This window comes from Oncorhynchus mykiss, chromosome Y, assembly GCF_013265735.2.
Source record: "Oncorhynchus mykiss isolate Arlee chromosome Y, USDA_OmykA_1.1, whole genome shotgun sequence".
Taxonomy (NCBI): domain Eukaryota; kingdom Metazoa; phylum Chordata; class Actinopteri; order Salmoniformes; family Salmonidae; genus Oncorhynchus; species Oncorhynchus mykiss.
Window position 1 is genome coordinate 32,405,320 of NC_048593.1, and position 71,302 is coordinate 32,476,621.

The 71,302-nt window shown below is 42.4% G+C and overlaps 5 protein-coding genes across 7 annotated transcripts; 1 reads left to right on the plus strand and 4 right to left on the minus strand.

Moving 5' to 3' along the window:
• Window positions 1-3,332: 3,332 nt before the first annotated feature.
• Window positions 3,333-15,933, plus strand: LOC110510073 (zinc finger Y-chromosomal protein 1). Of its 2 annotated transcripts, XM_036968313.1 has the most exons (9): window positions 3,333-3,450; window positions 3,620-4,990; window positions 11,268-11,364; window positions 11,558-11,893; window positions 12,041-12,190; window positions 12,299-12,406; window positions 12,504-12,638; window positions 12,793-12,939; window positions 13,112-15,933. In XM_036968313.1, exons 3-9 carry the CDS (start codon window positions 11,298-11,300, stop codon window positions 14,389-14,391), a joined length of 2,223 nt encoding a protein of 740 aa, XP_036824208.1. In that variant the 5' UTR covers window positions 3,333-3,450; window positions 3,620-4,990; window positions 11,268-11,297; the 3' UTR covers window positions 14,392-15,933. The 2 variants fall into 2 exon arrangements, with proteins under 2 accessions (XP_036824208.1, XP_021447064.1); XM_021591389.2 differs by lacking the exon at window positions 3,333-3,450 and having other exon boundaries at window positions 3,601-4,990.
• Window positions 15,934-17,676: 1,743 nt separating this feature from the next.
• Window positions 17,677-20,619, minus strand: LOC110510074 (lipocalin). The gene is made up of 6 exons (XM_021591392.2): window positions 20,411-20,619; window positions 19,958-20,097; window positions 19,779-19,858; window positions 18,642-18,755; window positions 18,383-18,484; window positions 17,677-18,086 (listed from the first exon to the last, which is right to left on the minus strand). Exons 1-6 carry the CDS (start codon window positions 20,504-20,506, stop codon window positions 18,067-18,069), a joined length of 552 nt encoding a protein of 183 aa, XP_021447067.1. The 5' UTR covers window positions 20,507-20,619; the 3' UTR covers window positions 17,677-18,066.
• A 6,271-nt stretch (window positions 20,620-26,890) lies between these two features.
• On the minus strand, window positions 26,891-28,269 carry cpi1 (cystatin B). The gene is made up of 3 exons (NM_001124499.2): window positions 28,177-28,269; window positions 27,282-27,383; window positions 26,891-27,204 (listed from the first exon to the last, which is right to left on the minus strand). The coding sequence occupies exons 1-3, from the start codon at window positions 28,240-28,242 to the stop codon at window positions 27,076-27,078; spliced, it is 297 nt and encodes a 98-aa protein (NP_001117971.1). The 5' UTR covers window positions 28,243-28,269; the 3' UTR covers window positions 26,891-27,075.
• A 17,758-nt stretch (window positions 28,270-46,027) lies between these two features.
• LOC110510075 lies at window positions 46,028-55,319 on the minus strand. The gene is made up of 4 exons (XM_021591394.2): window positions 54,016-55,319; window positions 47,203-47,547; window positions 46,865-46,965; window positions 46,028-46,649 (listed from the first exon to the last, which is right to left on the minus strand). Exons 1-4 carry the CDS (start codon window positions 54,092-54,094, stop codon window positions 46,422-46,424), a joined length of 753 nt encoding a protein of 250 aa, XP_021447069.2. The 5' UTR covers window positions 54,095-55,319; the 3' UTR covers window positions 46,028-46,421.
• Window positions 55,320-56,362: 1,043 nt separating this feature from the next.
• Window positions 56,363-65,786, minus strand: LOC110510076 (palmitoyltransferase ZDHHC23). 2 transcript variants are annotated; one of them, XM_021591397.2, is made up of 6 exons: window positions 65,544-65,786; window positions 65,306-65,386; window positions 58,988-59,136; window positions 57,995-58,672; window positions 57,305-57,472; window positions 56,363-56,996 (listed from the first exon to the last, which is right to left on the minus strand). In XM_021591397.2, exons 3-6 carry the CDS (start codon window positions 59,104-59,106, stop codon window positions 56,723-56,725), a joined length of 1,239 nt encoding a protein of 412 aa, XP_021447072.1. In that variant the 5' UTR covers window positions 59,107-59,136; window positions 65,306-65,386; window positions 65,544-65,786; the 3' UTR covers window positions 56,363-56,722. The 2 variants fall into 2 exon arrangements, with proteins under 2 accessions (XP_021447072.1, XP_036824167.1); XM_036968272.1 differs by lacking the exons at window positions 65,306-65,386; window positions 65,544-65,786 and adding an exon at window positions 64,621-65,134.
• Window positions 65,787-71,302: the final 5,516 nt, after the last annotated feature.

The window sequence follows — 71,302 nt, forward strand, 5'->3', positions numbered from 1 at the left end:
AAATGTATTTGTCACAGACACATGGTTAGCAGAAGCGAGTGTAGCAAAATGCTTGTGCTTCTAGTTCCAATAATAACCAAATTCCAAAACTACTACCTTAATCACACAAGTGTAAAGGGATAAAGAATATGTACATAAAGATATATGAATGAGTGATGGTACAGAACGGCATAGGCAAGATGCAGTAGATGGTATCGAGTACAGTATATACATATGAGATGAGTAATGTAGGGTATGTAAACAAAGTGGCATAGTTTAAAGTGGCTAGTGATACATGTATTACATAAAGATGCAGTAGATGATATAGAGTACAGTATATACATATACAATTGAGATGAGTAATGCAGGGTATGTAAACATTATATTAAGTAGCATTGTTTAAAGTGGCTATTGATATATTTTCCATCAATTTCCATCAATTCCCATTATTAAAGTGGCTGGAGTTGAATCAGTGTGTTGGCAGCAGCCACTCAATGTTAGTGGTGGCTGTTTAACAGTCTGATGGCCTTGAGATAGAAGCTGTTTTTCAGTCACAGGATTGTGTCTAGGCACAGATCTGGGGAAGGGTACCAACAAATGTCTGCAGCACTGAAAAACTTGAGAATGTCAGCTACAATCTCCTCAGAAAGTATTCACAGCCCTTGATACTTTCCATTTTCTTTTGTTTTAGAGTGGAATTACAATAGATTTAATTGTAATTTTTGGTCAACCATCTACACAAAATATTTTGTAATGTAATTCTAACATTTATTACAAATGAATAAAAACAAATCTTGATTAGATAAGTATTCATCCCTCTGAGTCACTGTTAGAAACACCTTTGGCAGCGATTACAGATGTGAGTCTTTGAGTCTCTAATAGCTTTGCACACATGAATTGTACAATATTTGCCCGATATTCTTTATAAAATTCTTCAAGCTCTATCAAGTTAGTTATCGATCTTTGCTAGAAAGCCAGTTTCAAGTCTTGCCATACATTTCTAAGCCGATTTAAGTCAAAACTGTAACTAAGCCACTCAGGAACATTCAATGTTGTCTTGGTAAGCAACTCCATCGCAGATTTGGCCGTGTGTTTTAGGTTATTGTCCTGCTGAAAGATGAATTCATCTCCCAGTGTTTGTTTGAAAGCAGACTGAACCAGGTTTTCCTCTAGGATCTTGCTTGTGCTTAGCTCTATTCCATTTATTTTTATCCCCCCAAAAACCCTAGTCCTTGCTGAAGACAAGCATACCCATAACATGATGTAGCTACCACAATGCTTGAAAATATGAAGAGTGGTACTTAGTGATGTGTTGTGTTGAATTTCCCCCAAAAACAACACTTTGTGTTCAGGACAAAAAGTAAATTTCTTTGCCACGGTTTTTGCAGTATTACTTTAGTGCCCTGTTGCAAACAGGCAATAAGCAATATGGCAGCATAAGTGGAGTGTGGGTGTTATTGTGAGTGTGTGAGATACTGGTAGCAGGAATATATAAATATTTATGGTAATATACTGATGGTAAAATAATGTACACTGCTCAAAAAAATAAGGGGAACACTTAAACAACACAATGTAACTCCAAGTCAATCACAATTCTGTGAAATCAAACTGTCCACTTAGGAAGCAACACTGATTGACAATAAATTTCACATGTTGTTGTGCAAATGGAATAGACAACAGGTGGAAATGATAGGCAATTAGCAAGACACCCCCAATAAAGGAGAGGTTCTGCAGGTGATGACCACAGACCACTTCTCAGTTCCTATGCTTCCTGGCTGATGTTTTGGTCACTTTTGAATGCTAGCGGTGCTTTCACTCTAGTGGTAGCATGAGACGGACTCTACAACCCACACAAGTGGCTCAGGTAGTGCAGCTCATCCAGGATGGCACATCAATGCGAGCTGTGGCAAGAAGGTTTGCTGTGTCTGTCAGCGTAGTGTCCAGAGCATGGAGGCGCTACCAGGAGACAGGCCAGTACATCAGGAGACGTGGAGGAGGCCGTAGGAGGGCAACAACCCAGCAGCAGGACCGCTACCTTTGTGCGAGGAGCAGGAAGAGCACTGCCAGAGCCCTGTAAAATGACCTCCAGCAGGCCACAAATGTGCATGTGCCCGATGTCCACAGGTCCCCCACCTGTGCTTACGGCCCAACACCGTGCAGGACGTTTGGCATTTGCCAGAGAACACCAAGATTGGCAAATTCGCCACTGGCGCCCTGTGCTCTTCACAGATGAAAGCAGATTCACACTGAGCACGTGACAGACGTGACAGAGTCTGGAGACGCCGTGGAGAACATTCTGCTGCCTGCAACATCCTCCAGCATGATCGGTTTGGCGGTGGGTCAGTCATGGTGTGGGGTGGCATTTCTTTGGGGGGCCGGACAGCCCTCCATGTGCTCGCCAGAGGTAGCCTGACTGCCATTAGGTACCGAGATGAGATCATCAGACCCCTTCTGAGACCATATGCTGGTGCGGCTGGCCCTGGGTTCCTCCTAATGCAAGACAATGCTAGACCTCATGTGGCTGGAGTGTGTCAGCAGTTCCTGCAAGAGGAAAGCATTGATGCTATGGACTGGCCCGCCCGTTCCCCAGACCTGAATCCAATTGAGCACATCTGGGACATCATGTCTCGCTACATCCACCAACGCCACGTTGCACCACAGACTGTCCAGGAGTTGGCGGATGCTTTAGTCCAGGTCTGGGAGGAGAACTCAGGAGACCATCCGCCACCTCATCAGGAGCATGCCCAGGCTTTGTAGGGAGGTCATACAGGCACGTGGAGGCCACACACACTACTGAGCCTCATTTTGACTTGTTTTAAGGACATTACATCAAAGTTGGATCAGCCTGTAGTGTGGTTTTCCACTTTAATTTTGAGTGTGACTCCAAATCCAGACCTCCATGGGTTGATACATTTGATTTCCATTGATCATTTTTGTGTGATTTTGTTGTCAGCACATACAACTATATAAAGAAAAAAGTATTTAATAAGAATATTTCATTCATTCAGATCTAGGATGTGTTATTTTAGTTCCCTTTATTTTTTTGAGCAGTGTATATACATGTAAACAGGAGTAATAGTGACCAGTAGCAGGGCAAATGGCTAGATACTAATGGCAATCAATAATCAATGAACAGCAGCAGAATGGTAGTAATAAATCTAATCAATAATCATTTAGCAGCAGCGTAGGTGTGAGGGGTGTGTGCATGTGGGTGTAAGTGTGTGGCGTCAGTGATGTGTGTGTAACATTATTTGAGTAACTGTGGTTTATGACTCGTGACAGACTGCAATATAGTCTTCACTTGATCATAGGTCTCCTGCTGCACCACCCTCTTCTGTGGTTTCTACAACACCCCATCCCTCACAACCTGCCACTAACTCCATACCCCTCCCCTCAACTCGCCCCTCTGCCCGTGCATGCACCACAGCTGCCCGCAAGACGCATCTGTATATCCTTGGGGGTACACTGAAGGTGAGTCGACATCCAACATATTCATGCACACCATAAATCATACTTGCTTGGTTATTTTTACATGAATCAATACACTGTGCATTAGAAAACAGGACATAGAAGAAGCCACTTTCATGTACTGGTAGCCATTCTTGATTCCCGATCAGTTTCTTTCTACATCTTTCTACAGGATGAGAATAATGAAGTAACAGAGGAATAAAACCAACCATTAGAGAATGGAAGCTGCCCAAAATTAGACAAGAGAAAAAGACATGGAAGGAAGTATTGTGAAGCACCCCAGATAGTTGTGCCATTGGGACTGAAGGAAAACTCCAGTGAGGATTCCCTCTCAGATTTTGAGTGGGAAGAGGAAGCAGTGAAACTCTGCTCTGGACAATGTGATGCCCACCTGAACTACTGTAGAACTTCACCTGGAAAAGACTAAAGGATACAGAATTAAAATGACTATGGGTAGCATTACCCTGCTCCACTCATATGGGTGGGTTAGTTTTCTGTTATTTCTTTGCACACAAATCGTATAAAGTATTTTGTGTAATACAGTGTGTGACTGTGAGTGGTCTATTGCCTTTAGCTGAGGCCTGTTTTTTCGTATTACAGGTGGTAGAGCAGTAGCCTCTGCACCGTAAAACTGTAAAATCGATGCTGTTCGCTCTCCCGCTACACTATTATTATGGTATTATTATGGTGTCACGGGTGCTGTAGAAGTACGTGTCCCCTGCTAGCAGGTGGGGCTTTGTGCACGGAGACACTTCTTGGGGAATAGGCTACTGTTTGTGTAAGTGTTTTACTGCTTCTACACGAGACCTGGGCTTTTACCGTACATGTGGTAGAGCGTGTCCCTCAGCACAGGAAGAAATCGAGCCCCCTGTCAGCTGGTCTCTCTCTTGCTACATTCAAAATATGTTCTTATCTCAAAAGGCATCAAATTGCAGGCAAGAGAGAAGATCAAGGAATATCAACTGTAATAATAAATAGTGTCAAATGACCCAGAAGAAGTGGTCAATCAATGGCAAATATGTAGCCGTGAAGTTAACCTGTAGTGTAAGTTGGTAGTAACAAACCAAGGGTTTTATACAGGGCTAAATATAGATGTAAAATAACAGTATCTTGCTAATTAATGGCGGCAGCAGTTAAAGTTCTCGCAGTTTGTTCTTGATTTTTAGAGACATTCAATGAAGCAATACATGAACAAACTAAACCAGTCTTTCAAAAGGTATGCAAAGCAAACAGACGCGGTGTTGAGTCCCTGATCGTGGCCTGCCTGCAATTACCAGTTAGGTTTCCAGACTTCTTCCGCATTTTCCTACGACTTTCGGGCTGTGACGTGAATGCTGACGGCGGCCTTGGTGCTGGCGGAGCTGGGGGCTGTAGCGATTCTGAGTATCAGTGGAGCTTCGAAAGTCTCGGCCCCTCCCTCCCTGCGCCTCAGCGGCCCGCCCAGCTAGCGCAAACTCCCGATTGAATCCTGCCCGAGTCTGGGGAAACCGGACGGCCTGGAAATCGAGCGACGGAGAGAGGCCAACCCGTACTACAAAATCTGGTAAGCAGGTTATCTTGCGCTTTTTTATGTGCACGGAGCATATGAAATGCCTTGCATATGTGATTGCGTTTACATTATTCTATTTTTCTATCTGACAAGCGGAGAAGCGCACGAGGAGTTGGGCCTTTCTTGCTTATTTGGGCCCAGGCCTTAAGCAGGCCACAATTACGGCCTAGAAAATCCGGGAGGGGATTTTTCTAAACATCGGTAACATTAGTCTGCTAGTCAGATACCCCCACAAAATACAATAGTAGACACCATGTTCAAATATGATACTGTGCATGCATTATTATGCAATAGTGGGCAAAATGTTTGTCCAGTGATCTCCAACACAAAATGGCGTACTTCTGTTTTTGAAAACACTGAAGGAAATGGGCGTTAGCTAGCCAGGGTAGCCGCCATAGTTACCTAGCTATAAACCTTTCAGGTGGCTCGCGAAATAGCTAGCTACATGCATTGATATTGACTATCGGATGGATGTGTGTGCTCTTGTCATGAAACTCATGTTTCCATTTATGTTAGCTAACTCAAAGCTGCCCCAAACAACATTAACCACATTTAGCTAGACGAGCTACTGTTTGATTTATATTAGGTATGACGTAACCATTTTATTACGACGGCCAGATAATTTGGTGAAATGTCCTTATTTTGTTTGCTTGCAGACCTTTTGTCTTAAATGTTTTATTGTGTAAAATACATTATACCAGTCGTTTTTGTACTGAGTTCGTTCCTATTTTCATGTTAGGCCAGCTAAAGGTTTTGAGTCAGATCAGCTCATTATGCAGCTGCACTGCCTGTCTCGCGCTCCCACACCACTGCTGTCAGATTTGACCATGGGGGTGGGTGAATTGGACGAGAAATTTAACGGCACATTGCCCAAACACTTTTTGTCTCGATGCATTTCGGCAAGTAACCACATGGATTCCTTCACATTGCAAGACTATGAGGATTAAGATAGTAATGTTTTTGCATGGCTGAAAACGTCGCTCGTTATGTCAAAGCACATTACAACAAAAGTATGATATTTTCATTCCTATCACAGATGTAATAAACCTAATCGCTGCCTATACCCTTCCTCATTTTGGTTTAGGCAGTAGGCCAAGTAAAATAGCTAGCTAGTTTAGATTGCCCCCAAATGAAGTGCAGACCAATATAATTGATGTCTAGACCGATTGGGACATGGCTACATTTCTCAGGATGGGAAATACATGTGCTTAATGATATATGTTACATTGTAACATGATTGCTTCTTGTTAGAGAGAAAAATATGTTTGAGATTTAGGATTTGAATATGGTAGACTATGGGACAAACTGGCAGGGGGGACCTCGCTCAACATTTTTTGGGGCATCTAAAGCTCATTTCCTGTATTTCTACCAGGGCTGTCCTTGATAAAAAAAATATTAGTCAACCAAAAGTAGCCTTTTCTTTCGACCAATCAATTTAGTCAAAATGTTTAACCGTGTATTTTACCATTATACAGACACACCCTCCCTATATGTAGGCTACAAACCTTGTCTGATGCTTTAAGCACACTGTTTTATTAAATAATTAAGACACACATATGACTCAAGGGAGCCAGAGATCAAGATAGCCTAACCTGGAGGAAAAAAAACCTGTTCCTGACCCCCTTCCTCCCACTGCTGCTGGCCTTCGCAGATTCTGGCGCTACGCTCCTGAAGTTGCCAGTAATAGGCTACATTTGGAGTGCCAATTTATTAAACATTTCTACCAATCTACGTGCCAGTTATGATTTTCATATGCTCGTTATCATGGAACAGTTTCATTTAATTTATAACAGTCTTTGTATCTAAAAATCATTGTTTGTGGTTAATCGACATTCTATCTAAATTAAAACTCTATAAATCTAAAAGTAACTTTTATTGCCATTGTCAACTATGTAAAAAAAGCCTACATAAAGCCAACACATGAAAACATTGCAGCCTGCAGGTAGAAAATATCCTGATAAAAATAAAAATCCTATAAATCACATTGCAGACAGGCCAATCGTAGCCAAAGAACTTGAAACATTGTATAAACTGGGTCGACCAGAATCTCCTGCAAACTTGAGACATTGTATGAAATATTCTGGGCCCTCTAGTTGCTCCAGACAGACACAGCTGTAGGCTATTTGTGCAATGGATAAGAAGTAATCAAATATTTGATAATGTTTCCACTGGATCAGAACGTTCTATTTCCCCCTTTCATGCCGAGTGGTTATCGAAAGGGAGAGCTGGAAATATTGTCATTATCAATTGATTATAAAAACAGACTTCGTTTACTTGCTGTTTGAGGGGGGAAATGGCTTTGAGAAGCTCCACAGCTCATTAGTGGTGGTGAATTAAGGCAATCAGAAATACTCAGACATCCCCACATTTATAGGCCTACATTTGTGCGGAGGCCAGGTAGACTAGTCCTACTTCTATATGCGTAATCGGGTGCTCATCCTTACTAAACTTTGACTGACAGGAACGTTTCAAACAAAAGACGATAAATAAATTGACAGAACTCGTAAATGGAATTAAATAAACAAAAACGTGCTTCTCAAGTGTAGCATAAATTGTGAGTTCTGCAAAACAGATGTCCACTCCGATAATGAGAACGGTAAATGACTAATAATAATATATTGAATGCATTAACAGAAATTAGAATAACCAAACACATTCCAGATTAGAAATTATGGGAATTAACGGTAAATGTAGGCTACTACTGGTGATTATATGTAATGGGGAATTGATACACAGAAAACAATGCACACAATGAAATGATGAAACATTGAATACCCACAAATTGGCGGGAGAGAGCAGCACATTCTGGAGAGAGATGTGCCGTGTGCATCTGAGCCACAATCCTCATATTCTTGGACTGGCATCCCTGTGGCCTCCAATTGATTAGTCCACTGAGACTGGCTCAAATCAGACAGGTGCAAATCAGACAGGTGTTTTGTGTGCCATGAAAAAAAGTATCCATTTGCAACTGCTCAACTAGAAAATTCAAATGTTTTCAATACAGACCCCTTTCGCCATACGGTATTCCACATAAGGCGCCCATACCTTATGAAAGTTGCACAGTATACTCTTAATCTTATAATGATTAAAATCTAGTGATTAGAGGTCGACCGATTATGATTTTTCAATACCAATACCGATTATTGGAGTACCAAAAAAGCCGATGCCGATTAATCGGCCGGTTAAATGTTTTATTTTTTTGTAATAATGACAATTACAACAATACTGAATTAATATAAGACATCAATAAAATCATTTAGCCTCAAATAAATAATGAAACATGTTCAATTTGGTTTAAATAATGCAAAAACAAAGTGTTGGAGAAGAAAGTAATATGTGCCATGTAAGAAAGCTAACGTTTAAGTTCCTTGCTCAGAGCATGAGAACATACGAAAGTTGGTGGTTCCTTTTAACATGAGACTTCAATATTCCAAGGTAAGAGGTTTTAGGTTGTAGTTAATATAGTATTTATAGGACTATTTCTCTCTATACCATTTGTATTTCATATACCTTTGGATGTTCTTATAGGCACTTTAGTATTGCCAGTGTAACAGTATAGCTTCCGTCCCCCTCCTCGCCCCTACCTGGGCTCGAACCAGGAACACATCAACAACAGCCACACTCGAAGCATCGTTACCCATCGCTCCACAAAAGCTGCGGCCCTTGCAGCGCAAGGGGAATAACTACTCCAAATCTAAAAGCGAGTGAAGTTTGAAACAGTATTAGCGCACACCCAGCTAACTAGCTAGCCATTTCACATTGGTTACACCAGCCATTAGGCTGATAGGCTTGAAGTCATAAACAGCGCTGTGCTTGCGAAGAGCTGCTGGCAAAACGCACGAAAGTGCTGTTTGAATGAATGATTACGGGCCTGCTGCTGCTCAGTCAGACTGCTCTATCAAATCAGACTTAATTATAACATAATAACACACAGAAATACGAGCCTTTGGTCATTAATATGATCGAATCCGGAAACTATCATTTCGAAAACAAAACGTTTATTCTTTCAGTGAAATACGGAACCGTTCGGTATTTTATCTAACGGGTGGCATCCCTAAGTCTAAATATTCCTGTTACATTGCACAACCTTCAATGTATGTCATAATTACGTAAAGTTCTGGCAAATTAGTTCGCAATGAGCCAGGCAGCCCAAACTGTTGCATATACACTGACTCTGCGTGCAAAGAACGCAAGAGAAATGACACAATTTCACCTGGTTAATATTGCCTGCTAAACTGGATTAGTAGTTATAACTAGTGATTGTGATTGATTGTTTTTATAAGATAAGTTTAATGCTAGCTAGCAATTTACTTTGGCTTCTACTGCATTCGCGTAACAGGCAGGCTACTTGTGGAGTGCAATGGTTAGAGCGTTGGACTAGTTAACTGTGCGGTTGCAACATTGGAACCCCTAAACTGACAAGGTGAAATCTGTCATTCTGCCCCTGAACAAGGCAGTTAACCCACAGTTCCTAGGCTGTCATTGGAAAAAAAAAATAACAATCGGAAATCAGTATTTTTGGGCGCCGATTTCCGATTGTTATGAAAACTTGAGATCGGCCCTAATTAATCGGCAGTTCCAATTAATCCGTCGACCTTTACTAGTGATGCATATCTTGACATTTCTGCCATCCATTGTGACATTGTGGGAAGATAACCAACCTTCCAATTAATAGCAATGCATTTCTTAGTTGAACATTACTGGACATTCAAACATACCAGTATCCATTCATCATCATCAATAGTGTCTCCAGGTCTTCCTCACATTTTTGCTTGGAGTGTTTTGTGTCATTGGGAAAAGCCTCTCAAGCCTTGATACTGTTTGGAAATCAACTTTAGAGATTTGTCAGACTGCCTTAAAATAGTTTCAATCTATGAAGCATCTGGCTTGTCCAGTGTTTTCTACACAGAGATAATACAGTGTTGTATCTGCAAAAGTTCACCTCAGTGCTGTGAGACTGGTCTTCCCTGGTTGCCTGACGATGCTGAGTCCCCTGTCACCATCTGATTCTGCTCAGACGAGGCTTGAAAAATAATGACCTTGGTGTACATTTATACATTATATTATCCAAGAACAGCATCCGTGGTTCAATAATTGAAATGGCCGTTATTCCCAGATCCCAGACTGTAGCCAACCCATCAACGCAAGATGGAACTTTGTATCCATTCACTGATTTTTATATACTGCAATATTCCCCTGAGCTCTGTAGACTGGTCTTCCCTGGCTGTCTGATCCTGCTGGGACACCTGTCACCACCTGATCTGCTAAGATATGATGAACATAGTGTTGTGTACCGACTGTGCACCATGACAGTGTAGCCTGTAGAGCTGTTTATACTATGTCAGAGTGAAAAGTAGGGAATTAGCTAGAGAAACTGACAGATCAATAACGTTACATTGCTATAGTGACTAATATAAAATCACATTGCGTTGTCAAAAGAAATTCTGAATATTGTCCCTCAAATTTTTTGGTCACTGGTTTCCTCGTTTGATTCAGGTCTAGTGTGATTGAGGCAAAAATAAATAGCTGAAATTAGTGAGCTGGCTAGCTAATGTTAGCCAACTTTTGACTAGCTCTAATTCTACATCAACAAGCATAAACTAGGCAAGTTAATTTGCTTCTGTTGAAACGGGACAAAAAGGCTACAAAACATTTCCATACACAGAACAGCTGTTAGATGCTGCTATCTGACAGATTGATAGAGGCTAGAACTGTGGCAGCTATTAGCTAGCTAGTTAGTTCTCTTCAGGCAGAACTTCTTGAGAGGGATGAAACATGTCATGTTACATGTCAGTTACGCTACTATCTCAGCACTGGGAATACATACTTCTAAGTCAAACGACAGTTACCTTGCCAGCTGCATCAATCAAATAAAAAGTAGCCAGTTTCTGCTCTGCTTGCTTTTACAACCTGGAAAAAATGCACAGCAGATGCAGGCAGCAGCACCGTGCTGGTCCTATAATAATAGCTTTGCCTTCATACAGCCTGTCCGCACGCTCTGTGGTTTCCGTGCGGTCCTAAATCCTGCCTGCTGAAACCGGCAAACAACCTACCCAACTGCTCTGAGGCTTCTGCATGGTTCTTAAGCACACCTATGACACTTTTAGTATCACACAGCAATGATAAAATGGGGGGAACAAAAATGTAATTTTAGAATATGTTGGGGTCATGTCTCCCCTGTCTCCAGTGAAAGTTGCACCCCTGTGGTAGACTCATTTTGGTTACCATTAGGCCCATGTGACTGATTTGACTGGTCAATTATTGCCTCCAGTGCTGCAGTGACCAATGAGGTGTAAGGACAATGGATGAGGACGAGACCAGGCTGGCACTACATTCCCAAGAGCCTAAAATCATTCTCCATGGATCAGGTAATAGCAACCTTTTGTTTGCGCATTCAAGTAATTCCCTGTACTGTTCGTTGTTCTGCACAAAAATCGAACATTTCTTCCAAGTTTTTTGTTGTTATTGTCTGTGTAAGAGTGCATGATTGTGTTTTCTGCAGCATGTTTATGTAGGCCTATGCTGAATATATCCAACTGTTCCTGTGTTGATGTGTTCCAGATGAGGGTGGTGCTGCAGGGGAGGAGTTTGTGGTGGAGCTGCAGGAGACTGTGCTGGTGTCGGAGGGGGAGGGGGAGGGAATGGCGGTGCATGGATTTGCTTCAGACGAGCTGGTGATCCAGGATGCTGTTGAGGACGTGGTGTCTGAGTATGTGCACTGCGATGAGGATGAGGATGTTGCCGTGGAGACGTGTGTGATGTCACTGGAGGGGGAGGACGAAGGTGTTGCCATGGGGGACATTCCTGAGGATGTGATGGTCGCAGATGGGCATACCCAGGATGAACTGGACCCAGAGCAAGACACAGACGGCTGTGGGGACTACCTGATGATCTCCTGTGAGTACCAGGCTGCTTCTCTCCTCTCCAGTTCTACATCAATACCACTGTCATCTGGCCTCTTTATTAAGAAAACATTACAGTTAAACTAATGAACAGTAGTGAATGGGTCTCTCACTCTGTCTCTCTCTTTTCGTCTTCCTCCAGTGGATGAGGCAGGCAAGATGGTGTCAGACGATGGCACAGAGGTGACTGTGGAGGGAGCCGAGGAGGACCAGGAGGTGGAGAAGGATGAGGACGGCCAGGAGGTGATCAAGGTGTACATCTTCAAGGCAGACTCTGGGGAGGATGACCTGGGTAAGGAGACATATGAATAATGTTTAGTACCTCAGGAAAGAGGGATTCTATAACCTATAATAGTTGATCACCAAGGAGTATTATATCAGTGTGTGGTTGTCTGTGTAGGAGAAACAGTGGACATCAGTGATGGAGACACAGAGGATGTGGCACTGACGGACTCTACAGGCCGAACGCTCAGAGAGAAGATGGTGTACATGTCTCAGGGGGACCATGGTAAGTGATCAATTGTGTGTGTGTGTGTGTGTGTGTGTGTGTGTGTGTGTGTGTGTGTTTTTTACGGTTGTGTTGTAACTAGTATGTTACCCTGCAGGTTCATCAAAGATATCTGATGAGGTTTATATGGAGGTGGTGGTGGGGGGTGAGGAACCAGTGACCCACGAGCGGTCGTACGACGGCACGGCTCTCAGCAAGGACTTCATGCCTGTGGCCTGGGCAGCCACGTATGGTCAGTAACACACTTTACATACAAACATACAGTGTAATAACAAGGCAGATAATGTCTTCTTGCTCACCTGCCTTCTGTAGTGATAAGTGTCTCTGCTCTAGCAGGGGTGAGAGAAGCTGTGCATTTGCATCAAACGTTTGCTGTGTTATTCCAGGTTCTGAGGACAGTGAGAGCTGTGAGAACAGAAACGGTGCTGCCAGTGCTCTGCTGCACATTGATGAATCAGACGGAGTGGACAAGATCAACAGGCAACGAAACAAGAACAAGAGAACAAGGGCTGAGCCTCGCCAGGTCCAGACAGGTACACAGCTGTCAGATGGGACAAAATAACTATCTGGTACTGATTCTATGGCTTGGGTTTTCACATAGAATTTTTTGAATACAGACCATCTGTTGTTTTTACACCGTCAAGTGATATCTGTGAGTCATGTATCTGCCCTAATTTTCTTCTCTCTTGCTGTTTCCCATCCTAGCCATCATAATTGGTCCGTATGGCCAGCCTCTGACAGTATATCCCTGCATGCTCTGTGGCAAGAAGTTCAAGTCGCGAGGCTTCCTGAAGCGCCACACCAAAAACCACCACCAGGATGTCCTGACCAGGAAAAAGTACCAGTGCACGGACTGTGACTTCACCACCAACAAGAAGGCCAGCCTTCATAACCACATGGAGGTGCACACGCTGAGCAACAAGGCTCTGTTTGAGTGTGAGGTGTGTGGCAAGGAGTTCCACCAGCAGGCGGCGCTGTTCTCCCATCGACTGCAGCACCACCACCGTGAGCCTAAGAGCCCTGTGCCTTCACAGGCCAACAAGATGCACAAGTGCAAATTCTGTGACTATGAGACGGCTGAACAAGGACTGCTCAATCGCCACTTGCTGGCCGTCCATAGTAAGAGCTTTCCCCACATTTGTGTGGAATGTGGCAAGGGTTTCCGGCACCCCTCCGAGCTGAAGAAACACATGCGCACGCACACCGGCGAGAAGCCTTACTCTTGCCTCTACTGCGACTACAAGTCTGCTGATTCCTCCAACCTGAAGACGCATGTCAAGACCAAGCACAGCAAAGAGATGCCCTTCAAGTGTGAACGCTGCTTCCAGACCTTTGCTGAGGAGGAGGAGTTGCTGCAGCACGGGCTGACGCACGAGGAGGCCAAAACCCACCAGTGTGCCCACTGTGAACACAAGAGCTCCAACTCCAGTGACCTGAAGCGCCACATCATATCGGTGCACACCAAGGACTACCCCCACAAATGTGCAGTCTGCGATAAAGGTTTCCACCGGCCGTCTGAACTGAAGAAGCACTCGGCGTCGCACCGTGCCAAGAAACTGCACCAGTGCCGACACTGCAACTTCAAGATCGCGGACCCCTTTGTGCTCAGTCGCCATATCCTGTCAGTCCACACCAAGGAGCAACAGGCCTCTCCTGAAAAGAACGGAGCCAAAAGGACCTTATTGGGACCTTCCCCTGCCTCTGCCTCTGCCAGTGCACCGGTGGCAAAGAAGCAGGTTTTGGTGCCTGGTGCTAGTTCTAGTGCTGCGGGCTTGGCCACAGGGCCCAGGGAGAGGAGGGTGTACCAGTGTCAGTACTGTGATTACAGCAGTGGGGATGCCTCAGGCTTCAAGCGCCATGTGATCTCCATCCACACAAAAGACTACCCCCACCGCTGTGAGATCTGTTCTAAAGGCTTTCGCAGGCCCTCGGAGAAGAACCAGCATATCGCACGCCACCACAAGGACTTGGTGCAGGCAGAGTGACCCTGGCACTGCCCACCCTTCATACCACCAGAACAACACTAATGCAACCACCACCACACCGTAATCAATTGAATGTGTGTGTGTGAGTGTGTGTGCGTGTGTGTCTGCTGCATTAACAGGGAACATCTATTATTTTTACCGCAATGACTCTCAAGCCAACTTTCCTGCAACTGAAAATGAATTTACGTGTACATATACCGGTGTAAGGCCTATGGAATAAGGTGACAAAGCCCTGTACAGACTTGCACTTTATCTGCATGTCCCCCTGCTGGTGACAGTATTGCATGGCAGAATGTGCAAGAGTCGCAGGTCTCTCTGAGGTCTTTGTAGATTCATTGTTTTTACTCCACAGCCACAATCAGTTCTTTATTAAAGTGGCGATTTTTAAGCCTACTTTAACTTGGCACACGACTAAGATAAAATATGATCTACAAGCTGTTTGTATTCACACAATAAAATGGACACTCACCTGCTAAGAGAAAAAGCAGATCCACTGAGCAGAGTGGTCGAGATTAACTCAATTCTAATAGCACTTGCCACCAATTTATTTTAAGAATTATGAATGCAGTAGTCACGAACTCATTAATTATACCTGATGCTTTGAACGCTGAGACACGAAGAGTATGTGTGTTGTATGTAGTTGAGTGCTTGCTTGTGTGTATGTATGCCTGTTGTGAGGGATGTCAGTTAATGTATCTATTGTGCTTCCTGGTAGTCTGACCCCACATCTCTCTGTTGTCTTATCTTTGGTATTCTGAGAACTGTCGTTGTTGTTCTGAGGAGAACTGTCTGTCCGGTGAAGGAGTTGACTGCATCATAGCAAATAACCAACTTCAGAGAAGGTTTATTAGTTGATTCGCTTCTTAACACAGTGAGATACTAGATGTGGCCAACCATGCCATCTGGGTAGAGGGATCTAATATACAGATAAGCAGTATCAACTCCAACCCATAAACCCCTCTTTATACACATTATTTTACCCCTAATAAAGCTTGATTATCAGACACCTGACTGAAGTGTGATGCAGCGCCAGCAAGGCCTTCGGAGTGAGGATGCACACTATCTGGTACCACTAATTCATGACCACAACATTACACGCTCCTCAAAACCTATTGGATGAGAGAGCCATAGGTCCATCCCCTCTGACCTTCTCCATTGGATTTTGAGAAGGAGAGGATGTGAGGAGTATGCGATTGAGATTCTCCCATCTACTTATGTCAGTGACCAGTGAGCGGTATTAGTTCCCTGAAGAGAGATGTAACTCGTGGTATGTTTGTACTCTGGCTTCGACAGTTCCTTCCCCTGTGATAATTTTTAGTTTTTATATTTATTTCATCATCATGAAATTTGTTGTATAGTTCAGTGTAACTAGAATTCTATGGGACGTAAATTATTGTTTTGTACACAAATCTGTAAAAAGTGTGTAGATGTAAACACTTACATAAAAGGAGGAATCAGAACTGTGTTGTTATGGATGTACTTGATGTATTTGTTAAAAAAAAAGATATGAAAAAAGATAATAAAAGCAAAGTATTTTACCTGCTTGTTTGTCTTTTTAATAACTGACCAATACAGTGCCTTCAGAAAGTACTCATACCCCTTGACTTATTCCATATTGTTGTTACAGCCTGAATAAAACATGGAATTTTTTATTTATTTAATAAAAGTGAAAACATGTTTTTAGACATTTTTGAAAATGTATTGGAAATTAAATACTGAAATATCCAATTGATGTAAGTATTCACACCCCTGAGTCAGTACATGTTAGAATCACCTTTAGAAGCGATTTCATCTGAGTCTTTGGGTAAGTTTCCAAGAGCTTCGCAAACCTGGATTGTACAATATTTGCACATTATTATATATTTTTTTTATTTGAGCTCTGTCAAGTTGATTGTTGATCATTGCCAGACAGCCATTATCAAGTGTTGCCATAGATTTTCAAGATGATTTTAAGTCAAAACTGTAACTAGGCCCCTCAGGAACATTGAATGTCGTCGTGATAAGCAATCTGGCCTTGTGTATTAGGTTATTGACCTGCTGAAAGGTGAATTTGTCTCCCAGTGTCTGTTGGGAAGCAGACAACCAGGTTATCCACTAGGATTTTGTCTGTGCTTAGCTCTATTCCTTTTATTTTTTATCCTAAACAACTCCCTAGTCCTTGCCAATGACAAGCATAACCATAACATGATGCAGCCACCACCATGCTTGGAAAATATGAAGAGTGGTACTCAGTGATGTGTTGGATTTGCCCCAAACCTAATATTTTGTATTCAGGACAAAGATAATTTCTTTGCCACATTTGCAGTTTTACTTTAGCGACTTATTGCAAACAGGATGCATGTTTTGGAATATTTTTATTCCTTAGAGGCTTTCGTCTTTTCACTCTGTCATAACTACAATGTTGTTGATCCATTCTTAATTTTCTATCACAGCCATTTTACTGTTTTAAAGTCACCATGGGCCTCATGGTGAAATACCTGAGCAGTTTCCTTCCTCTCCGGCAACTGAATTAGGAAGGACGCCTGTATGTTTGTAGTGACTGGGTATATTGATACACCACCCAAAGTGCTATTAATCATTTCACTATGCTCAAAAGAATATTCAATGTCTGCTTTTTTAATTGTTTTGCCATTTACTGATGAGGTCTTTTTGGTTGAATCTGTGTTTTAAATTCACTGCCCGACTGAGGGACCTTACAGATGTGTGGGGTACAGAGATGAGGTAGTCATTCAAAAATCATGTTAAACACTATTACTGCACACAGAGTGAGTCTATGCAACTTATGTGACTTGTTAAGCACATTTCTACTTCTGAACTTATTTAGGCTTGCCATAACAAAGGGCTTGAATACTTATTGACTCAAGACATTTCTAAAAACATATTTCCACTTTGACATTATGGGGTATTGTGTGTAGGACAGTCAGTGTTGTAAAAATACTTTAAAAAGTCATTTTTATGGTTATCTGTACTTTACTATTTATGTTTTTGACTACTTTTACTTCACTACATTCCAAAAGAAAATAATGTACCTTTTACTCCATACATTTTCCCAGACAGCCAAAAGTACTAGTAACATTTTGAATGCTTAGCAGGACAAGAAAATGGTCCAATTCACACACTTATCAAGAGAACATCCCAGGTCATCCCTATTGCCTCTGATCTGTATGACAATTGGGTAACTTTATCCACCACAGGCCATTGACACAAAATCTCAATGTAATCCATTTTAAATTCAGGCTGTAACACAACACAATGTGGAAAGAGTCAACGGGTGTGAATACTTTCTGAAGGCCCTGTGTGTAACTGCAAGGAGTAGGATAACATTTTATTTTACAGCTGGGTTTACAATAGGGCATACATGTGATCAGACTTCTAAAGCAGCTTATATTACTTAGGATCAGAGGTATTAAATACCGTCATATATAAGAGTAGGATGCCTGACAAACTGATAAAGCACCAGACAGTATTTTATTGGAACAAATCGGGGAAGTGGAAAACTAGGCTTCAGTGGGTAATGTAGCGTAGCTGCAGGTTAAGGCGGAACCAGATGGGTCACTGCAGCTTAAGGTGGTTCTTGGTTGCCACAGTTGCCATGTGTCTGCCTACCCATCAAGTAGCAAAGCCATGCAGAAGGATCAAGGGAGGACGCTTTGGAAGTGATGAGCATCGATGAAATTACGCAGCGGGACACTCATCTGTAGAAAGAGCGAAAGAAGGCCTGAGACATTCCACACTTCTAACCATAAATATTGTTCAACTTAGGGCTCTATTCAACCGGTACCGCTGAAGCATTACAGATTGCAGGCTGGAAATGTTAAGGTAAATCTGATTGAGCAGACATATGCAGCGGTTACATATGCACCATGAAATGCAGTCTCCGCTAACTCAGGAACATTGCCTTTAAATTTCAACCACGCTGTAACGCTGAACTTCCGCAATATGGATTTAATAGAACCCTTAAATACACGTCACAAACATAAATGGGACTAACCGTTTTTGGGGAGGATAGCAATGTTCTCAGGCAGAATGCCAGTGTCCAGGGAGAACTGCTTAAACTTCTGCAGCAGGTCAGGGCTCAGGTCTGTCCCGCGGGCTGTAGACACCACACATGCAGAACATGGCAGACTAAATATACTATGAAGGATACAATACAATTTATTACGCAAGATTGCTAACAAATTATGGGGGAAAAATAGTGACAAAATGAGACTGAGTTATAGGAATTAACAGAGGAGTGGAAAAGAACTTACCATACAGTTTGTTGAGCACAGTTGAAACACCTCCCTTGGTCTTGATGGTGTGAATGAGGGCGTACTCATCATACTTAACATCAACGACACGCATGTCATTTTCATTATTCCAGCCTAGAGAGGGGTGAATAGAAGATGAATAGACACACACATTTTTTTTTGTGTGTGTGTGTCTATATATATATATATATATATATATATATATATATATATATATATATATATATATATATATATATATATATGAGCAGGGTTCCAGGCATAAGCAACATATGTTAGTTTTTTTAGGAACTCAGTCGGGTCTCAACAAACAGTTTATTCATACACTAGATGACTGACAGGGGGCGATGTCTTGAAGCCACCGCGTCTCCATCTTGGCACTCCCCCACCATTGTAAAATATATTTTGGAAGCTATAGAAAGGCTTTTATAAAAGTCTACATTTGCTTTTGAAACACTTGTTCTATTACAGACACCTTAGTGCATACTTTTAAACTATATTGTGTGAGCTAAACATAAAAAATGAAACATTTGAAAAGATATAAAACAAGTTTATATAATATTTTATATAATACTTAGAAAGTACTAATGTTACTGTCCCCACTACAACAACAAAAACACTTAAATACATGTAATTGTAATTGTTGCATTTATTCCTACGGGGGACTGCTTTTCTGAGGAGTGCCAATATGGCCATCCAGTGGCTTCAAAGTCTCTCATGGCCTAATACATAGCATCAGCAATCCAGGGTTTACATACATCATTGGTAAGAATAGTAGAATACACCAGGTGCAATTTGGTTGTGCATCATCAGTTGGGGAGCCCCCATCGATTTTGTTAGTCATTCTCACTCAGACCATATTAATGTGGCATAAGTCATAACAAAGTTAGTTATAAAACTGCAAAGTTTTCTCTCCACCCCATGGCCAAATGTGTATAATTGCGGAAAATGTACTTTAAAACTGCAACAGTTTCTCTTCGCCCCATGGCAAAATGTATAGAATTGCACGGAATGTTTCTCTACACTGTCTAGAGGGGGCCACTAAAATGTTTTTCTGCGAGGTGTGGGCCCTGTAACCAAATCTCGCTTAGCAAAAGGTTATAACCGGCCCTGTATGTGTGTAGGTTCTAGACTTACGCTGGCTCTTGAAGATGAATTTCCCAGGAAGGTTTGTCTTCTCAGCCAGGTGGTTCATTCTCCAGCAGGAGCCATCAGTGCTGCAGAGACAATACAGTTCATTCGGGTTCAGCAGAAAGTCTCTCTCTCTCTCACTCACTCACTCACTCACTCACTCACTCACTCACTCACTCACTCACTTCAGGCTAGCATATGCCATGTCCAGGTCTCCTTCAACAGTTGGTGTCAGCATGGCGGTGCCCATCTTCATGCCGTCCCTGTGGCTGACAAACCACTGGGCATTAGTAGCAAATCCAATCAGGTACCACTTTCCTGCAACCTGAAAAAACCCCAGCCCTGATTAGATTACAACACCTTCTCATTCCTGTCTGTGGGGTCACAGAATTTTTCGATCCTAAATCTGTGAGAGCTGATACTGGAATATCCCTGAATCATTTACAAATGATATTCTCAATCTGAAAATGTGTCACTAGAATTCCCACATTTCTCTTAATCATTTCCATTTGTATCAGTTTCTTTTTTGTATTTTTTTAGTACATTTTTTCTCTATAATAATCTCTAGTTTGGTCCTTATCATTTGATTTTCAATGTATCCCTGATTTGTTAATCCCTCTCTTCATTCTCTCTCTTACCCCCTGTAGATTGAAGTCTCCTTGGGGAAGAACCTCAGCGGTGACAACCAAGGAGCAGAGCAGTGCTCCTAGCGCTCTCAGCAGCATGGTCGTCATGACTACAGCTGAGCAGGGTCAGTATCAAGAATTCAAAAGTAAGTGGTTGTACGAGGAAGAGGACAGAACAGGAGATCTGTTTTTCTTCACTGCCTCTCACTCCTATATATACTGTAGAGCATGAGCTTACATAACCCCCCCCCCCCCTTCCCATACACAACCTGCTACCTGTCACCATCTCTATACCACACCCCCTAGACACACATACACACACACCACACCACACCACACACCCACACACACACCCACACACACACACACACAATACCAACGGGTGGAGATGGGGCTTGTGGGGGGTGTGGCCGGGACCTCCCAGTCATTCCTCCCTCTATAGAACCCTGGAGGTGGGATGGGTTCAAACAGGAGCAGCGTCCCCCCCATCCCCCACAAAGACAGTGATGAACAATGCAGTGTCTGCCTCTCCAGTGCTTTCTGTGGGCAGGAAACAGATAATCAAAACTAACTGTCAGCACTTTGGATGGTAAACAGAGCTCCCCCTAACACACAAGCCCTGAATCTCTTTGTGTGTGTGTGTGTGTGTGCGAGCGAGCGTGTGTGTGGCTTAATATTAAATCTAACTATCAGTGTAAAACCTTGCTGGAAGAGGTAGAGCAAGCCTTCATGCAATCTCAGTTTGATTTATCTCAGGTCAACATTTTTAAATGTATAGTCCCCTCAAAACACAACCTAATATGATTCTCCACTTATCTTTTTTAGGGGATCTATCCCTTTAAATCGGATAGTGCTTCAGGCAAGTAATTCTTATAAAAGTTGTAAAACACGAGATGTTGTAAGAAACTATTTTCCAGTGGTAAATGTTTCACTCTTTTGACTGTTGGACTTAAGGTAAGGCGATAGACATACTGGGATGGAACTCCTGAAACAGGTGTGGGCAAGTCTAAAAGCCACAGACACACCTGCAACCCACATACCTTGCCAGTTGAAACAGTGGTTTGGAAACCATGAATCAGTCCAATATTGAGAAATCAAATCAAGAAATGTTCTCAGTATCTAATGACAATATTTGTGTGCTTAATTCAAGTGTGCAAATAAAATCAAACCACTTGATTGAGTGGACAAAATAGTTTACTGGAACATTCTCTTATTAACAAAAAAAATGTCATTGTAAATGTAAATGTTAAGTTTGACCTAAGGTTGCCACTTATGTATGGTTTGTAGTCTACTGACTGAACCTGCACGTTTGGGTATTTCTATGTTACGTTCCAGATGAACTAGTATGTACTATGAGCAAGAAAATGGACAGTCATCAGTTGTATTGAATCCCTGTAAGATAGTGTGCCACTATGTTCATACTGACAGATGGCAGACTCAGTTTGTGGTTTGACTGCAGAAGCTTCAAAATGTTACTGCAAGTCTTTTCACTCCAACTTCGCACCGTAGCATATTCCATGAGGAAGAGGACCTCTGCTGTCCATCTACAGTATTGACATGGTGTTCTTCAAGTTGAGGACAGAGGAGAGTACAAGTCTTTGAATCATTAGATGATAGAAAGCAGAACATCTGTTACAGGGGTATTCAACTCTAACCCTACGAGGTCCGGATCCTGGTGGTTCTTCTGTTCTGCTTGATAATTAAATTAAATATGCGTATTAATACACACGTGTACATGTGTGAAATAGGACAAACATAAGCACTGACCTAATTATATATATATTTTATAAAATCCCTGATAAATAGCCTACTGTAGGGATAAAGGACAGGAGGAAACCAAATGAGGGAAACTAATCAGACAACAGTCCACTCTAAAACATTCACAGTATGTGTATGTTGTCTTCATTAGGTTTCTCTCAATTTTACTATGCTCACCTGTCTTACAGACACCCTTAACAATAACTTTTTCTAAATTGAAAGATCAGAAATTGTTGTTTTAATCTCTGATGAATGCCAGACAGGCAGACAGAAAAACAGACAGAAAGGACAGAGAAAAATGTGGATATGAAACGTAACAGTTTTAACATCAAGGCTCTCAATTCTTAATACAGTTTTAATCACCACACAGTGTCACATGCAAGGAATCACCCAGAAAACACAGTGGTGGTGTGGGGGAGAGAAAGAGAGGAAGAGTACACAGGCAAACAAGTCAAGTTATAACGTATGACTCCCCCAGGGCTTCTTGAATCTTCTTCACTCCTCTGGGTAATGACATCCTCTTTTTCTTGGTTTTGCGTTTCTTTGTGTTTCTTCAAATAAAAAATATATAAAACAGGGAAGTCCCGTCAACTGTGAGTCACTCAAGATTGTTTCTGTAGCCTATCCTGTAACACTTATCATAATCACATGATTATGTCTTGAGTGTCACGCTGCATACTATGTTATGTCATACTCGCCAGCTTCAGTAAGCAAGACAACGCCACCACGAGCATCACGATCAGCATTAACCTTATTCAAGGGTGCATGCTTTTTCCCTTTCTGTACTCCCTGTTCACCCACGACTGCCTGGCCAAACACAACTCCAACACTATCATTAAGTTTGCTGACGACATAACGGTGGTAGGCCTGATCACCGACAATGGCGAGCCAGGCTATAGGGAGGAGGTCAGAGACCTGGCAGGGTGGTGCCAGTATAACAACATCTCCCTCAACGTGAGCAAGACAAAGGAGCTGATCGTGGACTACAGTAAAAGGAGGGCCAAACACACCCCCATTCACATTGACAGGCTGTAGTGGAGCAGGTTGAGAGCTTCAAGTTCTTTGGTGGCCCATCATCAACAAACTATCATGGTCCAAACACACCAAGACAGTCGTGAAGAGGGCACAACAACACCTATTCCCCCTCAGTAGACTGAAAAGATTTGGCATGGGCCCCTAGATCTTCAAAAAGTCTAGGTCCAAAAGGCTCCTTAACAGCTTCTACCCTGAAGCCATAAGGCTGCTGAACAATTGGCTACTTGGACTGCTGCTACTCGCTGTTTATTATCTATGCATAGTCGCTTTACCCCTACCTACATGTTCCATACCAGCCAAAAGTTTGGACAATCCTACTCATTCAAGGGTTTTTATATATTTGGACCATTTTCTACATTGTAGAATAATAGTGAAAACGTCAAAACTATGAAATAACACACATGTAACCAAGAAAGTGTTAAATCAAAATGTATTTAAATTTTAGATTCTTCAAAGTAGCCACCCTTTGCCTTGATGACAGCTTTATAAACTCTTGGCATTCTCTCAACCAGCTTCAACTGGAATGTTTTTTTCAATAGTCTTGCAGGAGTTATGCTGAGCACTTGTTGGCTGCTTTTCCTTCACTAAGCGCAAACCAGATGGGATGACGTATCGTTGCAGAATGCTGTGATAGCCATGCTGGTTAAGTGTGCCTTGAATTCTACATAAATCACTGACAGTGTCACCAGCAAAGCACTCTCACATCTCCTCCTCCATGCTTCACGGTGGGAACCACAGATGGGGAGATCATCCGCTCACCAACTCTGCGTCGCACAAAGACACAGCGGTTGGAACCAAAAATCTCCAATTTGGACTCATCAGACCAAAGGAAAGATTTCCACTGGTCTAATGTCCATTACTCGTGTTTCTTGGCCAAAGCAATTATCTTCTTCTTATTCGTGTCATTTAGTAGTGTATTTTCTTTGCAGAAATTTGACAATGAAGGGCTGATTCAGTCTCCTCTGAACAGTTGATGCTGAGATGTGTCTGTTACTTGAACTCTGTGGAGCATTTATTTGGGCTGCAATTTCTGAGGTTGGTAACTCTAATGAACTGATCCTCTGCAGCAGAAGTAACGCTGGGTCTTCCTTTCCTGTGGCGGTTCTCATGAGAGCCAGTTTCATCATAAGCGCTTGATGGTTTTTGCGACTAAACCTTTTCCGTATTGACTGACCTTCATGTCTTAAAGTAATGGACTGTTGTTTCTCTTTGCTTATTTGAGCTGTGACTGCCATAATATGGACTCGGTCTTTTACCAAATAGGACTATATTCTGTATACCACCCCTACCTTGTCACAACACAACTGATTGGCACAAACTCATTAAAATGGAAAGAAATTCCACAAGTTAACTTTTAAGAAGGCACACCTGTTAATTGAAATGCATTCCAGGTGACTACCTCATGAACCTGGTAGAGAGAATGCCAAGAGTGTACAAAGCTGTCAAGGCAAAGGGTGGCTACTTTGAAGAATCTAAAATATATTTTGTTTAACGCATGATTCCATGTGTTATTTGATAGTTTTGATTTCATCACTTTTATTCTAAAGAAAAACCCAGGAATGAGTAGGTGTGTCCAAACGTTTGACTGGTACTGTACATATTCTCTCAATTACCTCGACTAACCTGTACCCCCGCACAATGACTTGGTACCCCCTGTACAGTGTATTCGAGAAGTACTCAGCCCCTTTTACACACACACACACACACACACACACACACACACACACACACACACACACACACACACACACACACACACACACACACACACACACACACACACACACACACACACACACACACACACACACACACACGTCTATTGGAAGGTCAGAGACTTTAGCAAATGTATTAAAAATTAAAACTCAAATATGACATAAGTATTCAGACCATTTACTCAGTACTTTGTTGAAGTACCTTTGCAGTGATTACAGCCTTGAGTCTTCTTGAGTATGACGCTACAAAATTGGCACACCTGTATTTGGCACACCTGCATTTTGGTATTTTCTCCCATTCCTCTCTGCAGATCCTCTCAAGCTCTGTCAGGTTGGATGGGGGGTGTTGCTGCACAGCTATTTTCAGTTCTCTCCAGAGATGTTTGATTGGGTTCAAGTCCGGGCTTTGGCTGGGCCACTCAAGGACATTCAGAGAATTGTCCCGAAGCCACTCCTGCATTGTCTTGGTTGTGTGCTTAGGGTCGTTGTCCTGTTGGAAGGCTATCCTTCGCCCCCAGTTGGAGGTCCTGAACACTCTGGAGCAGGTTTTCAGCAAGGATCTCTCTGTACTTTGCTCTGTTCATCTTTGCCTTGATCCTGACTAGTCTCCCAGTCCCTGAAAAACATCCCCACCACCATGCTTCACCGTAGGGATGGTGCCAGGTTTTCTCCAGACTTCACACTTAGCATTCAGGTTTCATCATACCAGATAAATCTAGTTTCTCATGATCCGAGAGTCCTTTTGGCAAACTCCAAGCGGGCTGTCATTTGCCTTTTATTGACGAGTGGCTTCTGTCTGGTACTCTACCATAAAGGCCTGATTGGTGGAGAGCTGCAGAGATGGTTGTCCTTCAGGAATGTTATCCCATCTCCCCCGATTGCTCAGTTTTGCCGGGCAGCCAGCTCTAGGAAGAGTTTTGGTGGTTCCAGACTTCCATTTAAGAATGGAGGCCACTGAGTTCTTGGAGACCTTTAATGTTGCAGACAATCTTTTTCTTTAACCTTCCCCAGAGCTGTCTCGACACATTCCTTCGACCTCATGGCTTGGTTTTTGCTCTGACGTGCACTGTTAACTGAGGGACCTTATATAGACAGGTATTTGCCTTTACAAATCATGTCCAATCAATTGCACAGGTGGACTCCAATCAAGTTGTAGAAACACCTCAAAGATGATCAATGGAAACAGGATGCACCGGAGCTCAATTTTGAGACTCTTAGCAAAGGGTCTGAATACTTATGTAAATAAAGCATTTCTTTGTTTAAATTTTTAATACGTTTTTGCTTTGTCATGTGATATTGAGTGTAGATTGATGAGAAATTTAAAAAATAAAAATACATTTTAGAAATAACATAACAATGTGGAAAAAGGGGTCTGAATACTTTCCAAAGGCACTGTATATAGCCTTATAATTTCATGGTGTTACTTATTTTTGTAAAACTGCATTGTTGGTTAAGGGCTAGTTGTAGTCGGCGCATAGGACAAATACAATTGTATTTGATCATTCTAGTGGTGTTCACCTACTCTCTTAATCTGGTGGTTTATAGGAGACTTAAATGTACAAACTTTAAGAACACCTGCTCTTTACATGACAGACTGACCAGGTGAAAGCTATAATCCCTTATTGATGCCACTTATATCCACTTCAGTGTAGATGAAGGGGAGGAGACATGTTAAAGTGTATACGCCTGGAGACTTGGATTGTGTATGTGTGCCACTCATAAATGCAAAATAGGTTTTCAAACAGTATCGAGCTATAATCAGAGGCTTCTTTACAGGAAGGAGAACTGCACGAGGGTGTCAAATCACTTCCTCCAGCTGTACCGATTTTAAGGAGACCTTTATTTGAGAGACTGCACTGGATTTAAACTTTTTTTTCTAAATGAAAAACAAACCCAACTGAATCGCTCCTCCCCGAAATGTACCAGGCAATCCCGAGAAACATGTTAGTCACTCCTAACCGCCACAGATTGACAAAAACAAGTCTTCTGTCAAATTTGTATTTATGTTCTGGCAAAAGCCATTTAGTCGAAGGTGTAGACAGCTTTTAGTACAAAAGACAGACATTTACCAACAGACGTATACAATACAGGTGACCATAATAAACAAGGGTACACATGATCCAGGCATGGAGTAGATGTGTGGCATCCCCTGCAGGGAGTTACAGGTAATCAGAAGAAACCAATGGGGTCATTGTGAGCTTTGGATGTCTGTACGCCATGAAGCTCCAGTTTCCCACCAGCGTGGGGTAGAGTTCTATGGACCCGCAGGTGCACAAATTCATCTCCACCAACATGGACCTATGAGAAAAGGATGGATTTATTATTTTTGCATAACTGAAAGGCTAGAAATGATATTTATACAATTAAACACTCACTTTAATGAAGAAGTTGGTCCCAGCCACAACTTGCGTTGTGAATGTTTTGGCAGCAAAAACGTCAAACTTCTTTGCAGCTTTCTCCTCTGCATATGGCTTCATCTAGAAACATTTAAAAATACTCAGGCAATGACTCAGCTGTTCCCACAGCATCTCACATTTCCTCCATATAGCCTACGCACAAGCACACCTACAGTCCTATAGATTGAACGTTGACAATACACACTGTAGAGCTTATTATTCAATAAAAGGTTTAAGATCACACCTTCATCAAGTATGAGTCTCAACGCTGTTAAAAAGATGAGGATGTTCAGTGGGACAGATGAGGAATGCGCAACTCCGTTCCTATATCGTGGCGGAGGTGAGAATTGATAACTGGTCATGAGATTCTCGCAACTACGTTGAGTCACCATCAGCCGATACTAGTAATAATGACGATTCTGAAAAAGCTTTCCTGCATCCAGGTTTGTCCTGTACAACTGCGATCCTTCCGCAGGGTGCTGAAATTCATAATTTTAATAAATACTTTTCGAGAACCGACTTTTTCTTAATTTGCTTTAATCAACTGGAGACGTAGCGGCCTTGAAGTAGTAAACTACAACTGGGACTCTCGCGCGTAGTTGAGCAACACAAATCGGTGGTTGTATTCGATAAATGTTCATTAAAAGTATGACTTTCAGCACCCCGCTGAAGGACCGCAGTGGTGCAAGACAAACCTAAGTACAGGTAAGTGTTTACATTATTGTAAAAATAGAAATCAACGAATGGGAACCCAATGTTAACAGTGTTGTTAGCAAATCGCGCGACCAGTTATCAATACTCAACTCTGCCTCGATAACGGAGTTGAGCGTTCCTCAGCTAGACTATGCAGGATAAATGAAGGAAATATGCTTACCTCATCGCAGATTTGCTGCACTTCGGGTGTGGCATCCTTCGCCTCGGCGGTACCGCCACACTTCATTACGATTAATTGCAGATGGAAAGTTACTTACGACTGAAATATTTCACACATGGATTTAAACTTCCTTATTTATATTGTCGCATCACATGACTCGAGTCATGTTTTTTTTAGAAGGTACCATTATGTTTATGAAGTGGAAAAACAGCCGCTGTATCTTATAATGAAAAACATAGGGCACTTAAACCAAGCTTTAACATTTGTAGTTAATGCATGTTTAAATTCATATATTGTGTCATTTAGGGTATATGTGACCAGAAAGGTGCTCTTTTAATCATGTATAAAAATTTGCTAAACCCCCTTCAACCGTAGAATAGTTTAGGCGGAGGTGCGGCTACAGTAGTGGGCGGTTCGATCACGAGGCTGCGTCTCTTTTTTTAAATTTTTATTATTATTATTATTTTTTAAATAATTTTTATTATTATTTTATTAACAAATCAATACATAAAGAACATGAGGGAACACAAGCATACATAGATTACAAACAATAGACAATCGAGCTAGGGGGTATAATATCACATTACAATTACACAAGGACCTTAAGGGACATGCATATACTTACAATTCTAACAGCTTTTTTGTTAGTAGAGCATTTAACCGTCTTAAAATACAGTTAAATTTCTTTTTGTAGGGTACGAAAATGTGGTTTTCTGTTTGTAAATTTACATTTGTGTATATGAAATTTGGCCAAAAGAATAATGAAATTAATTACATAAAAATGTTTCCGCTTAGTTCTATTGTATGTAAAGAATCCAAACAGTACATCTCTTCACAATAGTGTAAAATCTTCATAAATGTGTTCAATTATAAACCTACTGATGTCTTGCCACAGTTTTCTTACATGCATAAAATGCCAAAAAAGATGCAAAACTGTTTCTGGGTGGTCATTACAAAAGGAGCAATTTGAGTTGATGTTTTCCTTGAACTTCTTCATATAGTGGTTGGCAGGATAATATTTATAAATAATTTTAAAGGAAACTTCCTTAATTTTGTTAACAAGTAGATATGTGTGTGGCAACATCCACACTTTTTTCCAACATATATTATCAATAAATCCATTCCAATAAGGCATGACAGAAGGTATACAACATCCTGCTGAAACAAGGTTCGTATCGCTCTGTTGTTGAATAGACCAAAAGACAAACAATTCTTTCCTACTGATGAGTCAACAGTGTCAATAGAAGGTAGGCTCTGAGGGTCAGGTCTTGACACGTTCCTGAATAACAGAGCAACACCTGAGGGAATGGCATCTAAAACAATTGCAAAATCTTTAGGTGTTACTGGGACCTTGTAAAGTGATAAGAATTCTTTATAACTGAGTAAAATACCCTCTGCCTTTACCAGTTGGCTCACCAATAGGATATTATTTCAGAACCAATATTCTAAAAACAAAGAAGTATTTTTATACAATATATCCCGATTATTCCATATATAATATCTGTGTGGAGAAAAATTGTGTTTATAAATTAAGGACCATGACAAGAAAACCTGCCGATGAAAAGCAGAAAGTTTCACTGGAACTTTGTCAATATTATATGCAAAACAACATGAAGTTAAGGCCACCAAAAGTAGAGAAGACATGATGAGGAAGACAATTCCAGATAGAAGTGGGTCTTCTTAGGAACTGTTTTATCCAATTGATCTTAAAAGTATTATTTAAAGTAGTGAAGTCCAGAAAATTCAGTCCACCATACTCATAAGTGTTCATTACAACAGTTTTCCTAATGTAATGGGTACGGTTTCTCCAAAGAAAGTTGAAAAGCATCTGGTCTATCTCCTTGCTTATTTTACTGTCAAGATATAAAGATAGAGCACCATATGTTACTCTAGAGATACCTTCGGCCTTGGTTATTAGGACTCTACCTAAAGATAAGTCCCTCTGTAGCCATTGATTTAGCTTCTTCTGGGTATTTTTATAAGAGGGTTAAAATTTAGTAAGCCTCTAGACTTCTGATCCTTTGTAATGGTTATGCCTAATTATGTAAGTTCTTATTTTACTGGAATACCATAATATGAAGGTGTCACACAATCTTTGACAGCCATGAGTTCACATTTATTAATGTTAAGATATAGACCAGACGCTTTGGAAAAGGATTGTATCACATTGATCGATATGTGAATTTTGTTAGCGTCTTTCAGAAAAAGTGTAGTATCATCAGCCAGCTGGCTTATAATAATTTATTTACCAGCTAAGGAAATACCTTATACAGGACTATTATTTAAAGAATTTGCAAGAAGTTGGGTGATTAATAAAAACAGGTACAGAGAGATAGGACAACTCAAATCTCTTTAACTCAAATCTAGGTGAGGTGCCATATTTCAATTTGATAGAGCTGTTACCGTTTGCATAGAGCGTCTTAATAGCCTTACAGAAACAATCCCCAAAGCCAAGTCTCTCAAGGGAGTGGAAGAGAAACTGATGCTCTACTGTGTCAAATGCTTTATAAAAATCTAAAAATAATATGAAGCTATCCTCAGTTATTAGGTCTGAGTAGTCAAGTATGTCTAATACTAGTCTGACATTGTTATAAATATGTATGTTCCTCATGAAGCCAGACTTTGTTTCATCAATGATTGCATCCAGGACTTCTTTAATTATTTTTGCAAGTAGTAAGGCTAATATCTTATAGTCATTATTAAGAAGACAAATTGGACGCCAGTTATCGATGAGCAGCACTTCTTTTTTAGGCTTAGGCATCAGTGTTATTAACCCCTGACTCATTGTAGGAGGGAGAACATTGTTTTTAATGTTCTCTAAAAATACTTCAAATAGGAAGGGAGCTACTTGTTCAGAAAATAATTTGTAAAATTCTGATGTAATTCCATCAACACCTGGTGATTTATTGTTCTTTAGATGTTTGATACTCTATAGTCTCTTCAACTTTGATGGGTTCATCACACTGTTTAGATTCTATATCACTGATAGAGTGAACATTATTCAGTGAGTTAAAAAAAACATATCTGTGGATTCCTGACAGTACGTAGAGCTATACCATTTTCTGTAAAAATTGTTATCGTATTTAGCGATTCATTTTTGGTCATCTGTAATAACACCATCAGTGTTTAACTTATGGATAGTGTTATTTTTAGGGTGAAATTTCTCAAGTCTAAAGAAATAGGATGAATTCTGTTCTCCCTCCTCAATCCATTTTTCCCTAGATCTAATAAAGGCTCCTTCTGCTTTTAATTTATATATATTATCCAGTTTATTTTGTAACTCAATTAGTTCCATCTTCTCCTCGGCTGGGGACCTCTGAGAAAGGGAAGTTATCTTAATGATCACCTTTTCCTCCTCAGCTCTTCTGGTCTTAGCAAGATTACTACCATATTTTCTAAGGTATTTGGACACCTCAAATTTAAAGAGCTCCCAGTTCTTGCAATAAGATTTTTCTTCACAAGCCCTTTCCCAAAAGCGTGAAAGCAGATCTTTAACCTCAAATTTAACTATATCATTATTTAATAATGAGCTATTTAGCTTCCAGTAAGATGCTCTACCAAGGTTAGTATCATAGATAAATATTTTGATATCAATGTAAATAGCCCTATGGTCTGTGAGGGGAGTAGTACAAATATTTGTAGTAACACACTCACTATCATGTGATGTACAACTGACTAGGTATCCCCCTTTTCCCTTCACATGTCAAACTCTGGTGGCCGCGAAGGGTCAAATTTAATCAACAAGGCTGCATTTTCGGCATGTCAGAAATATTTATGAAGAGTTTGCTAAAATATATATAAACGAAATTGTTTTAATCATTGGCAAATTGGCTTAGTCTCGTAGTGAGGAGATAATAAAACGGAGCTAGATTCATAAACATATTTTGGGGAATTCTGAAATGTATTGCAATAAATGACCAAACTATAAAACTAGCCAGCCAGTTAACGTTATAGCTAACTGTAGCTCAGCTACCCGACAGGATTGCTAGCTAGCTATGTTAGCTTACTAGGTACATTAATAGCTTTAGGTTGGTTGTTTTTAAGCTCAACTTCAAGATTTCCACCAAGGACTTTGCCTCTCTGATCATCCCTCTTCCTCGCTTGGGCAAGGGACATTTAAGACACACGATGTAAAACCTCATTCAAGGGCTGAGGGTTAAGAGCCGAGGGCTGTCTACTTTGAGTTTGAAATGCAGCCAAGGTGTGGTGTGCTGTGGTCAATGTCTCCACCTAGTGTTGAAATACAGGAGTGAAACCAATAATGGGAAAAAATTGAAAACTGGATACACAACCACTACTACTGTATATAATAACCAGTTTATAATAGCAATAAGGCACCTCGGGGGTTTGTGGTATATGACCAATATACCACGGCTAAGGGCTGTATCCAGGCACTCTGTGTTGCGTCGTGCAAAGAACAGCCTTTAGTGTTAGAGTGCGTCTTTCGAATCCGGTATCAGGAAGAATAAAAGTCAGAATCTGTCGTTAATTATCTTTAATTAAATTCAAGCAATAAATGGTAAATGCAATTTTCATATATACGGGCTCTCTGTCCCACCTCGCAGGGCAAACAGAGAACTGGCAGGATGTATGTAAACAGTTGTTCTTATACTGTGATAAACATAGGCCAACAGACGGGTTGGAACTATCACAGTAGAGGCTGAGTGTGGTTTAGACTTTGCTCCGCCTATCGCAGGCCCTCAGACAAGTCCTAGCTTCTTGGCGCTTCTTGGAGTTTACCCTCTGTCGATGTATAGATTCTCACTGTTCTGGTATCACACCCTAGTTACTGCAACTACTCAGTTTCCGTTATCTGTTATTGTGTTATTCAGTATTTTCTAATTCAATCAAACCTTGTGATGAGCCTCCCCTCCCTGTACCTGATTAACCACAACTTGGTAAGTGACACGCCAGGATCATATCTAAAGTCAATCTATTCTACCTGGCGGTCCTGGTAGTAGCCTCCAATTGCTCGGCCATACCAGTGAGAGCTGTGTGGGTGTAATTAACGAATCTCTGTTGATTATAGTAGATATAATTAATCCAAGAAGTCTGTTTAGCATCTATAATAGCAGGCCCAAGAATTGGTAGTAGATGCCATAAACCATCATTCCTGTTTAGGTTCTGGAATTCCTAAGGAACACCTACTGGCACACCTAGTAGGTTGAAATGTATATTATCTGTTTTCTCAGACCAAGGTGTATCACGCTTATATCTGGAGTACGGGTGAACATCATTAGGTGCTTTTTCTAGTAGATCCCAGGAGCTGATTAGCTGTAACTTCAATAATGGTTAGTGGTATTATCAGACTGGCTAAAGCACACTGCCAGTTACCTCTAAGGACAGGTGTTAAATGCCTGTTTGGGCCACACATCCACCATACATCAGCAACACCCTTAGTTTGATTCAAGCTTTTCACTGGCCAGGTGGCATTACTACAATCTGCTGCAGGCAACCGTCCATAGTCAAAACCCCTACCTGTACCAGTGATGCAACTGTAGTTACCTCCGTACGCCTTAACACCCCATGAGCCTTTTGAGGAGGGACTTCCGGGAACACTAGAGATAAAGTCTTGCAAAGGGTGGAGTTGGGTTTAACATGGTAAAAACGTTCCAGTATACACCTCCATCCTTCCTTTGTAATGTCTTGGCAGTATATCGCATGTATGCCAACCACATATTTTCCCTACCGTCATATCCAATTTCAGTACCCAATTGGTCGCTATCTGTGATATCCTTAACATTAATTACCTGGATAGGATTTGGTAGCTTAGTTTGCGGAGGCAGGGTTAGGCCTGGAGTGGTGGAGGAGTGTTTCTGGGTCTGGCTCTGGTTCGTCTGGGCAGCACCTTAACAGAGAACACACCCATCGTGTCAGCCCCATTCCTTTCCAGACCGAGGGTTTAGGTTCCTGCATCAGAAAGCTTAATGGACCTAATGGTTAGTAGGATTTCATCACCTTTACAGAGTTCAACAGTGCTCCCAGGTTTTCCCCATATCATGGAAAACCTATCCACCTTTCTGGGATCCCCTATGCTATAAGGATACCCTCTTCTCCAATCCCAGAACTGTCCCAAATTGGTTATCATGTAATCCCCACACGGACACCCTCCCCCATTATACCGGTACACCATTATACAGGTACACTGGCACCCTCCTATACACAGGTGTTAAAACCAAACACAAATATCTCAAGTTCTTCCCTGCTTATCCAGATTAAGTGATCCCACATGCTTGGTTAATATAAAATCCTGATTGTCTAAACTATGGGTCAGGTTACCCTGTAAAGCCCCACCCTTTCCTGGAAAACACATCAGCAGCCAGAGGCCAGACACACTTTCACTTCTATGAACGCTACACAGTGATGAGAGGGCGGGTCAGGGAAGCTTTGTTAAGAGAGTTAAACCCCGAGCCATATTGGTTTCGGTTCTTCTCTCTAACTCTGATGGTTCGACAGTGTCATTGTGTCTTACCCTCCAACAATGTGTGATATGTCCCCCGGTAGCTCTTTCAGCTATTCTCACAGCGAAGGCTGTCACCAGGAGTACTTGGTATGGCCCCTTCCAACGGGGCTGCTTCCCGTCTATTCTCCTCAGGGACTGGATTGAGTGAATCACCTTGTCCTTTAATTCACCTGTAATGCATAAAATCTTGGAGATACAGGTTTGGTTAACAAACAGTTTCTCATTTGTTCTATCTGATTATATCTTTAACTTCTATGCCTATTTGTTAGCTAGAATATATAGATTTTTTATTAGTTTATTATCCAATAGGCCCCATCCTATCCTAGACCACAACAACTTACCCATCCCCTTTTGATACCTGGCTCTGCCCAGGTAACAACCTTACCTACTCTAAATAATGACTTAGGTAAGATTAGTAAATTATCCTTATGTTCTGACATTATCATGTAGGAGCGCCCTTTTCATTCTCCACATGTCCAATTGTCCATTTTGTCTCCACTCAGTAACTGTTTTATACCCATTCTGTTATCTTTGCTCATGTCTTGGCGCCTATTCCTTTTCCCTTATCTGTCTGTAACAACTGTGTGTTGTATCCAAATTTTAACTAAATGTCTCACTGTTTGGCTTTATCTAAACTCATGGATTTTTAGAAAAACATGTATATGGTGGCAATTTCTAAAGTCCTTATATAGGTTAATTAAACTCCATTATAATTAATTTACCTTAAAAAAAACAGTATTACCTATGACCACAAATTCATTATTCAAATGGCACCCCCTTGTGGCTGTTCAGACCACCTGGGAAAGCCATGAAAACAGGTCAAAGGTTACACCACCCCCTTATATTCGTGTTCCATACCATATTAGACATATTAAATAACCCTTTATCTTAAAAAAAATAAAAATAATCACTTGTCTAATTAAAACTCTGAAAAATAAAACTCCTAATATTCCATATGTGTGTACCCCTTTAAGATATCCTGTCTCTGGGAACATGGAAATCCCCTTAAACCCAAAACATTTACTACAAATAAAACCTAATAATTATAATAATACCCTCAAATCATTCGTTTTAAATTTCCTCGATGTTTCATGTAACTCATTTGTTCTTTCTCAAAATTGTCTCCCCAAAATGCTTTATACCCTGCCATTAAACTCACACACTTTAACATAACATAAACTCAGCCTGCAATCCACTTTGCGGGCCTTTCATTGTTCCCCATGATGCAAAACCTATAAATATTTGAATTACAATCAGAATTAATTTTAGTCTATGTTTTTCGTTATGTCACCAGTATTTAACCAGGCTCCCCATCGACTGGGAGCCCGTTGGGCGAGGCAATACTGCCCTCTTCTGTCCACTCTCTGTATAATTTCTCCTTTCTTCTTCCAATCCTTTCCATCTTTACCTCCATTAATTTCTAGTGTGGATTTCAATGTTTTCAACACCTTCTCAGCCTCCTGACTAGTCATTGTCATTGTTAAATATTTAAATTACTTGTTTTAATTTGAATAGAATAGAAATGATCAGGTTCAATTGTGTGCTGCCTTAGAATGTGTCCCAATCTAGCCACTGTCTAGTAAACACCGTGCACTTCTCCTTTACCGTTTCAAAACATAACCTAGGTCTCACACCTGTTATTTACCTGAAGGTCATACAAACTTGGTATTAGAACATCGACTTAGTACCTAATGTACTACAATCACACGGTTCGACTCTCTCAAACCTTCCAACATACATCAGTTTGAATCACTCAAACCTGCAAACATACATGGTTGAATCACTCAAACCTTACAAACATACGTCAGTTCAAATCACTCAAACCTGCAAACATACATCAGTTCGAATCACTCAAACCTGCAAATATACAGTGCCTTGCGAAAGTATTCGGCCCCCTTGAACTTTGCGACCTTTTGACACATTTCAGGCTTCAAACATAAAGATATAAAACTGTATTTTTTTGTGAAGAATCAACAACAAGTGGGACACAATCATGAAGTGGAACGACATTTATTGGATATTTCAAACTTTTTTAACAAATCAAAAACTGAAAAATTGGGCGTGCAAAATTATTCAGCCCCCCTTAAGTTAATACTTTGTAGCGCCACCTTTTGCTGCGATTACAGCTGTAAGTCGCTTGGGGTATGTCTCTATCAGTTTTGCACATCGAGAGACTGACATTTTTTCCCATTTCTCCTTGCAAAACAGCTCGAGCTCAGTGAGGTTGGATGGAGAGCATTTGTGAACAGCAGTTTTCAGTTCTTTCCACAGATTCTCGATTGGATTCAGGTCTGGACTTTGACTTGGCCATTCTAACACCTGGATATGTTTATTTTTGAACCATTCCATTGTAGATGTTGCTTTATGTTTTGGATCATTGTCTTGTTGGAAGACAAATCTCCGTCCCAGTCTCAGGTCTTTGGCAGACTCCGTCAGGTTCTTCCAGAATGGTCCTGTATTTGGCTCCATCCATCTTCCCATCAATTTTAACCATCTTCCCTGTCCCTGCTGAAGAAAAGCAGGCCCAAACCATGATGCTGCCACCACCATGTTTGACAGTGGGGATGGTGTGTTCAGGGTGTTGCTTTTACGCCAAACATAACGTTTTGCATTGTTGCCAAAAAGTTCAACTTTGGTTTCATCTGACCAGAGCACTTTCTTCCACATGTTTGGTGTGTCTCCCAGGTGGCTTGTGGCAAACTTTAAACAACACTTTTTATGGATATCTTTAAGAAATGGCTTTCTTCTTGCCACTCTTCCATAAAGGCCAGATTTGTGCAATATAGGACTGATTGTTGTCCTATGGACAGAGTCTCCCACCTCAGCTGTAGATCTCTGCAGTTCATCCAGAGTGATCAAGGGCCTCTTGGCTGCATCTCTGATCAGTCTTCTCCTTGTATGAGCTGAAAGTTTAGAGGGACGGCCAGGTCTTGGTAGATTTGCAGTGGTCTGATACTCCTTCCATTTCAATATTATCGCTTGCACAGTGCTCCTTGGGATGTTTAAAGCTTGGGAAATCTTTTTGTATCCAAATCCGGCTTTAAACTTCTTCACAACAGTATCTCGGACCTGCCTGGTGTGTTCCTTGTTCTTCATGATGCTCTCTGCGCTTTTAACGGACCTCTGAGACTATCACAGTGCAGGTGCATTTATATGGAGACTTGATTACACACAGGTGGATTGTATTTATCATCATTAGTCATTTAGGTCAACATTGGATCATTCAGAGATCCTCACTGAACTTCTGGAGAGAGTTTGCTGCACTGAAAGTAAAGGGGCTGAATAATTTTGCACGCCCAATTTTTCAGTTTTTGATTTGTTAAAAAAGTTTGAAATATCCAATAAATGTCGTTCCACTTCATGATTGTGTCCCACTTGTTGTTGATTCTTCACAAAAAAATACAGTTTTATATCTTTATGTTTGAAGCCTGAAATGTGGCAAAAGGTCGCAAAGTTCAAGGGGGCCGAATACTTTCGCAAGGCACTGTACATCAGTTTGAATCACTCAAACCTGCAAACATACATGGTTGAATCACTCAAACCTTACAAACATACGTCAGTTCAAATCACTCAAACCTGCAAACATACATCAGTTTGAATCACTCAAACCTGCAACCATACATCAGTTCAAATCACTCAAACCTGCAAACATACATCAGTTTGAATCACTCAAACCTGCAACCATACATCAGTTTGAATCACTCAAACCTGCAAACATACATCAGTTTGAATCACTCAAACCTGCAACCATACATCAGTTTGAATCACTCAAACCTGCAAACATACATCAGTTCGAATCACTCAAACCTGCAAACATACGTGGACTTCAACGTTTTCAGTACCTTTTCTATTTCTAATGACATTTTAGTACATATATCTATCCAGTTCTACTTAAACGCTACTATATATAAACAATGTAATCAAATATGCAATGCGGGTCCCCTAAGATACCAGCCCCAACTGTAATATCTAATGTACTTTCAGTCACTCGGTAAAAGTATTCCGTATAAACTGAGTGTCCCCAAACACTCTTCTATAAATATCAATCACACTTATATTAGCCCCAACTAATATTGTAATGCACTTCACTCACACAGTGAACTTATCTTATTTCCAGTATAGTATACTGATTTTCACATATCCAGGAACTTATCTTATTTCCAGTATAGTATACTGCCGTTCACATATCCAGGAACTTATCTTATTTCCAGTATAGTATTACTGCCGTTCACATATCCAGGAACTTATCTTATTTCCAGTATAGTATACTGCCGTTCACATATCCAGGAACTTATCTTATTTCCAGTATAGTATACTGCCGTTCATGTGGTTAAACTGCCGTTCACCTCTCAATCGTACCAGTGGGTTCGCCCACCCTCACACAAACCAGTAGATTTACCGATCTACCTAGTACATTTCATTCACATTTATACGGTCATTTACCCTCATTCACACCTTGTAGGCCCCAAGTCAAATATTCAGTACATTTCATTCCCATTTATACGGTCATTTACCCTCATTCACACCTTGTAGGCCCCAAGTCAAATATTCAGTACATTTCATTCACATTTATACGGTCATTTACCCTCATTCACACCTTGTAGGCCCCAAGTCAAATATTCAGTACATTTCATTCCCATTTATACGGTAATTTACCCTCATTCACACCTTGTAGAACCCAAGTCAAATATTCAGTACATTTCATTCACATTTATACTGTCATTTACCCTCATTCACACCTTGTAGGCCCCAAGTCAAATATTCAGTACATTTCATTCACATTTATACGGTCATTTACCCTCATTCACACCTTGTAGGCCCCAAGTCAAATATTCAGTACATTTCATTCACATTTATACGGTCATTTACCCTCATTCACACCTTGTAGGCCCCAAGTCAAATATTCAGTACATTTCATTCGCATTTATACGGTCATTTACCCTCATTCACACCTTGTAGGCCCCAAGTCAAATATTCAGTACATTTCATTCACATTTATACGGTCATTTACCCTCATTCACACCTTGTAGGCCCCAAGTCAAATATTCAGTACATTTCATTCCCATTTATACGGTCATTTACCCTCATTCACACCTTGTAGGCCCCAAGTCAAATATTCATACATTTCATTCACATTTATACGGTCATTCACCCTCATTCACACCTTGTAGGCCCCAAGTCAAATATTCAGTACATTTCATTCACATTTATACGGTCATTTACCCTCATTCACACCTTGTAGGCCCCAAGTCAAATATTCAGTACATTTCATTCCCATTTATACGGTCATTTACCCTCATTCACACCTTGTAGGCCCCAAGTCAAATATTCAGTACATTTCATTCACATTTATACAGTCATTTACCCTCATTCACACCTTGTAGGCCCCAAGTCAAATATTCAGTACATTTCATTCACATTTATACGGTAATTTACCCTCATTCACACCTTGTAGGCCCCAAGTCAAATATTCAGTACATTTCATTCACATTTATACGGTCATTTACCCTCATTCACACCTTGTAGGCCCCAAGTCAAATATTCAGTACATTTCATTCACATTTATACGGTCATTTACCCTCATTCACACCTTGTAGGCCCCAAGTCAAATATTCAGTACATTTCATTCACATTTATACGGTCATTTACCCTCATTCACACCTTGTAGGCCCCAAGTCAAATATTCAGTACATTTCATTCACATTTATACGGTCATTTACCCTCATTCACACCTTGTAGGCCCCAAGTCAAATATTCAGTACATTTCATTCACATTTATACGGTCATTTACCCTCATTCACACCTTGTAGGCCCCAAGTCAAATATTCAGTACATTTCATTCACATTTATACGGTAATTTACCCTCATTCACACCTTGTAGGCCCCAAGTCAAATATTCAGTACATTTCATTCACATTTATACAGTCATTTACCCTCATTCACACCTTGTAGGCCCCAAGTCAAATATTCAGTACATTTCATTCCCATTTATACGGTCATTTACCCTCATTCACACCTTGTAGGCCCAAGTCAAATATTCAGTACATTTCATTCCCATTTATACGGTCATTTACCCTCATTCACACCTTGTAGGCCCCAAGTCAAATATTCAGTACATTTCATTCACATTTATACGGTCATTTACCCTCATTCACACCTTGTAGGCCCCAAGTCAAATATTCAGTACATTTCATTCCCATTTATACGGTCATTTACCCTCATTCACACCTTGTAGGCCCCAAGTCAAATATTCAGTACATTTCATTCACATTTATACGGTCATTTACCCTCATTCACACCGTGTAGGCCCCAAGTCAAATATTCAGTACATTTCATTCACATTTATACGGTCATTTACCCTCATTCACACCTTGTAGGCCCCAAGTCAAATATTCAGTACATTTCATTCACATTTATACGGTCATTTACCCTCATTCACACCTTGTAGGCCCCAAGTCAAATATTCAGTACATTTCATTCACATTTATACGGTCATTTACCCTCATTCACACCTTGTAGGCCCCAAGTCAAATATTCAGTACATTTCATTCACATTTATACGGTCATTTACCCTCATTCACACCTTGTAGGCCCCAAGTCAAATATTCAGTACATTTCATTCACATTTATACGGTCATTTACCCTCATTCACACCTTGTAGGCCCCAAGTCAAATATTCAGTACATTTCATTCACATTTATACAGTCATTTACCCTCATTCACACCTTGTAGGCCCCAAGTCAAATATTCAGTACATTTCATTCACATTTATACGGTCATTTACCCTCATTCACACCTTGTAGGCCCCAAGTCAAATATTCAGTACATTTCATTCACATTTATACGGTCATTTACCCTCATTCACACCTTGTAGGCCCCAAGTCAAATATTCATACATTTCATTCACATTTATACGGTCATTTACCCTCATTCACACCTTGTAGGCCCCAAGTCAAATATTCAGTACATTTCATTCACATTTATACAGTCATTTACCCTCATTCACACCTTGTAGGCCCCAAGTCAAATATTCAGTACATTTCATTCACATTTATACGGTCATTTACCCTCATTCACACCTTGTAGGCCCCAAGTCAAATATTCAGTACATTTCATTCACATTTATACGGTCATTTACCCTCATTCACACCTTGTTGGCCCCAAGTCAAATATTCAGTATATTTCATTTACACATTGCAACATTCAAATTACGTTGATCAACTTAAAATTGCATTCACCCCAGTTTTGTCTATATTGTTATAATATTTTTATACTAGATATAGGGAATTAAAATTTGGTAACTTACATAAGACAGGGTTTCTCACAAAAAATACATTTGGATAATGCCAATATGCAGAACTTCAGTTATCACAATATGTATCTGCTTACATTTTTAGATGACCGGTCAGTATTAACTGGGTGGTTCGAGCCCTGAATGCTCATTGGCTGAAAGCTGTGGTATATGAGACCGTATACCACGAGTATGACAAAACATTTATTTTTACTTATCTAATTACGTGTGCAACCAGTTTATAATAGCAATAAGGCACCTCGGGGGTTTGTGGTATATGACCAATATGCCACGGCTAAGGGCTGTATCCAGGCACTCTGCGTTGCGTCGTGCATAAGAACAACCCTTAGCCGTGGTATATTGGCCATATACCACACCCCTCGGGCCTTATTGCTTAAATAAACAACAGGGTTAAGGGTTTCTTAGGCAAAGAAATCTAACAAGTGGTTTGGACAACAGTTTGTGAGCTAGTAAGCTCCATGTGTAAACAAGAAGTGGAAATGGGGGGTTGTCACTGGACCAACTGTCACGTTCTGACCTTTATTCCTTTGTTTTGTCTTTATTTAGTATGGTCAGGGCGTGCGTTGGGGTGGGCAGTCTATGTTAGTTTTTCTATATTTTCTATTTCTGTCTTTGGCCTGATATGGTTCTCAATCGTTTTCCCTGATTGAGAACCATATTTAGGTAGCCTGTTTTCCTTTGTGTTTTGTGGGTGGTTATTTTCAGTCTCTGTGTGTCTGCACCAGTTAGAACTGTTTCGGTTGTCACTTTGTTGGTTTGTATTTTTGAAGTGTTCAGTTTCTTATTAAAAAGATGAACACTAACCACGCTGCGCTTTGGTCCTCTGCTTCTTCCCACGACAGCTATTACACCAACAAAGGGATTGGGCCCTTCACAAAAGCATACTATAGTCCTTCTCTAGACTAAGACCTCAGGGGACTAAAGTATCTAAGGAATGGATCCAGAATGTCTCTCTGGACCTTCGGTGTTTTTCGACATCACCACAGCGTTTGTTTACTGACTTGTTCAATTCCAAAAAAACGTACAAAGTGAGTGTCTTCTCTCTTTGAAATGGAGGGCCACTGGGCTGTTGGGTTCAGCACGTAGAATGGCCCTTCGGAGCTTTTTCATCACTAGGTGTAGACATTAACCACAGCACACCACACCCTGAATACCAACTTGTTTGGTCTATGACACAGTCTCTCATTAGCACCACCAGTTGAAGTGATTGATTAAGTTTAATGCTAGCTAACAACTTACCTTGGCTTCTTACTGCATTTGCATAACAGGTGGGCTCTTCGTGAGGCAGGTGGTTAGAGCGTTGGACTAGTTAACCGTAAGGTTGCAAGGTTGAATCCCTGAGCTGTTGTTCTGCCCCTGAACTTTGCGTGAGACTCGAAACAGGTGCATCCTGTTTCCATTGATCATCCTTGAGATGTTTATACAACCCGATTGGAGTCTACCTGTGGTAAATTCAATTCATTGGACATGATGGAAAAAGACCCATAACATCCACATGAAATTAAATATTTTTCTTGATCAAATAACATAGAAAAAATCCTTTTTTGTGCAGTATTAATTGACCATGCTTACAAACCACAATTTAATTGTACATTACTGTATTGAACATAGGATGTTCATGTAGGTTTGTACCTGTAGACTTTCCATCACGATGAGGGAAAACAATGTTCAATACAGTATTTGAGTACATTGAGACATGAAAGGGTTTGTGATGATGTGGCTCAGTTGGTAGAGCATGGTGCTTGCAATGCTAGGCTTTTGGGTTCAATTCTCACGGGGGACCAGTACAAAATGTATTACATTGTATGCACTCACTACTGTAAATTGCTCTGGAATATAATTACAATTAATGAATAGACCCATTTTCAGTTTTCACATAGAAACAACATGACTGATGATTTACTCTTACAACCGCCCTAGATACAGTGGCACCTATTAGAAAGAAAAAATGTACCCTAGAAAAGCTTGCCCCCTGGTACACTGATCATACCCGAGCCCTGAAGCGGTGCCGTCAGAAAGCTAGAGTATAAATGGCATTCCTCCAAGCTTGAGGTATACCGGCTGTTGCATGGCAAGACAGCATCACAAAATACAAGCAAGCCCTAGCATCTGTGCATGCGTCCTACTTCTCTAAATTAATAGATAACAAAAAGAACCCTCAATTTTTCTTCAGCACCGTAGCCAGCCTCACAGGGAAGCAGGCTCCAGCCTGCCCTGAGCATTTTTCTAGCCTCACCTGTAATGATTTTATTTAAAAAATCTATTGAGAAAATTACTACAATTAGAGATAAAATCTCCAAGAATCCATCTGCTATGCCACAAACCCTACGGGATTATGAGGAGACCACAGCTATTCTGGATTGTTTAACACCCCTGATTTATGATGACATGGTTGAACTTATGATGCACTCCAATCAATCAGTCAAATTATTATTATTTATAAAGCCTTACGTCAGCTGTTGTCACAAAGTGCTGTACAGAAACCCAGCCTAAAACCCCAAACAGCAATCAATGCAGGTGTAGAAGCACGGTGGCTAGGAAAAACTCCCTAGAAAGTCCAGAACCTAGGAAGAAACCTAGAGAGGAACCATGCTATGAGGGGTGGCCAGTCCTCTTCTGGCTGTGCCAGGTGGAGATTATAACAGAATATGGCCAAGATGTTCAAATGTTCATAGATGACCAGCATGGTCAAATAATAATAATCACAGTGGTTGTCGAGGGTGCAACAGGTCAGCACCTCAGGAGTAAATGTCAGTTGGATTTTCATAGCCGATCATTCAGAGTATCTCTACCGCTCCTGCTGTCTCTAGAGAGTTGAAAACAGCAGGTCTGGGACAGGTAGCACGTCCGGTGAACAGGTCAGGGTTCCATAGCCGCAGGCAGAACAGTTGAAACTGGAGCAGCAGCACGACCAGGTGGACTGGGGTCAGCAAGGAGTCATCAGGCCAGGTAGTCCTAAGGCATGGTCCTAGGGCTCAGGTCCTCCGAGAGAGAGAAAGAAAGAAAGAGGGAAAGGACACCGGATAAGACAGGAGAAATACTCCAGATATAACAGACTGACCCTAGCCCCCCGACACATAAACTACTGCAGCATAAATACTGGAGGCTGAGACAGGAGAGGTCGGGAGACACTGTGGCCCCGTCCGACGATACACCCGGACAGGGCCAAACAGGCAGGATATAACCCTACCCACTTTGCCAATGCACAGCCCCCACACCACTACAGGGATTTCTTCAACCACCAACTTACAAGGCTGAGAATAGCCCAGTAAGATCTCCGCCACGGCACAAACCCAAGGGGGGGAGCCAACCCGGACAGGAAGATCATGTCAGTGACTCAACCCACTCAAGTGACACACCCCTCCTAGGGACAGCATGGAAGAGCACCAGTAAGCCAGTGACTCAGCCCCTGTAATAGGGTTATAGGCAGAGAATCCCAGTGGAGAGGGGAAGACAGAGACAGCAAGGGCAGTTCGTTGCTCCAGTGCTTTTCCGTTCACCTTCACACTCCTGGGCCAAATTACACTTAATCATAGGACCTGTTCCACTTACTGGTGCTTTCCCATGCCGTCCCTAGGAGGAGTGTGTCACTTGAGTGGGTTGAGTCACTGGCTTACTGGTGCTTTCCCATGCCGTCCCTAGGAGGAGTGCGTCACTTGAGTGGGTTGAGTCACTGACGTGATCTTCCTGTCCGGGTTGGATTATGGAACCCTGACCTGTTCACCGGACGTGCTACCTGTCCCAGACCTGCTGTTTTCAACTCTCTAGAGACAGCAGGAGCGGTAGAGATACTCTGTTGCACCCTCAACAACCACTGTGACTATTATTTGACCCTGCTGGTCATCTATGCACATTTGAACATCTTGGTCATGCTCTGTTATAATCTCCACCTGGTACAGCCAGAAGAGGACTGGCCACCCCTCATAGCCTGGTTCCTCTCTAGGTTTCTTCCTAGGTTCTGGCCTTTCTAGGGAGTTTTTCCGAGCCACCAAGCTTCTACACCTGCATTGCTTGCTGTTTCGTGTTTTAGACTGGGTTTCTGTACAGCACTTTGTGACAACAACTGATGTAAGAAGGGCTTTATAAGTACATTTGATTGATTGATTGACAGCCAAAGAACAATTTTTTTCTAATGGTGTAGTGTGACTGTTAAAATCATGCTGCAGGGCCATTCTGTGCATTTGAGAGATATTGAATTCCTTTTTATTACAAAACACAAGATATTTAGGATGCAGAGCCAGCACAATAAGACTTTTACAATGGCTTTTACAATGATCAAATCCAACGTTAAATCTTTACTTCAGAGTAGGGGAGATGCTAAACTGGAAATGGTCCCAAACCAAATATAGGTAATGTGTGTGAATGTAACTGCTTTTGTGTCAGTGAGTGTGTGTATACATTATATTGTGTCTTTATGAATACATGTCTTTGTTTGTATTTTATTCTGTTTGTATGAGAGTGCAGTATTCTCTAGCTCTTCCTCAAGGCAGAGGAGGCAGTAGGTGGAATTCTGGGGAGGTGAAGCACTGTAACGTTCAAGTAATCCATTTCCCCGTTCTCCTCCTCCTCCTCACTGTTACTCCTCTGTGGTGGGGGAGCATGGGCCTGGCTTTTCTGGAGGATGGAGGGGGGTTTTTGTGGAAGCCCCCCTGGATGAACTGCCACATGAACAGGGTCCTGCACGGGTCTTCTACACCTCTGTGAATATGGGAACGTTCCGTTAAACACTTGAAAACGGGGTTATATAGCAGCTTGACGTCACAACATGTATCAATCGCAGCCACCAAGCTACACTGCAGTTCCGATTATAGCCACCTAAGGGCATGAGAGAATTTCATCTCTAGCCCTCTCTCAGAACCATTGAAATAACTATGAAGTCAGAGAGGTGTTATGGGTAGATGTGTGAGTCTCACCTGACAGAGCAACAGTGCTGTTATGGTCCCTCCCAGCACCAGCATTCCCAGAATCCCACTCGCAATGGACACAATTATTATGTGAGGAGATTCACTGAAGGCTGACAAAACAGGAGGGAACTAGTTAGACATTTCTTATCTTTTCTACATCCTTGTTCAGATTATTACAATAGCTGACGTATAAGTTAGTGTGACAGTTCAGAAAGGAAGCACGCGCATGGTTGTTGTGGGTGTCATCTTGGTGACTAGGTACTTCTATGGCAGAACAACTTGGCGTAGAAGAGAAATATGTGAGGTACATGTTAGCCTGGTTTGGAGTTGGTGAAGGTGGGCAGTACCTGTTTGTGGGTCCTCAGTCAGATACAAAAAAAGGTGACATTTCAAAGACCCAAGTGGGAAGGTTGTGAGAGAACAGCAGTACGGCCCAGCGTCATTCCTCTGTGTCCCTAGTAATGTGAATCCACGCATCGTCACAGCAGAGACACGGTCGATATAGTCCTGCTCCACGACAACTGGGTTGTTTGTGTTCGAAACCAGAATCCTACGGCCATCACACCCTCCAATCCTCCACTCAACCTGGGACACATTCCCGTCTCCAGACGGCTCACAGGACAGAGTCACAGGATGACCAATCTTTGCTGTGATGTTACCAGAAGTTCTCACCCTGCTGTCTGCAAAACAACCTGGAAGGGATGGGGGTCTTATTTTGGGATGATCTTACATCATCATGAAAACATTGGCACACGTTTCTTAACTTTGTTCTCTATAATTATGTAAAATGAGAGATACAGTACATTTGGAAAGTATTGCGACCCCTTCCCTTTTTCACATTTTGTTACGTTACATTCTTAAATGGATCAAATAAAAAAAACATTAAATCGACACACAATACCCCATAATGACAAAGTGAAAACATGTATTTAGAATTTTTCCCAATTGTATTAAATATAAAAACAGATACTTTATGTTTCCATTGATCATCGTTTATGTTTCTTCAACTTGACTGGAGTCCACCTATGGTAAATTAAATTGATGGACATGATTTGGAAAGGCACACACCTTCTATATAAGTTAACAGTGCATGTCTACACCTGCATTACTTGCTGTTTGGGGTTTTAGGCTGGGTTTCTGTACAGCACTTTGAGATATCAGCTGATGTATGAAGGGCTATATAAATACATTTGATTTGATTTGATGTCAGAAAAAAGACCAAGCCACGAGGTCGAATAAATTGTCCGTAGAGCTCCAAGACAGAATTGTGTCAAGGCACAGATCTGGGGAAGGGTAGCAAAATGTATGCAGCATTGAAGTTCCCCTACAACACAGTGGCCTCCATCCTTCTTAAATGGAAACCTGCTCCAGAGCACTCAGGACCTCAGACTGGGGTGAATGTTCACCTTCCAACACGACAATGACCCTAAACACACAACTTAGTCATACTTTGGAGGCGCGCACACCACCCACCGCTTCGGAGTATATTACTCACTAATGTCCAGTCCCTAGATAACAAAGTTGACGAAATCTCCAGAGAGACATCAGGGATTGTAACATACTCTGTTTCACACAAACTTGTCTCTCTCGGGATATGCTGTCAGAGTCGGTACAGCCACCGAGATTCTCAGTGCATCGTGCCGACAGGAATAAACATCTCTCTGGGGAGAAGAAGGGTGGGGGTGTATGTTTCATGATTAACAACTCATGCATGGTGTAATTGTAACAACATACAGGAACTCAAGCCATTTTGTTCACCTGACCTATAATTACTCACAATCAAATGCCAACTGTATTATCTCATAAGAGAATTCTCTTCGGTTATTGTCACAGCCGTGTATATCCACCCTCAAGCCGATACCACAACGGCCCTCATGTAACTTCACAGGACTTTATGCAAACTGGAAACCATATATCCTGAGGCTGCATTTATTTTAGCTGGGAATTTAAAAAAAGTACATTTGAGAAAAAGGCTATCTAAATTCTATCAGCATATCGACTGTAGCACTCGCGCTGGAAAAACACTGGACCATTGATACTAGAACTTCCAAGATGCATACAAGGCCCTTCCCACCCTCATTTTGGCAAATCTGACCACAACTCCATTTTGCTCCTCCCTTCCTATAGGCAGAAACTCAAACAGGAAGTACCCGTGCTAAGGACTATTCAAAGCTGGTCTGACCAATCGGAATCCACGTTTCAAGATCATTTTGATCACGAGGACTGGGATATGTTCCAGGTAGCCTCAGAGAACAATATTGACGGATACCTATCCTAACAAGAAACCGTGGATAAATGGCAGCATTCGCGCAAAACTCAAAGCACGTACCTCTGTTTTTAACCATGTCTACTGGGAATATGGCAGAATACAAACAGAGTAGTCATTCCCTCCGCAAGGCAATCAAACAAGCAAAATGTCAGTATAGAGACAAAGTGGAGTCGCAATTCAACGGCTCAGACACGAGATGTATGTGGCAGGGTCTACAGACAATCACAGACTACAAAGGGAAAACCAGCCACGTCGCGGACACTGACGTCTTGCTTCCAAACAAACTAAACACCTTCTTTGCCCACTTTGAGGATAATACAGTGCCATCGTCACGGCCCGCTACCAAGGACTGTGGGCTCTCCTTCTCCGTGTCCAACGTGAGTAAGACATTTAAACGTGTTAAACCTTGCAAGGCTGCCGGCCCAGATGGCATCCCAAGCCGTGTCCTCAGAGCATGCTCAGACCAGCTGGCTGGTGTGTTTACGGACATATTCAATCTATCCCTATCCCAGTCTGCTGTCCTCACATGCTTCAAGATGGCCACCATTGTTCCTGTACCCAAGAATGGTAACTGAACTAAATGACTATTGCCCCGTAGCACTCACTTCTGTCATCATGAAGTGCTTTGAGAGACTAGTCAAGGATCATATCACCTCCACCTTTCCTGTCACCCTAGACTCGCTTCAATTTGCTTACCGCCCCAATAGGTCCACAGACGTTGCAATCGCCATCATACTGCACACTATCCTATCCCATCTGGACAAGAGGAATACCGATGTAAGAATGCTGTTCATTGACTATAGCTCAGCATTCAACACCATAGTACACTCCAAGCTCATCATTAAGCTTGAGGCCCTGGGTCTCAATCCCACCGTGTACAACTGGGTTCTGATCTTCCTGACGGGCTGCCCCCAGGTGGTGAAGGTAGAAAACAACATCTCCACTTCGCTGTTACTCAACATTGGGGCCCCACAAGGATGCGTGCTCAGCCCCCTCCTGTACTCCCTGTTCACCCATGACTGCGTGGCCATGCACGCCTCCAATTCAATCATCAAGTTGGTAGGCTTAATTAATCACCAACAACAACGAGACAGCCTACAGGGAGGTGGTGAGGGCACTCGGAATGTGGTGTCAGGAAAATAACCTCCCACTCAACTTCAACAAAACAAAGGAGATGATCGTGAACTTCAGGAAACAGCAGAGGGAGCACCCCCATATCCACATCGATGGGCAAAGAGTGGAGAAAGTGGAAAGTTTTAAGTTCGTACATATCACTGACAAACTGAAAAGGTCCACCCACACAGACAGTGCGGTAAAGAAAGTGCAACAGCGACTCTTCAACCTCAGAAAGCTGAAAAAATGTGGCACCTAAAACACTCACAAACTTTTACAGATGCACAATTGAGAGCATCCTGTCAGAAATCCTGAAATCCTTTCCTGTTGGAAATCCACAACCGCAGGGCTCTCCAGAGGGTGGTGGGTCTGCACAACGCATCCCCGGGGGCAAACTACCTGCCTTCCAAGACACCTACAGCACCCAATGTCACTGGAAGGCCAAAATGATCAAGGACAACAACCAACCGAGCCGCTGCCTGTTCACCCAGCTACCATCCAGAAGGTGAGGTCAGTACAGGTGCACCATAGCTGGGACCTAGAGACTGAAAAACAGCTTCTACAGTTGATGTCGGAGGTTTACATACACCTTAGCTAAATACATTTAAACTCAGTTTTTCGCAATTCCTGACATTTAATCCTTGTAGAAATTCCCTGTCTTAGGTCAGTTAGGATTACCACTTTATTTTAAGAATGTGAAATGTCAGAATAATAGTAGAGAGAATTATTTATTTAAACTTTTATTTCTTTCATCACATTCCCAGTGGGTCAGAAGTTTACATACACTCAATTAGTATTTGGTAGCATTGCCAATAAATTGTTTGACTTGGGTCAAACGTTTAGGGTAGCCTTCCACAAGCTTCCCACAATAAGTTGGGTGAATTTTGGCCCATTCCTCCTGACAGAGCTGGTGTAACTGAGTCAGGTTTGTAGGCCTCCTTGCTCACACACACTTTTTCAGTTCTGCCCACAAATGTTCTATGGGATTGAGGTCAGGACTTTGTGTTGGCCTCTCCAATGCCTTGACTTTGTTGTCCTTAAGCCATTTTGCCACAAATTTGGAAGTATGCTTGGGGTCATTGTCCATTTGGAAGACCCATTTGCAACCAAGCTTTAACTTCCTGACTGAAGTCTTGAGATGTTGATTCAATATCATCATATAACATCATCTTCCTCCTCAGGATGCCATCTATTTTGTGAAGTGCACCAGTCACCCCTGCAGCAATGCACCCACACAACATGATGCTTCCACCCCCATGCTTCACGGTTGGGATGGTGTTCTTCAGCTTGCAAGCATCCCCATTTTTCCTCCAAACATAACAATGGTCATTATGGCCAAACAGTTCTATTTTTGTTTCATCAGACCAGAGAACATTTCTCCAAAAAGTACAATATTTGTCCCCATGTGCAGTTGCAAACCGTAGTCTGGCTTTTTTAATGGCGGTTTAGGAGCAGTGGCTTCTACCTTGCTGAGTGACCTTTCAGGTTATGTCGATATAGGACTCGTTTTACTGTTGATATAGATACTTTTGTACCTGTTTCCTCCAGTATAAGGTGGCACAGGTGGGGCGGCGGGGTAGCCTAGTGGTTAGAGCATTGGACTAGTAATCGGAAGGTTGTAAGCTCAAACCCCCGAGCTGCCCCTGAACAGGCAGTTAACCTACTGTTCCTAGGCTGTCATTGAAAATAAGAATTTGTTGCCTAGTTAAATAAAAAAAAAGGTAATTTGCTGTTGTTCTGGGATTGATTTGTACTTCAGGAGACAGAGCGCGTCGCCTTCCTGAGCGGTATGTCAGCTGCGTGGTCCATTGTGTTTATACTTGCGTACTATTGTTTGTACAGATGAATGTGGTACCTTCAGGCATTTGGAAATTCATCCCAAGGATGAACCAGACTTGTGGAGGTCTACCATTTTTTTTCTGTGGTCTTGGCTGATTTCTTTTCATTTTCCCATGATGTCAAGCAAAGAGGCACTTAGTTTGAAGGTAGGCCTTGAAATTTATTCACGGGTACACCTCCAATTGACTCGAATGATGCCAATTAGTCTATCAAAACCTTCTAAAGCCATGAAATAATTTTCTGGAATTTTCCAAGCTGTTTAAAGGCACAGTCAACTTAGTGTATGTAAACTTCTGACCCACTGGATTTGTGATACAGTGAATTATAAGTGAAATAATCTGTCTGTAAACAATTGTTGGAAAAATTACTTGTGTCATGCACAAAGTAGATGTCCTAACCGACTTGCCAAAACTATAGTTTGTTAACAAGAAATTTGTGGAGTGGTTGTAAAAGAGTTTTAATGACTCCAACCTAAGTGTATGTAAACTTCCGACTTCAACTGTAAATACTATATTCTATACTATCTATTACATCTTAGTGTCACGCCCTGACCTTAGAGAGACATTTTATTTCTCTATTTGGTGAGGTCAGGGTGTGATGTGGGGTGGGCATTCTATGTTTTGTATTTCTTTGTGTTTGGCCAAGTGTGGTTCCCAATCAGAGGCAGCTGTCCATCATTGTCTCTGATTGGGAATCATATTTAGGTAGCCTTTTTCCCACCTATGTTGCGGGATCTTCTCTTTGGACAGCTCTGTGTAGCCTACGGAACGGTACGTTTGGTTTCACTTTGTTATTTTGTTGCTGGTTCTCATTTAAATAAATATGATGACCACAAATTACGCTGCGTCTTGGTCTCCTTCAAACAACGCACGTTACACTTAGTCTATGCCGCTCTGACATTGCTCATCCATATGTTTATATTCATATATTCTTATTCCATTCCTTTACTGAGATTTGTACGTTTTAGGTGTTTGTTGTGGAATTGTTAGATATTGCTGCACAATCGGAACAAGAAACACAAGTATTTTGCTACACTCGCAATAACATCTGCTAAACATGTGTATGTGACCAATAAAATTTGATTTGAAGATAACGCAGGAGTGGCTTTGGGAGAAGTCTCTGAATGTCCCAGCCAGAGCCCGGACTTGAACACGATCTAACATCTCTGGAGAGACATGAAAATAGCTGTGCAGCGACGCTCCCCATTCAACCTGACAGAGCTTGAGAGGATCTGCAGAGAAACTCCCCAAATACAGGTGTGCCAAGCTTGTCGTGTCATACCCAAGAAGACTTGAGGCTGTAATCAATGCCAAAGATGCTTCAACAAAGTACTGAGTAAAGGGTCTGAATACTTATAGAAATATATATATATATATATATATATATATATATATATATATATATATATTTTTTTCCTTTAAAAAAAAAAACATTTTCTAAAATTTCTAAACTGTTTTTGCCTTGTCATTATTGGGTATTGTATGTAGATTGAGGGGAAATAAACATTTGAATACATTTTAGAATAAGGCTGTAACGTAACAAAATGAAGGGATCTGCATACTTTCTCGAATACTATACATTTTTTTGTTAAAGTGGAGTATTGAATTTGTCCTATCATTTCAGCTCTGTTCGACAATAGTTTGTTCCTAATTGCTGTACATAATGTTTGTACTATGCAGTGACCCTGTTGATGATCATTTGTGATCTTCCACAGTCTTAGTTGCGTGGTATTCATGATTAATTTACAACAAGTCCTCTTCTATTCTTTATAGAACTATCACCAATACTAATTAGCTCAAATGTAGGCATATTCGTACACAGAGAGAACCAGTCAGAATAGATTTGCCAGGACCTATACTCTATACCTGATCAGAACATTAATGTCTAATAACACATTTATCAACACAGTCTCTCTCCAGTGGGAACGTGGGTCTCTTACCAGAACAGAGGAGCAGGAGGACCAGTGGTGCTGAGGACCAGTAGTGGACAAGCAGACACTCTTTAGTACTGACACTCATGATGGGAAATACAGCAATGTTGGGGGGGATGGAGAATATCTCTGAGCTTTATGAAATGACAGGAAATGACAGACGCCAGCGAGTGAGAAGGGTCCAACAAGAAACAGAAGGCACACCAGGAAATACAATCAGTGTGTGTGTGTGTGTATCAGTCTGTTTGTGTGTGAGCGAGTGAGTAAGAGAGAGAGAGCATGTGCATATCTTCAACAGTAGCCACATTTGCAATTCAAGTTGAGGTGGATTTTAAACAGTTAAAATATTGAAAATACCGTGTACACTTACTAACGAACTAGTGACAGTTCTACACAGACTCTCATTATGTAGGTTTGTTGCCGTGATGACACAGATGAGGCCTACTGAGCTTCTAGCCACTTCCTTTGAACACAGCAGCCCTGGTCGACTGTTTTTTTTATGCCCCACTAATACACATTGTCTCCCACTCTTCGCCGATAGATAAGATATGCTTTATTGGCTTGACAAACAAACAAGATACAAAGGAAGATGAGTCTTAGTCTTATACAAGTAAAAGGATAGTTGAAGTAATGTAATGTACATTAAAACTTAACAATAATAGCACTTCAACTACAAAGAGTGTGCGTGGGTGAGAGGATGTCATGTCTGGCAGACATGTGTCATGTCTGGCAGAACTTGTACATCTTTCCTCCCTTTGAAGTAATCTTATGGTCAGGTGCATTCTGTCAATAAGTAGTCTACAGTTTCTTAAACATGTTCTCTAACTCATGTCTTTCTATGAATCTATTGCTATTTAGTCTACCATAGTTACCAATCTTTACATCATTTTGGAAAAGATAGAGACAGCAAAATCAAACAGATATTTGTAAGACGTTAAAACGTTTCCTATTAGTCAGAGAAACCCTTTATTTTTTTGAGCAGTGTATAAAGGGAACACTTAAACAACACAATGTAACTCCAAGTCAATCACACTTCTGTGAAATCAAACTGTCCACTTAGGAAGCAACACTGATTGACAATAAATTTCACATGCTGTTGTGCAAATAAATAGACAACAGGTGGAAATTATAGGTAATTAGCAAGACACCCCCAATAAAGGAGTAGTTCTGCAGATCGTACCACAGACCACTTTTCAGTTCCTATGCTTCCTGGCTGATGTTTTGAGTCTACAACCCACACAAGTGGCTCAGGTAGTGCAGCTCATCCAGGATGGAACATTAATGCGAGCTGTGGCAGGAAGGTTTGCTGTGTCTGTCGGCGTAGTGTCCAGAGCATGGAGGCGCTACCAGGAGACAGGCCAGTACATCAGGAGACGTGGAGGAGGCCGTAGGAGGGCAACAACCCAGCAGCAGGACCGCTACCTCCGCCTTTGTGCAAGGAGGAGCACTGCCAGAGCCCTGCAAAATGACCTCCAGCAGGCCACAAATGTGCATGTGTCTGCTCAAACGGTCAGAAACAGACTCCATGAGGGTGGTATGAGGGCCCGACGTCCACAGGTGGGGGTTGTGCTTTACAGCCCAACACGGTGCAGGACGTTTGGCATTTGCCAGAGAACACCAAGATTGGCAAATTCGCCACTGGCGCCCTGTGCTCTTCACAGATGAAAGCAGGTTCACACTGAGCACGTGACAGACGTGACAGAGTCTGGAGACGCCGTGGAGAACGTGCTGCTGCCTGCAACATCCTCCAGCATGACCGGTTTGGTGGTGGGTCAGTCATGGTGTGGGGTGGCATTTCTTTGGGGGGCCGCACAGCCCTCCATGTGCTCGCCAGAGGTAGCCTGACTGCCATTAGGTACCGAGATGAGATCCTCAGACCCCTTGTGAGACCATATGCTTGTGCGGTTGGCCCTGGGTTGCTCCTAATGCAAGACAATGCTAGACCTCATGTGGCTGGAGTGTGTCAGCAGTTCCTGCAAGAGGAAAGCATTGATGCTATGGACTGGCCCGCCCGTTCCCCAGACCTGAATCCAACTGAGCACATCTGTGACATCATGTCCCGCTCCATCCACCAACGCCACGTTGCACCACAGACTGTCCAGGAGTTGGCGGATGCTTTAGTCCAGGTCTGGGAGGAGATCCCTCAGGAGACCATCCGCCACCTCATCAGGAGCATGCCAAGGCATTGTATGGAGGTCATACAGGCACATGGAGGCCACACACACTACTGAGCCTAATTTTGACTTGTTTTAAGGACATTACATCAAAGTTGGATCAGCCTGTAGTGTGGTTTTCCACTTTAATTTTGAGTGTGACTCCAAATCCAGACCTCCATGGGTTGATAAATTTGATTTCCATTGATAATTTTTGTGTGATTTTGTTGTCAGCACATTCAACTATGTAAAGAAAAAAAGTATTTAATAAGAATATTTCATTCATTCAGATCTAGGATGTGTTATTTTAGTGTTCCCTTTATTTTTTGAGCAGTATATATTTACTAGTATCATTAAGAGTGTCAGATCCATGACAACTTGGAGGATCATGGTTATTTTCTCTACCTGGAGTGTTTGGAATGTAGAGGTATATAACAATTCAAAATGAACACCTCTGAGTTGCAATACCTAGAGATCCAGAGTAGCTCACAGTCCCTAAAGCCACACAGTTGAAACCCAGCAATGTTGACCTGCTTAGGCAGTGGCATGGTGTTAAGCCAAGGCTAAACCAAGTCAGTGAGGACGGAGGATGGTCTATCGACAGGCTCTCCCATTGCCAGGAATTCAGCCCAGTTCTGGCAGAAGCCACGTGAGTAGACCACTGTGTCGACAACGAGGCCACACGGGCGACTCTGGCCATTTTTCCTCCGCAGTGCAAGTTGTGCTTCCCGTTCTGTCACATTGTGGCTGATATTGATAAGTTGCAGCACCAGCAGGTTTAGCAGGCCTGCTGTGACAATACTGCTGTACCAGGCACAGGTGAAGCACAGGGCTGAGCTGGAAAAACATCAGCATGAGCATAGTTAGACTTAGAAATCAGAATAACGCTTTGTCTTTCAGTTCTATTTCAGTTGGTTTTAGTTACCTGATTCTTTAAGTAAATCTTCTTGTACTTATTTAAATAACTCAAAACATTTGGTAACTACCTGGTGCCAAATAGCAGGCAATATAGTGGTGCTTGTCTCAATGAATCCTAAATACACCAAAAGTAATTATTAGGTAATTACTATGTATTTACAATTGCCATTTTGTAATTAGTTTTCATGTGTGTATATTTTAAGCAAATACCAAATACCGTAGTGTACCTGTACTGACTGTAGACACCAGGGCAGTAGAGTAGGGCGGTAAGCAGGTTCTGTTGGGGACACACGCTGCGCAGCACCAGACTGACCCCATGCAGAGAGGTCAACAGAAAGAGGAGCAGGGTCAGCAGGAAGCTGCGATGATTAGCCTGGCCCACACAGCTGTTAATCCTGCCTCAGCAGTGATGCACAAGACAACAGAGACACAGACACACATAGACACCCTCAGTTCAAATGACCGACTTCTGCTGTGTTTGCATGTGAGAGTACAATTAGAATGAATGTGAGAGAATGTGACTACGTGCTCTAAATGTGTCTGGTTGTGTTGGTGCGTCTATCTAAATGCCATAGATAACAGATTGTCCTGGTTTGAGGTCGCCTCACCCTGCTGAAGGGTGAACCCCTGTGGGCCCTACACATGTCTGTACAGCCTGGTTTGCTTTGGTGACGTCTTCTTGGCCTGACAGTACAACACTTAGTGAGATCATGATTTTGTGTTGAAGAGAAGTGTTGAGCGAATATAATTGTGGGGATTCTGAGAGATTAAAATATTGCATGTGTATATAGCAGGGAAGTAGAGTCAGACGTGACAACGCTGTGGTTATCTGAGTGTTGCAGAAAGGAATTTCTGTCAGCCTGGTGTACTAAATTACTGATCCTCCACAACAGGGAAAGGTGTTTAAGGAAACTCACCAGATACAGTGGTGGTCCAGGCGCTGGACACAGCCTCCACAGATCCGGCAATGTCCCGCCCGAGGGGGACGCACCACTTTGCACAGAGGACACCTGCCCCCCTTCGCTGTCAGGGACTGTGTCTGCTGTTCCACTGGTCTGGCTGGAGGGGTAGGCATCACCGACTGGTCCACTCCATTCTGAGAGGCCGAGTCTTTGTCAGGCAGTTGGTAATGATTGGTGCTGGTGCTGTGTATGTTAGCCAGGGAAGGCTGCACGAAGCCTGGCCCCCTCTTGGTGCGCACAAGAGAGATAAGAGTAAGAACCACACCCGTTGTCACGGTCACCAGCTGCAGATGAGTTACGTCCCCACGAGGTAGGATCTCTGTGATGAAGAGGAAGTACATGTAGGCTAGGGAGAAGAGCGCCAGGCTGAGGAAAAAGAGGGTGCGGCCCTTCTTCCGGTGTGTGGCGTAGTAGTACCACAGCACCAGGCCAGGCAGGGCTGTTAGAATGACCAGGCCCAGCAGGAAGTGCAGGGCTGCCAGCCGCAGTAGCATGGGAAGCAACACTAAAGCTGGGACCATGGAGATCTCCACCCGCCTGTCCCCTGATAACAGTCTCAACCTCAGCCGGTCCATCACTGCACCAAACACAGGCAACACACAGTCAGGTTTCTGAGGCTCACCCTTCAGCCACCTGGAAAATACAAGAGGGCAGGGACGACAGAGAGGAAACACAGAGAGGACAGGGGGTTAGACCAAGTGCTTAACTTGGGTAGGAGCTCACCGGAGCTGAATACTGGCACCTCAAATGTTCTACTGCAAGAGCTCCTGTTCCTTTTATAGAATATTAGCTCAAAAGTATTGTGGAGATCATGAACCTAAATATAAACAGTACCAGCACCAAAAATGAGTACTGGCAAATATTTCAGTCCAAGTCAAGCACTGGTAAGACGTGAACTTGGACTGCTGAGTCTTGCCATGATCCTCCTTCCCATTCCACCCACCTCACCTGCTGCAAGCTTCATCCAGGTCGTCACAGTCACAGAAGCATCCATGTGGGTCCAAATCACATTCAAAACAGCACATGGCATCATCTGGCTCTGGAGGCTTAAACTTCTCCCATTTCATTCTGGCTGTTCATAGATCCACTTGAAGGTCCTGTGCAAAAGAACAGCAACAGTAGAGAGACACAGTCAAACCACATGATAACTATAATTAACTAAAATATAAACACAACATGTAAAGTGTTGTGCCATGTTTTATGAGCTGAAAAAAAATATCACAGAATTTTTCCATATGCACAAAAAAGCTTATTTCTCTCAATTGATGTGCACAAATGTGTTTACATCCGTGTCAGTGAACATTTCTCCTTTCCCAAGATAATCCATTCACCTGACAGGTGTGGCATATCAAGAACCTGATTAAATAGTATGATCATTACACAGCTGCACCTTGTGCTGGGGACAATAAATGGCCACTCTAAAATGTGCAGTTTTGTCACACAACAAAATGCCACAGAGGTCTCAAGGTTTGAGGGAGCGTGCAATTGGCATGCTGACTGCAGAAATGTCCACCAGAGATGTTGCTAGAGAATTTAATGTTAATTCCTCTACCATAAACTGCCTCCAACATAACTTTAGAGAATTTGGCAGTACGTCCAACTGGCCTCACAACCTCAGACCACGTATAACCACACCAGCCCGGGACCATCCACATCCCGCTTCATCATCTGCAGGATCGTCTGAGACCAGCCATCCAACAGCTGATGAAACTGATGAGTATTTCTGTCTGTAATAAAGCCTATTGTGGGGGAAAAAACTCATTCTGATTGGCAGGGCCTGGCTCCCCAGGGGGTGGGCCTATGCCCAGTCATATGAAATCCATAGATTAGGGTCTATTGAATTTATTTCAATTGACTGATTTCCTTATATGAACTGTAACTCAGTAAAATCATTGAAATTGGTGCATGTTGCATTTATATTTTTGTTCAGTATATACATTATTTGTTCTTTCGGTGTGGTAAGGATATGGAGAGTAGTCTTCAGTCTTCATTCAGTGAAGTGCTTCAGTAATATGGACTGTGTTGGAAATCTTATTCCACCACTGAGGTAATGGTTACCAGTGACTCGGTCTATAAAAAGTGGTCAGATGAAGCAGATGCTAAACTACGGGACTGTTTTGCGATCACAGACTGGAACATGTTCCGGGATTCTTCCGATGACATTGAGGAGTACACCACATCCGTCACTGGCTTTATCAATAAGTACACCGAGGACGTCGTCCCCACAGTGACTGTACATACATACCCCAACAAGGAGCCATGGATTACAGGCAACATTCGCACTGAGCTAAAGGGTAGAGCTGCCGCTTTCAAGGAGCGGGACTCTAACCCGGAAGCTTACAAGAAATCCTGCTATGCCCTGCGACGAACCATCAAACAGGCAAAGCGTCAATACAGGGCTAAGATTGAATCATACTACACCGGCTCCGATGCTCGTCTTATATGGCAGGGCTTGCAAACTATTACAGACTAAAAAGGGAAGCACAGCCGTGAGCTGCCCAGTGACACAAGCCTACCAGATGAGCTAAATCACTTCTATGCTCGCTTCGAAGCAAGCAACACTGAGGCATGCATGAGAGCATCAGCTGTTCTGGACGACTGTGTGATCACGCTCTCCGTAGCCGACGTGAGTAAGACCTTTAAACAGGTCAACATACACAAGGCTGCGAGGCCAGATGGATTACCAGGGCGTGTGCTCCGGGCATGTGCTGACCAACTGGCAGGTGTCTTCACTGACATTTTCAACATGTCCCTGATTGAGTCTGTAATACCAACATGTTTCAAGCAGACCACCATAGTCCCTGTGCCCAAGAACACAAAGGCAACCTGCCTAAATGACTACAGACCTGTAGCACTCACGTCCGTAGCCATGAAGTGCTTTGAAAGGTTGGTAATGGCTCACAACAACACCATTATCCAGAAACCCTAGACCCACTCTAATTTGCATACCGTCCAAACAGATCCACAGATGATGCAATCTCTATTGCACTCCACACTGCCCTTTCCCACCTGGACAAAAGGAACACTTATGTGAGAATGCTATTCATTGACTACAGCTCAGCGTTCAACACCACAGTATCCTCGTAGCTCATCACTAAGCTAAGGATCCTGGGACTAAACACCTCCCTCTGCAACTGGATCTTGGACTTCCTGACGGGCCTCCCCCAGGTGGTGAGGGTAGGTAGCAACACATCTGCCATGCTGATCCTCAACACTGGAGCTCCCCAGGGGTGCGTGCTCAGTCTCCTCCTGTACTCCCTGTTCACCTACGACTGCATGGCCGGGCACAACTCCAACACCATCATTAAGTTTGCAGACAGCCTATAGGGAGGAGGTCAGAGAACTGGCCGGGTGGTGCCAGAATAACAACCTATCCCTCAATGTAACCAAGATTAAGGAGATGATTGTGGACTACAGGAAAAGGAGGACCGAGCCCTCTTTCTCATCGACGGGGCTGTAGTGGAGCAGGTTGAGAGCCTCAAGTTCCTTGGTGTCCACATCAACAACAAACAAGAATGGTCCAAACACACCAAGACAGTTGTGAAGAGGGCACGACAAAGCCTCCCCGTCAGGAAACTAAAAAGATTTGGCATGGGTCCTGAGATCCTCTAAATGTTCTACAGCTGCACATCGAGAGCATCCTGACTGGTTGCATCACTGCCTGGTACGGCAATTGCTCGGCCTCTGACCGCAAGGCACTACAGAAGGTAGTGTGTACGGCCCAGTACATCACTGGGGCTAAACTGCCTACCATCCAGGACCTCTACACCAGGCGGTGTCAGAGGAAGGCCCTAAAAATTGTCAAAGACCCCAGCCACCCCAGTCATAGAGTACCAGAGTGCCAAGTCTAGGACAAAAAGGCCTCTCAACAGTTTTTACCCCCAAGCCATAAGACTCCTGAACACGTAAACAAATGGCTACCCGGACTATTTGCATTGTGTGCCCCCCCAACCCCTCTTTTTACACTGCTGCTACTCTCTGTTTATCATATATGCATGGTCACTTTAACTATACATTCATGTACATACTACCTCAATTGGGCTGACCAACCAGTGCTCCCGCACATTGGCTAACCGGGCTATCTACATTGTGTCCCGACACACACCACCCGCCAACCCCTCTTTTACGCTACTGCTACTCTCTGTTCATCATATATGCAGTCACTTTAACCATATCTACATGTACATACAACCGCAATCAGCCTGACTAACCGGTGTCTGTATGTAGCCTCGCTACTTTTATTGCCTCGCTACTTTATATAGCCTGTCTTTTTACTGTTGTTTTATTTTACTTACCTATTGTTCACCTAATACCTTTTTTGCACTGTTGGTTAGAGCATGTAAGTAAGCATTTCACTGTAAGGTCTACCTACACCTGTTGTATTCAGTGCACGTGACAAACAAACTTTGATTTGATTTGAACATCTTAAACTTGCATGGTAATATCACCTCTGCCAAGGCCTGAAGTCAACTGTCACCTCCTACAGTGCATTCGGAAAGTATTCAGACCCCTTGACCCCATGAATTTTGTTACGTTACAGCCTTATTCTAAAATCGATTAAATTGTTTTTTCTCCTCATCAATCTACACAAAATGCCCCATAATGACAAAGCAAAAACAGTTTTTTTTTAGAAATGTTAGAAAATGTATTATAAAAAAACTTCAATATAAAATGTCCATACCTCTGTCAGGTTGGATAGGGAGTGTCGCTGCACAGCTATTTTCAGGTCTCTCCAGAGAGATGTTCAATCGGGTTAATGTCCGGGCTCTGGCTGGGCCAACCAAGGACATTCAGAGCTTTGTCCCAAAGCCACGCCTGCATTGTCATGGCTGCGTGCTTAGGGTCGTTGTCCTGTTGGAAGGTGAACCTTCGCCACAGTCTGAGGTCATGATTGGCGGAGTGCTGCAGAGAAGGTTCTCCCATTTTCACAGAGGAACTCTGGAGCTCTGTCAGAGTGACCATCGGGTTCTTGGTCACCTCACTGACCTTCTCCACCGATTGCTCAGTCTTGGTGGTTCCAAACTTCTTCCATTTAAGAGTGATGATGCCACTGTGTTGTTAGAGACCTTCAATGCTGCAGAAATGTTTTGGTACCCTTCCGAAGATCTGTGCCTCAACACAATCCTGTCTCTGAGCTCTTACAGACAATTCCATTAACCTCATGGCTTGGTTTTTGCTCTGACATCCACTGTCAACTGTGGGACCTTACATAGACAGGTGTGTACCTTTCCAAATCATGTCCAATTGATTGAATTTACCACAGATGGACTCCAATCAGGTTGTAGAAACATCTCAAGGATGATCAATGGAAACAGGATGCACCTAAGCTCAATTTCGAGTCTCCTAGCGAAGGGTCCAAATACTTATGTAAATAAGGTATTTCTGTTTTTTATTTGTAATACATGTGCAAAAAAATGTCTCTACCTGTTTTCACTTTGTCATTATGGGGTATTTTGTGTAGATTGATAAGGGATACTTAAAAAAAATAAGTCTGTAACTTAACAAAACGTGGAAAAGGTGAAGGGGTCGGAATACTTCCCGAATGAACCGCATACGGTAAAGCTAGCTTGCTGCTCTAGCGGTAAGTACCTTTCTCAAATCCGGCCATCAAGGTGTGCATGGCTGATTCACGGACTGACTGGGGCACCAGATGAGGGGTATATCTGGGTGCCAATAATCAATCAATTAACTAGCAGGGAGAGAAAGCCCTTGAAAATATTATTGGACTCTGAGTACTCTCTTAGATGGTCTAGTTAATGTATATAATTTAAAAATCTCTTTGTCTTGACCCCCAACAGACAGTTCTTCATCATAATGAAGACATCAAGGTTAAGTTGTCTGAAAGGTCTCCACTACTTGCGCTCAAATCGATTGCAAGTGCACGCGCACACACACATTTTTCTAGTATTACCAACTATGAATACTATACTATCATCTGCCTCATGAAGTGACATGGGGAGTCAATTAATGGAATCAATTAAAATAGCTTTTGATTTGAACAAGTTTTATAATAAAATGACTTTCCTCTAATATGTCGCTTTTAGAAACAAGGCCGTGATTTCCTTAGGGAACGCCTATCTGGGCCAACTAAACCCCAGTCCCCAAACACGTCAGTCGTACAGTGAGATAGAATGTACGTTGTTGGAGTGACTGCCAGTGTTGGCTTTGTCTTCTGCCATTCTACTTCAAATATAGCCCAGCTCTTCGATAGAGAGTGAATTTAAGTTAAAACTGCAGAAGCAGTCTAAATATTGATTTCAATATTTTCTTATTAAATTAACTTGAAATAACTGTAGGCTATAGTCACAGTTTAACGGGAAAGGTTGAACAAACAATGTAAATGTTTGTATTAAACAATTATTAAGTAAATATGTTTCATGTTTCAATCAAATATTCTAAATGAATGGGATATCGCATACCAATAAACAAGGGAGTCAATATTTTGACCACTTCTGCAGTTTAAACTTGTTCCCAGAGAATTACATCTCATAACGCCTATGACTGCTTCAGTAGCCTACTATGTGTAAAATTGCGTGCATCTAGCTTACCTATGAGGAAAAAAGTGCACAGCCTACATTTACCTGGACTGAAGATTTCTTCGGTGGAAGCACCTTTTCCTCGAAGGCTTGGCGAAAGACCCTTTGTTTTAGGAACATCAATAATTGTTTTATTTATCTTGTGTTTTTCCTGAAATATATGTCTGATTTTCCACGTCAAACAAAATATCCGTTTCAATCTGTTTTAGTCTATGGTCCGTTGACACGTCTACACTAGAAAAACTTCAGTCCGAATTTACGTGGCCGCGAATTCCAGGTGGTACCGGGGTATCTGGCAAGCTTTGATAGGTGTGATATCCGTTTCAGTCAAAAACTTTGAATAGTGTAATACCCTGTAATCCAGCCTTTTTTTTGCGGTGAGAGCTCGATTGGGTTTTATTCCTCCTCATGGGAAAGCAACATGTCGGTCATTGTAGAGGAGCAGACTTGATGAGAGGAGTTAGCCAGATTGGTTTGGGTGACAGTGTTGAAATTGGCATGCTTCCCAGTGGCAGCGATACCGTGTGGCAGCGTATGGAGGTGGTATGCATGCCGCGTATTCTCAGACAGAAAGTGTCACCACTACGCCTGACTACTTTGGAAGGGGTAACACAATTTAAATAGCTCAAATGGTCTATTGCGATACATCATGGGAGGATGAAATACTTTTAAATGTGCTGATGTAAACAGTAGGCTAAAGCTTTGTTGGTCATTAACAAAATGTACTTACTTGTCTGACATGATATCCGACCTCCACTCAGTGCTGTGAATAGCTGAGGATGATGGTCCTTGCAAAGTCAATGTTCTGCACCTGAGACATTGCATAGTTTATCAATTCATCAACATCTCTATAGAAATACATGATATTAGACTATACTGAAATTGTCTTAAATGCCACAATAAGCACAGATGCATAGACCTCACCCCTGATATTACCATCACCCTGCTCTGTGTTATAGGTCAATCACCTTTCTCCAGCCAGTTGTTCCCTTCAATAGCCTTTACAATTAGTCTGATACCATTTTGTTATTACGGCTGCCGAATTGTTGGCTTGGAAAACTTTAGGTAACTTTAGCCTGGTGGTGCTGCTGCTACATGGACAGTATGTCATGGGTGTCCCTTTCCATTGATGATAACACTGAGGTGTTAAAAAGTCCAACAACAGCCCTGATAATCCACACTGAGTTGACTTGGTGTGGGTGACAAGACAGGCGACATAGTCACGCAAGAGGAGAGTGGGAAGATCCGTGGGACAGACCCACCCTTCCTCATCATATTTCCTCCAGCCAGCAATATAACCCATCCCCACCCTCACAGAGAAGACTCAGGAGGAGTCAAGTGTATGTGTGATGGGAAGCAGGAATCCAACTCTAAGTGTATCTATGCCCTGGTCGTGTATAACTCCAGTTAAACACATTATGTTAATAGGTGGGGTAATACAAAAGCAGTGCTTTCTGATGTAAGGTTATACTGAAAATAAACTAAATGATAACTGAATTTTGACAAATAAAAATGTGCATATTAAGAGGTGACATATTATAGCTCTAACCAAAATGAGGAATCTTAGTAAACCAAGTCCCAATGTGCAGCAAACAACCAAAACAGGCAATTGTCTACTGACAGATAATTGTGAGTGCGACTCACAATGCACACAAACAGTTGAAAAAAACAAACATTTATGTAATTTGTACCAATTTACATGGATTCTGATTATAGGGTTATGCAAAAACGTTATTGTGCACAAATGAATGACATGAAATACATTTTAAAAAGTGCGCATATTTAGATTTCTCTATAGATTCCACTTGTAAAAAAATATAAAATTATCACACAATAGGCATGCACACGTACACGCACACACACACATTGGGATATCGGTAGACAGCTGAATTTTCACTTTACAGTAATGTCCACTCTGGTGATGCAGTGTAGATGGACTGGATCAATACACAGGATGAAGCTCCCCCTGCCACAGGCTATTGGGTATGGTCCCATTAGTCAAGCTGTAGTCCGGAACCATGCAGCAGTTAAAATGCCTGGCGCACATAAGCTCTGTCAGATACAGACTCTCTAATCTATTTTGGTGGGGTTAATGCAGTCAGTCGCAGACAATAACAAGTGCAACGTCTGACTAGCATGTACAGCTGTTGTCAGCAAAAGTGGAATGAACGAGTGTAGACCACTGGAGGCTGGTGGGAGGAGCTATAGGAGGACGGGATCAGTATAATGGCTGGAATGGAATCAGTGTAACAGAGTCAAACGTGTGGTTTCCATGTGTTTGATACCATTCCATTTATTCCATTCAAGCCATTACAATGACCTTGTCCTGCTATAGCTCTTCCCATTAGCCTCCACTGGTGTGGGCCTATGTGTAAGACCTAATAGAGTTGAGGAGGTTGTTGTATGGCATCTGCCTGTGTGTGATGACTTGAAGCCACCACTAAGAGTTTTTGTTGTTGCTGTCAACCTTTCCTTTGAAATCCCATCATGATATCAACATGTGAAAATATTCCAAAAAAGGTATTACTTATGCAAAGGATAATAACATGCAGCACATACTCATGCACATGCACATGCAGCACATACTCATGCACATGCAGCACATACTCATGCACATGCACATGCAGCTCATTCTCCAGATGTGTTTTAAGTTCAGTTGTAGAATTTTGACACTGTCAGATATGCTGTGATGTCTTGGCAGTTTGCCTATTCTCCTATTAAATGTCTGTGTAAATCCATGATGCCCTTGTTGTACTTAGTAGAATGTGTGAACTGTTGTAAGGGCAATATCTGTGTAGAGAGTGTGTGTGTGTGTATTTGGTTGCATGCGTGCGTGTGTGTGTGTCTAAACTGTTTCTCTCGTTGACCGGGGGATTCTCTGGTGCTTCTAACCCCATGTAAGATGCTGCCCATACCGAAGGTCCTGTAACAGACACCACAACAGTGACGGCACTATCAGAGCCTAGCTCTGAGACAAAAAAACACTTCACTGTCTTCTGATGTCCGTACTGATGTCCTAGTGGAGGAAGAGGGCCTTGTGGAGGACGACGGCCTTGTGGAGGAGGAGGGTTTTGTGGAGGAGAAGGGATTCGTGGATGGGGAGGGCTTTGTGGAGGAGAAGGGAGTTGTGGAGGAGGGGGCCTTGTGGAGGAGGAGGGTCTTGTGGAGGAGGGAGTTGTGGAGAAGGGATGACTTGTGGAGGAGGAGGGAGTTGTGGAGGAGGAGGGCCTTGTGGAGGAGGAGGGAGTTGTGGAAGAGGAGGGTTTTGTGGAGGAGGGAATTGTGGAGGAGGGGGGCCTTGTGAAGGAGAAGGGAGTTATGGAGGAGGGGGGCCTTGTGGGGCATTGAGGACTATACCACCTCAGTCACCGGCTTCATCAAAAAGTGTATCAATGACGTGTGTTCCTTTTAAAAACAGCATTTAGAGGGCCTCCCAGGTGGCGCAGTGTCCTCATAGACGCTGCTGCTACTCTGTTTATCATATATCCTGAAGCCTAGTCACCTTACATACACCGCATGATCAAAAGTCGAACATCGCTTGTCAAACATCTCATTCCAAAATCATGGGCATTAATATGCAGTTGGTCCCCCCCTTTGCTGCTATAACAGCTTCCACTCATCTGGGAAGGCTTTCCACTAGATGTTGGAACATTGCTGCTATAACAGCTTCCACTCATCTGGGAAGGCTTTCCACTAGATGTTGGAACATTGCTGCTATAACAGCTTCCACTCATCTGGGAAGGCTTTCCACTAGATGTTGGAACATTGCTGCTATAACAGCTTCCACTCTTCTGGGAAGGCTTTCCACTAGATGTTGGAACATTGCTGCTATAACAGCTTCCACTCATCTGGGAAGGCTTTCCACTAGATGTAGGAACATTGCTGCTATAACAGCTTCCACTCTTCTGGGAAGGCTTTCCACTAGATGTTGGAACATTGCTGATATAACAGCTTCCACTCTTCTGGGAAGGCTTTCCACTAGATGTTGGAACATTGCTGCTATAACAGCTTCCACTCTTCTGGGAAGGCTTTCCACTAGATGTTGGAACATTGCCGCTATAACAGCTTCCACTCATCTGGGAAGGCTTTCCACTAGATGTTGGAACATTGCTGCTATAACAGCTTCCACTCTTCTGGGAAGGCTTTCCACTAGATGTTGGAACATTGCTGCTATAACAGCTTCCACTCATCTGGGAAGGCTTTCCACTAGATGTTGGAACATTGCTGCTATAACAGCTTCCACTCTTCTGGGAAGGCTTTCCACTAGATGTTGGAACATTGCTGCTATAACAGCTTCCACTCATCTGGGAAGGCTTTCCACTAGATGTTGGAACATTGCTGCTATAACAGCTTCCACTCTTCTGGGAAGGCTTTCCACTAGATGTTGGAACATTGCTGCTATAACACCCTCCACTCTTCTGGGAAGGCTTTCCACTAGATGTTGGAACATTGCTGCTATAACAGCTTCCACTCTTCTGGGAAGGCTTTCCACTAGATGTTGGAACATTGCTGCTATAACACCCTCCACTCATCTGGGAAGGCTTTCCACTAGATGTTGGAACATTGCTGATATAACAGCTTCCACTCTTCTGGGAAGGCTTTCCACTAGATGTTGGAACATTGCTGCTATAACAGCTTCCACTCTTCTGGGAAGGCTTTCCACTAGATGTTGGAACATTGCTGCTATAACAGCTTCCACTCTTCTGGGAAGGCTTTCTACTAGATGTTGGAACAGTGCTGCTATAACAGCCTCCACTCATCTGGGAAGGCTTTCCACTAGATGTTGGAACATTGCTGCTATAACAGCTTCCACTCTTCTGGGAAGGCTTTCTACTAGATGTTGGAACATTGCTGCTATAACAGCCTCCACTCTTCTGGGAAGGCTTTCCACTAGATGTTGGAACATTGCTGCTATAACAGCCTCCACTCTTCTAGGAAGGCTTTCCACTAGATGTTGGAACATTGCTGCTATAACAGCCTCCACTCATCTGGGAAGGCTTTCCACTAGATGTTGGAACATTGCTGCTATAACAGCTTCCACTCTTCTGGGAAGGCTTTCTACTAGATGTTGGAACATTGCTGCTATAACAGCCTCCACTCTTCTGGGAAGGCTTTCCACTAGATGTTGGAACATTGCTGCTATAACAGCCTCCACTCATCTGGGAAGGCTTTCCACTAGATGTTGGAACATTGCTGCTATAACAGCTTCCACTCTTCTGGGAAGGCTTTCTACTAGATGTTGGAACATTGCTGCTATAACAGCCTCCACTCATCTGGGAAGGCTTTCCACTAGATGTTGGAACATTGCTGCTATAACACCCTCCACTCTTCTGGGAAGGCTTTCCACTAGATGTTGGAACATTGCTGATATAACAGCTTCCACTCTTCTGGGAAGGCTTTCCACTAGATGTTGGAACATTGCTGCTATAACAGCTTCCACTCTTCTGGGAAGGCTTTCCACTAGATGTTGGAACATTGCTGCTATAACAGCTTCCACTCTTCTGGGAAGGCTTTCCACTAGATGTTGGAACATTGCTGCTATAACAGCTTCCACTCTTCTGGGAAGGCTTTCCACTAGATGTTGGAACATTGCTGCTATAACAGCTTCCACTCTTCTGGGAAGGCTTTCTACTAGATGTTGGAACATTGCTGCTATAACAGCCTCCACTCATCTGGGAAGGCTTTCCACTAGATGTTGGAACATTGCTGCTATAACAGCTTCCACTCTTCTGGGAAGGCTTTCTACTAGATGTTGGAACATTGCTGCTATAACAGCCTCCACTCTTCTGGGAAGGCTTTCCACTAGATGTTGGAACATTGCTGCTATAACAGCCTCCACTCTTCTAGGAAGGCTTTCCACTAGATGTTGGAACATTGCTGCTATAACAGCCTCCACTCATCTGGGAAGGCTTTCCACTAGATGTTGGAACATTGCTGCTATAACAGCTTCCACTCTTCTGGGAAGGCTTTCTACTAGATGTTGGAACATTGCTGCTATAACAGCCTCCACTCTTCTGGGAAGGCTTTCCACTAGATGTTGGAACATTGCTGCTATAACAGCCTCCACTCATCTGGGAAGGCTTTCCACTAGATGTTGGAACATTGCTGCTATAACAGCTTCCACTCTTCTGGGAAGGCTTTCTACTAGATGTTGGAACATTGCTGCTATAACAGCCTCCACTCATCTGGGAAGGCTTTCCACTAGATGTTGGAACATTGCTGCTATAACAGCCTCCACTCTTCTGGGAAGGCTTTCCACTAGATGTTGGAACATTGCTGCTATAACAGCTTCCACTCTTCTGGGAAGGCTTTCCACTAGATGTTGGAACATTGCTGCGGGTATTTTCTTCCATTCAACCAGTCGTGAAGAAGGTGCGACATAGCCTCTTCCCCCTCAGGAGGCTCAGAATGTTTCCCTCAAATCCTCAAAAAGTTCTACAGCTGCACCATTGAGAGCATCTTGACTGGCTGCATTACTGCTTGGTATGGCAACAGCATCGCCTTCGATCGCAAGGAGCTACAGAGGGTGGTGCGGATAGGCCAGTACATGGCTGGGGCCAAGCTCCCTGACATTCAGGACCTCTAAATAAGGCGGTGTGAATGGATGGCCCGGAAAATCGTTAAAGACTCCAGACTGTTCTCTCGGCTTCCACACGGCAAGTGATACCGGTGCATCAAGTCTGATAACAACAATCTCCTGAACAGCTTCTATCCCCAAGCCATAAGA

Excerpts from the sequence above, each read along its gene's own strand:
- LOC110510074 (XM_021591392.2), bottom strand. The coding sequence starts at position 20,506 with ATGACGACCATGCTGCTGAGAGCGCTAGGAGCACTGCTCTGCTCCTTG. Across the intron at positions 20,098-20,410 it reads GAGACTTCAATCTACAGGGG|GTTGCAGGAAAGTGGTACCT; the intron begins GTAAGAGAGAGA and ends GGGTTTTTTCAG. Across the intron at positions 18,756-19,778 it reads ATTCATCTTCAAGAGCCAGC|GCTGGAATAATGAAAATGAC; the intron begins GTAAGTCTAGAA and ends ACCCCTCTCTAG.
- cpi1 (NM_001124499.2), bottom strand. The coding sequence starts at position 28,242 with ATGAAGTGTGGCGGTACCGCCGAGGCGAAGGATGCCACACCCGAAGTG. Across the intron at positions 27,384-28,176 it reads TGCAGCAAATCTGCGATGAG|ATGAAGCCATATGCAGAGGA; the intron begins GTAAGCATATTT and ends AAATGTTTCTAG. Across the intron at positions 27,205-27,281 it reads GGACCAACTTCTTCATTAAA|GTCCATGTTGGTGGAGATGA; the intron begins GTGAGTGTTTAA and ends CTTTTCTCATAG.
- LOC110510076 (XM_021591397.2), bottom strand. The coding sequence starts at position 59,106 with ATGAAATGGGAGAAGTTTAAGCCTCCAGAGCCAGATGATGCCATGTGC. Across the intron at positions 58,673-58,987 it reads CTGGATGAAGCTTGCAGCAG|GTGGCTGAAGGGTGAGCCTC; the intron begins GTGAGGTGGGTG and ends TGTATTTTCCAG. Across the intron at positions 57,473-57,994 it reads CTGGACCACCACTGTATCTG|GATTAACAGCTGTGTGGGCC; the intron begins GTGAGTTTCCTT and ends CTGCTGAGGCAG.
- LOC110510075 (XM_021591394.2), bottom strand. The coding sequence starts at position 54,094 with ATGAGTGTCAGTACTAAAGAGTGTCTGCTTGTCCACTACTGGTCCTCA. Across the intron at positions 47,548-54,015 it reads CCTCCTGCTCCTCTGTTCTG|GTTGTTTTGCAGACAGCAGG; the intron begins GTAAGAGACCCA and ends CATCCCTTCCAG. Across the intron at positions 46,650-46,864 it reads CAGCACTGTTGCTCTGTCAG|AGGTGTAGAAGACCCGTGCA; the intron begins GTGAGACTCACA and ends CCATATTCACAG.
- LOC110510073 (XM_036968313.1), top strand. The coding sequence starts at position 11,298 with ATGGATGAGGACGAGACCAGGCTGGCACTACATTCCCAAGAGCCTAAA. Across the intron at positions 11,365-11,557 it reads AATCATTCTCCATGGATCAG|ATGAGGGTGGTGCTGCAGGG; the intron begins GTAATAGCAACC and ends GATGTGTTCCAG. Across the intron at positions 12,407-12,503 it reads CATGTCTCAGGGGGACCATG|GTTCATCAAAGATATCTGAT; the intron begins GTAAGTGATCAA and ends GTTACCCTGCAG.